Source organism: Mesoplodon mirus (genome assembly GCF_964341445.2).
Source record: "Mesoplodon mirus genome assembly, chromosome: 5".
Lineage (NCBI taxonomy): Eukaryota > Metazoa > Chordata > Mammalia > Artiodactyla > Ziphiidae > Mesoplodon > Mesoplodon mirus.
The window spans coordinates 1,245,386-1,301,795 of NC_138980.1; the positions used below are offsets into that span (position 1 = coordinate 1,245,386).

The 56,410-nt window shown below is 41.6% G+C and overlaps 2 protein-coding genes and 1 pseudogene across 4 annotated transcripts; 1 reads left to right on the forward strand and 2 right to left on the reverse strand.

Annotated features, from left to right (window-relative positions):
- Window positions 1-946: 946 nt before the first annotated feature.
- On the reverse strand, window positions 947-30,436 carry CANX (calnexin). 2 transcript variants are annotated; one of them, XM_082621292.1, is made up of 15 exons: window positions 30,278-30,433; window positions 15,861-16,037; window positions 15,511-15,584; window positions 14,999-15,057; window positions 14,388-14,529; window positions 13,864-13,945; window positions 13,166-13,358; window positions 11,545-11,734; window positions 9,157-9,270; window positions 8,695-8,851; window positions 7,354-7,569; window positions 6,332-6,451; window positions 5,328-5,454; window positions 5,066-5,145; window positions 947-3,280 (listed from the first exon to the last, which is right to left on the reverse strand). In XM_082621292.1, exons 2-15 carry the CDS (start codon window positions 16,032-16,034, stop codon window positions 3,227-3,229), a joined length of 1,782 nt encoding a protein of 593 aa, XP_082477418.1. In that variant the 5' UTR covers window positions 16,035-16,037; window positions 30,278-30,433; the 3' UTR covers window positions 947-3,226. The 2 variants fall into 2 exon arrangements, with proteins under 2 accessions (XP_082477418.1, XP_082477417.1); XM_082621291.1 differs by lacking the exon at window positions 947-3,280 and having other exon boundaries at window positions 4,886-5,145; window positions 30,278-30,436.
- A 2,359-nt stretch (window positions 30,437-32,795) lies between these two features.
- On the reverse strand, window positions 32,796-33,363 carry LOC309804454 (large ribosomal subunit protein uL30-like; annotated as a pseudogene). Its single transcript has one exon. The product of its transcript is annotated as a large ribosomal subunit protein uL30-like (transcript).
- An 11,758-nt stretch (window positions 33,364-45,121) lies between these two features.
- CBY3 (chibby family member 3) lies at window positions 45,122-47,864 on the forward strand (the record flags this gene model as incomplete). The annotated part of the gene is given in 4 exon segments (XM_082622915.1): window positions 45,122-45,923; window positions 47,184-47,197; window positions 47,200-47,786; window positions 47,790-47,864. Coding segments are annotated over 4 exon segments (726 nt in total). The 5' UTR covers window positions 45,122-45,873.
- Window positions 47,865-56,410: the final 8,546 nt, after the last annotated feature.

Below are 56,410 nucleotides of genomic sequence, written 5' to 3' on the forward strand. Positions count from 1 at the left end.
AACTGAGTCTCAACAAAATACAACTAAAGACAATTACAGTCTAGTATTATACCTAGTAGGCAAAGGGAGTGGGAGACTAGGGGAAAAAAACAGGAGCAATGAAACTACAGACTGTCTCTGTTGGGCCAAGACAAACTAGAGACAGGTATTGGCACCCTATCTGCTAAAAAGTTAAACAGGAGGTGCCAAAAGGCTGCACAATGAGAGACACCATAAACAGCTCAAACTTTGGTACAGTGACTTATTACTAGGCCAATGAAAATGTTTTATTTTAAAATCAGAAGAAAAAATTGAGTCCTTATTCAAATAGTACTTGTTTTTATACAAATGCAGTAAAAAATACAAGTGGCCCGCCAAGGCAAAAGTGCTTAGGGCTCATGAACACCATAACATAGTCTTGCTTTTAGCATTCTTCAAACATAAATTTTACACCAGAATTAAATTTCTTTTCTAGTGGGAAAGATAATCGTAACTAGGAGCAGTATATTTTGTGTACTCTTCAGTAAGCAATTCAAAAGCCTAATAATACTGCATAAAAAAGTTATGGCCTAATGTTCAAAAATATCCCTGAAATATGTAGGAATATATAAAAGATGGAGTCTGATTCTGAACAAAGATTTATCTTCTAGTAAATGTTTAAAAGTCGAATGGTTCCTATAAATCTCAAAGAATAATCTACAAATTACCATTCCCTTTCTGAGCTGCTATACCTATTATAGAACTGAAACTACTGAACCCCAATCCAGCAGGAAAAGGATGCAAAGCCTACTCTGAATTATATTCAAATCCACGTGGTGAGATGTAGTAATTATTTCACCATCCATGACAGTTTCTGCATATTAGAAAATTTCATGTAGTAGTCAATTAAAGGAAGATCAACCCTCTATTGAACCAGTAAAACACACAAATTGAAGGTTATTATGAAAGAAGGTCAGTCAAAAGCAGATGCTTAACACAGGGCTTTAATGTAATACCATTTAGTAACGCAACAATTTGAGAAAAGTGAAGAGTATTTTATGGATGAGAGAAACTGAGCAACACATCTGATGGAGTGGGCATTTTACAACAATGGGACAAATAACCAGCATGTAAAATCATAATGTAAGTGCCTTTTAAAGAGCTGAATACTGCTGCTGGTCATTCATTAATGTGTCAGACTTCTAATCAGAAGGCTGCACCTTCAACAAAGAGTGGAAAGAAAACCAAGAAATGACTTTTTGTTTTGTCTTTCTTTTTTTGGACAAACGTTGCCAAATTACCCTTGGAAAGGCAAATGAACAGTCTACTGATTTATACTTGTTATTCCACAGCTCAGCTGGAAGAAACCGTAATGTCAATGGAGGGTGAATAAGGCAGATTTCTGGAAATGCAATGATCCCACACACTTGCTTCAAGGAGAAACCTGCAGACATATTTTCAGGTCTTGCTAAGTAACTGTTTATTTGCACTCAATACATTTGGGAAAGTCTGCTACATAGCTAAGGTCACTGTGACCACAGAACAACAGATGAAAAGGATAAAGCACTGAACAGTAAGAAAAATGCATCCCACCCTCATAAGAATTTAAGTGAACCAGTAAAAAACTGAAGATAAACAAAATAAACAGATACAGCCTTCATCTTTTACGAATATACTTCCTCCCCAATATCTCCCCAATATAAACACTCTGGAGTGTTTATATATTCAGTGCAAGGAACAGTATCATCGGTACATTTGAAACACCTCTGAAGAAACAATAAAGCTAAAAAAAAAATCTAATTCTGAATACATTTCAGTGTGGTGTAATAAAGATGTTATTACGCTATAGTGATGGGGGAGAGGCTCTGATAGCACCCATCTGCATTCCACATGAAAAAACAAACCTAACATCATTTCTTAAAAAGTATACAAGCCACGTACTTAAAAAAAATTTTGAACAGGACTACTTTATCACGTAATTTAAGACAGAACTGTTACATGAACTGCAAATAAAGACTTAAAAGATTTAGCAGCTACAAAAATCAGAAAACTCATGCTAAAAGTCACTCCTCCATAAATACTTTTAGCCTGTGTTCAATTACAGTCAATTCTGAATTGGCTCGCCTCTGGATTAGACTTCTAAAGTCTTTACACGGAGTAAAAGAAATGGTAAAGATGAAGGACACTATTCTATCATGTACTTTGACCCTGGAAAGGTGTGGGTCTGCTTAATAAAGGAAGAAGAAACATACACATAATCACAGTAAAGCTTAACACTATGCAGAGCTCATAAGCATTTTCAGCAACGGACTGCAAGCTGCGCTGTGAAGACAATGCATAGCAGAGAAGAAAGCTGGGAATTTGGGGAAATTGAGAAGGTAAAACAGTGTCAACACAGTGGAAGATGTGATGAAAACATCTGCATCTACTCTGGTAGCGTTCCTTAAGAAGCCACCTGCTTGAGAAGGCTGGAGCCCAGACACTCCCAGGGTGTGAAGAATGAATGCCCGAGCGCCACATTATGCCGCCTCCTCCACTAACTGCAAAGCTGTCTGGGAACTGAGCTGTTCCAAAGGCAAAAGAACACACATACTTCATGGCCTAACCAACATCAAGTGAAAAGTTATTTTCTTTTTGTATGTCTATTTTTAATACAATTTTAACAGAACCTTTATATAAATTTGGGCTTCCATCCAATCACTCTCCTCAATTTCCTTAGGAGGAATTGAATAATGGAAGCAAGCAAAACAAGATTATAACCACAAATGACTGCACTTTAAACATTATTATCAATTTTAAGGGACAAAGACACGTGAACGTTTTGTAATACCAAACTTAAAAAACAAAATCAGTTACTTCAAATTCAGCCCCCTAGCATTTTTAAAGGTTGGTGTTATTTCTGCATGGACAGATTAATATATTAAATTAAGCCAAGATTTTTAAAGACTGACAAAGTTCTATCACTCTATTTTAAAAAACAAAGATGTTTAAAAACAAAAAAATACAAGTTAGTTGCTTCATGTTACATTTCACAACCATTATGTTAAATGCTTTCTTTCTACAGAAACAGGGTCCTTTATGTCACAACTGCAATTTACTGCTAGATGTTTAAAATTACACGGGCTAGTGTTCAGCTGGAACCTGTTGATGGTGACTCTGAAGGTTTTCTGAGTTTCAACCTAAGATGTGCCAGGTCCTCTCCTAGGACCCACACTTTGCAGGGGAAGGGCAGGGAGAGGAAATCACAGATCAAGTTCTTAAGATTGTTTCACTCTCTTCGCGGCTTTCTGTTTCTTGGTGATCTGTTCAAAATTTCATCCTCCTGTTGGTTGACAAAACAAGAAATTCACTATAATTAGCATCTTTTTTAAAAAAGTAAAAGTTCACCAAGTTTTCAAATGAGCCAGGCTGAGTATAACCCATCTGAGGAAAAACAGGAAAAGAAAAATGATTAGAAGAAAATGCATCAAAAACAATGTTGGCTCAAAGGTGGTGGGATTGTATGTGTTCTAATTCAGTCTTTGTTTTCTAAATCTAACCTATAAGCATTTTCTTTAAAGAGGACCAGACAGGCTTTCACATGTTATCCTGCTTAATCCTGAATAATCTACTGGCCTGTGGACACATTAGTCCTACTTTGCGGCTGAGAAAGCAAAGATTCATAAGGACTGAAGGCTATCGAAGCTGAGTCCCATATAAAACTCAAGACTACAAACCCGGTGCCCTTTCTACTCTACACACACTTATTGTGTGAGGAAGTTTGGGGAATATAAAAACAGACTGGCCCCTACCTGAAAGAGCTCTGCATTCTAGTTGAGACAGAATACGTCCACTGAAAACATAAACAGCATTGACCTTTATCAGTAGAAGGGCAGAGTTGTGGTAGCTGTAAATGGAAACTGGGTAGTTTCCAGAAAGGATCAGAAATGAAACAGCAGTGCTTAGAAAAGGGACCTTGGTAAGAAAGGTGTGGACTATTCTCTTTCCCTCATACCTCATATCCAATCCACCAGAAAACCCAGGTCAGAAGCTCACATCCTTCTATCACCCTGCTCTGAGCCACCATATCTTGCCTGGATTATTAAAGTAATCTCCTAACTAGGCTCCTTGATTCTCCCTGGTCTGTGAAAAACATAGCAGCCAGAGTAATCAGATCTGATCACTCCTTTGCCCCAAAGCCTAGAATGGCTGCCCATTTCACTAGGAGGAAAAGCCAAGCCCCTACAACAGCCTAGGAGGCCTCACCTAATCTGGAGCCTCCCCATGTTCCTTTTCTCCACCCTCTTAATCTACTGGCCGTGTTGGCCACCTAGACTACCACTTCAGGCCCTTGTACAGGCTGTTCTCTCTGCAAGGAATGCTCTTCCCATGGACATCTCCATGGCAAAGTCCTTTACCTCTTTCAAGTCTTTGCTCAAATGTCACCTCTCCACTGAGGCCTACCCACCATCTTTAACATTACATACAACCCACCCCGCCTCCAGCATTTCCAATACCTTTTCCTGTACAACTCTTTATTTTTCATAGCCCATTGCTTTTTAACATACTGTTCATTTACTTCCTTATAACGTCTACTGCTTACTGTCTGTTTCCTTCCACTAGAATTTAAGTTCCCCAGACGTAGCGTATCTTTGTCTATCTTGTTCACTAACAATGCCTGGCACACAATGGGTACTCCACAAATATTTATTGAATGAACGAAAGAATGACTCCATCAGCAAGAGGGACAAAAATTTTAGAATGCAGTGATTTGTCCAATAAATATTTTTAAGGGCACAGTGAGGAGAGGAAGATGATGAGACAGAACTGTAAAATAATAATCTGAAGTTGCCACCTTAGAAAGCATTTTGTTAGTCTTTCCTTACCTTCTGTTTATTACAGAAAACCATTTTCAGCACAGAAAATACTTTTGAGATTCAGATGTAATTTGCAATTTAAAAATTTAATTTTTTAGTGCTAAGAATTCCACTTTTACAAAATTGGCTGTAATGGAATTTTTACTGCCACAGCCATTGAAAATTATTACCCTATGAAAATACTCTCTACTTAAATGTACCTTCACTGAGTTGCTTGAAACATTAAGATATACTCTCCCCCTTTCTATTACCTCTGCTTTAGGTTTCCTATCTTCCTCCTCTTGACTGACAGTGCCACCATCTTCTTCAACATCACTTTTTTGCTTCTCTTCTAAGACAGAAGACAAAGTAAAACTGAGCAAAATCTTATACTTGTTTTTGGTAACTAGAAAATCAGCTTTAGAACACACCTCTAGAGTCTGAAACAATCTTGACAGTAACTTGCTTATAAGGGTTTGAAACGTCTTCTTAGGATGTTGGTTTAAAGCAGATATTCTGGGGACTACTTCTTACCAAGTTTCTCTTCACCTTCCTCCTCCTCATCTCCCTTTTCCTTTTCCTCTTCCTTTTCTTCTTCGTCCTCCTTCACATCTGGTTGAGGAGCATCAGTCTTCTTGTACTCCACAGAACTGGCCTGTTTCTGAAATATTCCCCCAAAGCATGACAGTTTTGTTTTATGTATTACGTTACCATATAATTACTGAAGGCCTATGAGCAAAGTTCTGTACAAAGGCTACACGCTGGGGTAGATACAAAGAAGTGAGTAAGATGGAATTCCTGCTTGAGAGCTTCCTCTTCAGTGAGCATGTGTATGGTTCAAAGTAGAAGGAACAGTAGAAGCAAAGGGGTCAGGCAGGAATGTGCAAGTCTAACTAGTCAAAGGTGACTGAGGTACAGATATGCAGAATAGTGGTGGGGGATAAGGCTGGAAAGGAAGATTGGGGATCAGGTTACAAGACATCTTGAATGCAAGGTGAAGCATAATCCTCATTTAGTAGAAGTAGAGGGTCTAAACAAAATTTTCTTTGTTTTGATTGCATATAACAAAGGCTAAAGAATGAGGCTATATCAGCCCTACATGTGTTTTGCGGGGGAAGGGAGGGTAGGGGTGCTGAGGGAGAAATGGATAATGAGAAATCAAAGACTGAATTATGACGTATATGAATAGAAACAGCTATGCCAGAAGGAAAAGCTAGTTTGTGCCCAGATGGCTCAGTTTTGTATCTCTAAGTTGTTTTTTTCTTTTCTTTCAGAAAGCTTCTGCCAAAGGTGAAGGAGAGTAATATAGTAGGCTAATACTATTAGAAACCGAGGGGCTAACAATCCTACTTCCATCTGGGCACAATAAATGGCCACTGAAAGTAGTGAACAGGGTTTAAGAAATCCACACCAAATGTGGCCCAGTCACTACTGAGCTGCTACAAAGAAAAACCTCAGGCAACGTATCTTAGTTATTTTTAACAATATAAGAGTGAATCAAAATAAAAAAACAAAACAAAAACAAAAACGACTCATACCTTTCCAGAACAGCAGAAGAGGATGACAAGAAATACGGGCAGAGCTACGGTCAAAACGTAGACCACCCAGAGCCATGGGCGCTCCTCGGCTGCCTCAATCATCTGCCCCACTACACCTGGCTGAAAAACAAGACAGGACTCATTTCAAGTTTTGGCTTTTGACACTAAGTATAGGCTGTACTGTCCCACTGTTCAATTACTGCATGGCACTACCCAGGCACCTTTTTCAGAGGATTCAAGCCTAGATGTTCACACAATGTAAAAAGGAAATAAGAGAAAAATTTCGATTTTCCTGCTCTCTTTATCATCAAGGGGATTTCCCCCTCCTAGGTGTGAAAGCTGGCTTCTTAATCACCTACAAAGGTTTCCTTAACCTCAGGGACCAGTGAATGAAGAATTTCTTGATCTCAATGTCTCTCCAATTCCCATCTTGGCCTTATGACCAATTATTTGAAAATTCCATTTATTGGGTGAACCAAGATTCAGTATTTAAGACTGTATTAACATATACCCTAAATGGCAAATTTTGTTACATATCTTTAAAAAAAATTCTTTTAAATTGGAGTATAGTTGATTTACAATGTTGTGTTAGTTTCTGCTGTACAGCAAAGTGAGTTAATTATACATATATCCACTCTTTTTAGAGTCTATTCCCATATAGGTCATTACAGAATAGAATTGAATAGAGTTCCCTGTGCAATACAGTAGGTTCTTTTATTAGTTATCTCTTTTATACATAGTAGTGTGTATATGTCAATCCCTGTTAAATGTATCTTAACACAATTAAAAAAAAAATACCCTACACGTACCACAAATACAGACTCTAAAGCCATTGTATTAGCCTAATGAAATCATGTCCAAAGCCCCAGTATTTTGTCTTTAGCAGACAAAGGTCACACTTTCTATGCCAACATCCCCAAAAAAGGGAAAATACAAATCTTAGAAGATAGCTTTTCACAACAGAAGCAATTAGTTACCTGTAATAAAAGACACAAATGCACAAGAAACAAGCAAGCACAAACCTCAGCAGCCCCGTCCGCAGCTTTCTTCAGACCCCATCCATCATTGGCCCAATCGTCAACTACTCTTCGATCACCAGAAATAATAAAGTTGTCAAAAAAAATGTCTGAGGTCATAGACCACAGTTCTAAACCAATAGCACTAAAAGGAGTCATCTTGAAAGGCTCCAGATCTTCAAAGAAATCTGGATTTGGTATTTTCCGGGGCTTCCAGATTCCCTAGAGGAAAATATTTTAAAAAATCATTTCAGATAATGATCATCACAAATTTATGGTGAACCTAAATAAGAATTAAGATGAATTCTGCATTACCTGCGAGTTAAGTGCTGACTTTGTAAAACTTAAGTAAGAGGAAGAAAACAATAAATGCTACTGATGCCTCTAAGACATCTGGACTCCAACTACTTTCAATTTCATCCATGACCTTGATCCAAACACCTTGCTCTACCTGGCACATTCCAACAGCCTCCACTCTTATCAACTAACTGCTTGTAGGAGTGGGAGCATAAATCAGTACAGACTCCTTCAGTAGTGATGTAATATGTACACAATCTTCAACCAGATATTTCACCTCAGATAACTACCTAGAGAAATAGTTACCACATATACTCAGACATTTACAAGGAAAATTACTGCAGCAAGGACTCTAAAAGCAAAAATGGCAATTCACCTAAATGGCCATTAACAAAACAGCTAAAGGGCAATTTTTAACTTATCTTATTGATTGCACAAGTATATTTAAAAACAGAAAAGTATATACATAGTGGATACATAGAGATACAGACCTACACTTTACATTTTGAAGTGTGACAGAGTAGAAATTAATGATTTTAAGTAATTTGACTAGAACATAAACAGAAGTGAGACCAGGGTCTGAGGTGTTACATTTCCATAGTAAACCTGAAGCTTTAAAATATCACCACCTGTATTACCATCTCATTTGAACCTCACAGTCTTTTAATACTTGAAGATACTGAGGTCAAGCAATGAGCTGACTTGTGTTCCCTGACTTGTGGTCAGGGAACCAACTCCCATCACAATCCTCTATCCACCCTACCACAGAGATTGCCAAGTTGGATCCACATGGCAGCAGGGTGCCCAAACCACAAGTTTTCCATTTTTTGTTTGCTTTTAAACACAAGTTACAAAGCAATTATGAAAGTTCTTTCTAGTTTCTAGATTTACCTTTTCAACACTTAACACATAAGTTCTCTCTCAATTTTGAAGTTTACTTTGTTTTTAGTTCAATAGTTTGAATACAGGGGATCAACCTGGCAGCCTCACTACAGACAAAACTTCTATCTGAACACAAAGAGATCTATGAAACCACAGAGAGGTACAAACCTGGTAGTTAGGATTGTCAATCATGGGCGGCTTCCATTTGCCCTTATAATTAGGGTTGTCAATCATAGGTCGCTGCCAGACACCACACCCAGGAGCCGACTCACACTTAGGGTTGGCAATCTGAGGAGCCTCCCATTCTCCATCCATATCTTCATCCCTGTGGAGATAAAAACAAACTACAAATGGGTTCTGTGATGCAGGACTGTGAAAAGCTACCCCAGAGCTTCCCTGAAATCCTGCAGAAATTCTTTCACAATGTTGTACTACAGAGCATCATCTTGTTTCCACATATCCAGTAGTAAAGGTTTTTCATGACAGATGTGTTTAAAAAAAGAGATGAAAATGTAATCAGTTTAGTTTGTTGAGCTCTACACTTAAGTTTGAGCAGTTAGCTGTATTTAAGTATTAACTTCTACTTCAATAAAAAAGCAGGCAATTTCGAAAGTTAATTAAAGCTCATACCAATCCTCTGGCTTCTCTGCATCTGGATCAGGTACATATTCAGGCTCATCATCTAACCAGCCTTCAGGCTTTGTGGCGTCTTCATCTGGAATCTTAGCAGGGGCATCTTCATCCCTTAAACACAAAAGAAAAAGCCAATTACTGACAACATTGGCCAGAGAATCACAATGTGGTCCCACTTTGTGAATCTTAAACAGGGCAATCTAAAAATATGTAGGCCTTACTTAATCAAAAAACTTAAAATAGTTCCTCCTAGAAATATCTAAAATCATATACAAGGGCCTAGTATGCAGAATTTATAAAGAACACTTACAACCTAATAATAAAAAGACAACTCAATTTAAAAACCAGCAAAGGATCTGAATAGACATTTCTTCAGACATAGAAATGCCCAATAAGCACATGAAAATATGTTCAACATCATTAGCCATCAGGGAAATGCAAACCAAAACCACAATAAGATACCACTTCATACCCAGTAGGATGGCTATAATAAAAAAACTGATAAAACTAAGTATTGGCAAGGATGTGGAGAAAATGAAACCCTCATACATTGATTGTGAGCAAGCAAAATGGTACAGCCACTTTGGAAAACAGTTTGGCAGTCCCTCAAAAAGTTAAACATCATTACCATATGACCCAACAATTCCACTCCTAGGAATATACCCAAGAGAAATGAAAACGTATATTCACCCAAAAACCTATACATGAATGTTCATAGCAGCATTATTCATAACCATAGCCAAAAAAGGGAAACACCCTAAATGTCAATCAAATGAGGAATGGATAAATAAAATGTGGTATTATCCACACAATGGAACAGTCTTCAGTCATAAAAAGGAATGAAGTACTAATCCATGCTTCAACATGGATGAGTCTTAAAAACATTATGCTGAGCAAAAGAAGCTAGACACAAAGGACCACATATTATATTATTCTATATCCAGAATGGGCAAACCCACAGAGACAGAAGGCAGATTAGTGGTTGCCAGGGGCTGGTGGAAGGGAGAAATAGGGAGTAACTGCTTCATGGGTATGGGCTTCTTTTTGGGTGATAAAAATGTTCTGGAATTAGACAGTGGTGATGGTTGCACAACACTGCGAACATACTGTAAAACCACTGAACTGTATACTTTAAAGGGTGGATTTTAGCATGTGAATTATGACTCAAACAGTTACCCTTAAAAGTTCATCAAGAAGTACCTAATTTCAAAGCTTTATGCAGTTATTGTTAGAGCCACTTTAGCTGGTAAGCAGAGACATCTTCTATTCTTGGTCAGGATTATGCTTGTTTTTGAACTTTGCTAGTTTAAAATTGTGTGAGAACTTAAACTTGTGTATCATTCACTTCTCCACCCCCAAAATAAAACAGCTAGTTAAGGAATACAATACTGAACAAGGCTGAGTCAAAATCTAATGTTCACCAAATATACAAATAAACTCACCCACTACACCAGTGCAGCATAAAAGTATCAACTAGAATTTAACTGTGAAGCCTAAGAGGATACTTACAAGTGGAAGATCAGTTTTATCACTTCTGTTTGTTCACTTCCTGACATTTCCAAAAGTCACCACACCAGAGTTCAAAGATGGTCACATACAAGAGTACAACCCACCTGTTTTCTTTTCTTACCACTCTCCAATTTGCACCTTATGTAAAAGGCTACTCAATTTCCCTCACACGTGTTAAGCTCACTCCTATTCCTCTACTTTTGCACATGATATTCTCCTTCAACCAGGGAATACCATTTCCCATCTTCACCAGTTAGTTAACTCTTGCCCACTTTCAGTTCTCAATTTGATTTGCCCAACTCCAAGAAACTATGGAAGTTAGGTATACCTGGTGCTCTGGTCACAAGTAACACGTTAGACCATTCACCCCATGCATGCCAACTTCAAGTGCCTGTCTCACAACTAGACTGGGAGTTGTGTATGCAGCTGGTGTGGTTTTGTATTCCAGTGCCCAACACAGAGCAGAGATCTCCTGAGTATTGTTTAAATAGGAAAAAGGTTATTTTTCAAATTAAAATTTAAAATTTTAGGACTCCAGCTTTAAATGTGAATTCATAGAAGCATTGGAAAGGCCAGGCCAAAAGACCCGAGGTTCTGCCACAAACCAAGCGTGTCACCACAGGCAAACTCTATCATCAGTTTCAGCATTTGGTGGCTTGTAAAATGGTATGAGGCAGCCCAGATGATCACGATGGCCCTAGTGATCACTAGGTGGTCACTACTATTTTCAGCTATAGTAGTCTACATTTTTCCTAACATTTAGACTGCATCACAGATTATCCAAATTATCAGATTTCAACCACCATTCAACTGTTCAAGCCAAATGGAATGTATGAAATGCTCCACTGCATTCAAAGACAGGTCCCAAAGACTCACCAGTCATCTGGCTTGACAGCATCAGGATCTGGTATTTTTGGTCTTTCATCCCAATCTTCAGGCTTCCGGTCTTCTGGGTCCTCAATTTCACGTGAAGGATTTACAGGAGGAGTCATGTCATTTAACAGATTCCCACTGTTTACAACAGACTGGTCCACTAATATTTCAAAACTATTATCTGGATTCAAGACTGAAAAAATTAAATGCAATTTAAAGAAGTTAATTAGCCACTCATTCCCAAGCTCTCTTTACCACAACACAAACAATCATATTTCTAACAGAAAGTAGAAGCATGGCGTAAAGACCTTGGGCATTAGAACATGGTCATGGAGCCTTAGGCAAGTTAGCACGCTTTTTCCTTATCTGTAAGTCGTAAATGTTAGTTCTTCAGGTTTTTAGGAATTAAAACAAATGACAGGTAAAATTTTTACACACCAAAAGATTCCATGTATGAACATTAAAAACATCAAAAAACCCCAAAGGTACATAAACTAATGCAATATTGGTTTGACACAAACGGTTACACACCAGTCAACAGGGAAATAAGTTTATTTATTATAACTGTCCCCCAACAGAAAAGGCCCACTTCCTCATTTTTTGAGTTGGTATTACCACTATGTTGCCCAAATTTCAAATTACACAAAATTTCAATTACAGTGGTTTATTAAACCACGTGTCTACTCAGGTTGTACTTTTGGAATCCAGTGAAGAATGCAAACATAATTTTAAATCCATAAAGGTATCTTAAGTGTGAATTATGCTAAAGCCTGGATCCTACATCTAAATGCCTAATAGGCAACTGACTAGGTCACAGCACATCCAGAGTACTATGGAAAATGACAGAGTACTAGGCTGCTATCCTCAATGACAATGAAGGTTATCAATGTTATCAGTGTTATCTACTCTCACAGAAAGATTCTCATGCTTTTGTGAAGAGAAAAAGTGAAATATAGCACATTTAACTTTTAATAAAAATTACATGTGTCTATACATATATACATGTTTATTCACATATAGCCAAATACATATCACAGTGTTGATATTTCAGATAATTTTAAATGTCTTCTTTTTGCTTTCTTTTTCCTTTTAAATTCCTATGCTGAATATATATTACTTTTGTTATAAAGAAGAAAGGTTATTGCATTCTTTAGGAAAAGAGGCATGTCTATATGTGATCTCAAAGCAGCAGGAAAAACTTCATTAAATAAAAAGACCCATTCCAATGTCCAAATGATTAACCTCAACTGTCTAGGTGTTGGAGCGTCCAAACAAGTTCAACTAGAAGATACTTTGAAAAAAACTGTACACATATTTCTATTGTATGTCCTATAACTTAACATCTCATCAACAAGAAAATAAACAAAGGGAGGAAACGATAGGTGAGGATCAAGCAAAGAAGCTCTTTATGGGACATACAAGCTTATTCTTAAAATTGTTTCAAACCCTAGCTCTCAATTCAACCTAAGGAAGAGACGTTTTAGTGCTGAGAAATTAAGTTCTTCTCACTACTAAGATATTAAGTCAACAGAGATTCTTATTTGCAGGCTTACAATCTTTAAATTAAATGGATGATAAATGTGTAGTGCCATAAAACCCAAAATTTATTAATAGTTTTTCTTACTTAATGTATAAAGATGTGTTTTCTTATCAGTAAAATAGGTCTTCAGATCTGCATCTGGCCTCTTAGCATGCTTTTCTTCATATACACCCGTTTTGGGGTTTTTGTGGCGAAAGATGAAGTGCAATTTATAGTCCTCTCCACATTTATCTGGACCAAACATAATCGTGTAAGGGGTCTTGTCGTGGAACTGATCCTTCAGAAACAAAAATGGATTAAGTAACTCAAAGTGTTGAAAGGCAACCTTTCAAAAGTGTGATATGTCCTCTTATAAAATTCCAAATAGTGTCCTATTAAAGGAAAAGTTTATTCATTTATGAGGTTTGTATAGATACCAGTGAAAAGGAATAACCAGAAATTACCGGGAAATTTTACATGAGAATGTATGAAAGTGCTTAAAAACACAAAATAATGTATATACCTAGATAGTTACTGCTTCTTTCATAAAACAAAGAAATAAGTTTGCTAAAACTAAAAATTACACAGGACAGAAACCAAGGATAAAACAAAACAGCTTTGAAATTTACATTTCAAATAAAAAGCACAGAAATGTCAAAGTCAGTATTTCAAACCTCCAAAATATTTCAACAGCAGGAAAAACGGCCTTATTTTCACAGGTCTTAGAAAATTTTCTTTCCTTTTCTCTGAGATTCTTAAAAGGTAACTGCGGGTGGCCACATAAAGAAATAGGAAGTACCTACCAGGTTGAGCTCTGGGGTTTTGGAAAGTAGCTTCACATAGGCACCACCACATTCTATTCCATTTTGGAAATTAACCTCATACCTAATTTCAGAGAGAAAGGCAGAGACCATATGGCATTTAGAAAGATCAAATTTCTTAATTTATTTCCCTTTCCCCCACTTTGGTCACATGTTTTATCACAGGTCAGATGTGAAGATTCCATCTTCTATTGTTATACTTACCCAATCCCCCCAAATTAAATTAAGTAAAAGAAAATTAAATCTTAATGCAGATTCCCAGTAAATACTGTTTGCAAAATCCAGAAGTTCATTTGCTATCAGTAGGAAAAACAGCTGATTTATTTCAAAATAATTTATTGGGCATGAAAAAAATGTTGCATTACAGGATGCTTAAATACATCCTAAAATTCCTACTGTAGCATTTAATTATTCTCATAATTTCTTTTTACATAGAGTAATTAGTTTTATAATATAATGTCTTCACTCTTCCTAGAAAGGGTCTCTCAAGCAAGTGTTTCACTCACTGAATAATGAGAGGCTTGGTATCAAAGATGAAGGGCTTGTTCAGTTTAGCAGAGATAGCATGATGCTTGGCTCGAGACATCAATACAAGTCCTTTATCGCCTGGAAGTTTTGTTTCCTTCATTTCATCTACCTCCCATTTTCCTGCAAGACAACAAAAAAGGTCCCACTCCCTAATTACACCTCTGAAGATCCTGAAATCGTAACAAACAAAACTCCAAGCTGTGCAAATCCATCATACTGACAAATGTTTAACATGTTCCATTTACCTCTGAGAGCTGGTCTATTAATATTAAACACACATAATTGACAAATATTAGGATATGGTTTTTAAAAACCTATAGCACATTCATTCTACCAATGCCTAGAAAAGACCTTCCATTTCCAAAATACAGCACCATGGGTAATAAATTATCTTTCCATTTTATGGTGTAAAAATAAACATTCAACAGGTCTAACCCTATAAAATATAATGGAACACACAAAGAAAGCAAACTTCCAATGAAAAATCTTAAAATGTATACATACTCCTTTTAAACTAGTCTTGAGAGATACTATGGCAATACATCAAACATCAATCTGCTATTATATCTAAATCAAATGCAACTCTCACCATCATATTTGGCAATTTCGTCATCAGTGTCATCTTTCTTGGCTTTGGATAAAATCCACCTGTAATTAAGACATACCCCTAAATTAAGATTCAAATTATAGTTGGCCTGTAAAAAGAAACAATGTAAAGAATAATAAAAACAGGAACTATACAGCTCTTCTTAGCCTACCTAACCACTCTACTTTCAACTTTTAAATGTGTCATTCAAGTAGTGATAATATATTGTACTCAACTCAAAAACCTGTAAGAAAAAGTACCAAACCCATGAAATAATTTCACCTTTTAAGACTCAAGAGAAAATAACTTTCTCAAAGAACAAAATACAGGGTGAAGGGAAAAGAAATGAAAGCAAGAACCACATGTTCTAAAACACTATTTTCCTAAAAGGGACGAAAGATATAAAATAGTTAGACATTTCACTATATAAAATAATATCCAAAAAGGAATACACTATTCCATCTTATTTATATGATGTCTGCCTCTAAGATTTTTTTCCTCTAAGAAACACTTACCCTGACAGAGTTCCTCTGTCAAAGCAATCAGCAAAATACACTTCCCCTGTTGGAACTGGAGCTTTGTAGGTGACCTGTGTTAAATATAAAAATGAATTAAGAATTGTAATATTCAGCAACACTCCTTTCTCAGTAGGATCTATTCTCTTGGTTTGCTTTCAAACTTTCATAGCTGGCCCTCGAATTCAATCCATATAACTTATCTCTGGGACAATATAACAAAGGCTGACAGAGATATCAATAAAAATTTTAGCAAATGTTGCTTTCCCTGTGATAAGGATCCAAAATTTACCTTCATCCTTTGATTATCTCAAGAGCCAAAATGAATAGAGTCAAAGACCACTTCAAACCTTTGGAGATGGAGGAGTGCTGGCATCTGCTTTTGGTTTGGAGTCTTCCACCTCTTCAATGACATCGTCAAGGTCATCCTCAATGTCAATCACATCATCCTCATGTCCATCATGAGCCTGAACCAGAGCAGTTCCAAGGACCAGTAACACACACAGCAACCGCTTCCCTTCCATGATCTAAATATAAAAAAGGGTACAGGTAAATGTATCACCTCCTTTTAAAAATTGTATAAGACCACTAACCCCTCTCTTATCTAAAATTAAGGCTTTCAAATCAGAACTTCATTATATTTCAGTTTACAGATAAAGAAAGTGAACCCAGAATGATAAAGCAGTTTTCCTAAAACCAGTTAGTTAAAAGATTCAATTTCAATAAAAATTTCAAAATAAAACTCAAACATAAACAGGTGTCCCCACATAGAATATCATGTTGGCTACACAAATTTAGGGTGTTCAGATACAATTTCAAACTAACTTCCTGCATTTGTAAAGAGCTCTACAATGGACAAAGCCCCTTTTACAGGTTAGTTTAAATGAGTTAAAACATTACAATGAAGTAACAGAAGAGCTAACTAGCCTCAGATAAAACACTTAATTTAGATGCTGCTGCTCTTGTCCAAAGACCATCAAGTGTAGGTATGGTTTTAAATTAGTGTCTTAAGACTCAACAAAAAAATATATTAAACCACAGACCAGCTATCTTTACCTCTTATTTTCTAAGCCTGTAAGTGCCTTACGTATTGTATTAGACTGTCATGGATGGTAGTCGGTCCCTTTCCCAAAACCGCAGACCTAAAGATATAAAAACTGAGCCACATGGATGCACAAAAAGATTTGGTAGTAGGTAGTATAGAGTTTCAATTCTCCAAGACGAAAAGAGTTCTCTCTGGAGATGGATGGAGGTGAAAGCTGCACAACAATGAGAATGTACTTAATGCCACTGAACTTAATAATGGTTAATATGGTAAGTCTTATGATAAGCGTTTTTACTACAATAAAAAAGATTTTAGGGGCTTCCCTGGTAGCGCAGTGGTTAAGAATCCGCCTGCCGGGGGTGGGGTAGTGGGAGTGGTTGTGGTGGGATGAATTGGGAGACTGGGATTGACATATATACACTAATATGTATAAAATGGATAACTAATAAGAACCTGCTACATAAAAAAATAAATTAAATAAAATTCAAAAAAAGAAATCCGCCTGCCAATGCAGGGGACACGGGTTTGAGCCTTGGTCCAGGAAGATCCTACATGCCGTGGAGCAACTAAGCCCGTGCGCCACAACTACTGAGCCTATGCTCTAGAGCCCACGAGCCACAACTACTGAGCCCGCATACCACAACTACTGAAGCTTGCGCGCCTAAAGCCCTTGCTCCGCAACAAGAGAAGCCACGGCCTTCTCTGGTGGCGCAGTGGTTGAGAATCTGCCTGCCAATGCAGGGAACAAGGGTTCGAGCCCTGGTCTGGTAAGATCCCACATGCCGCGGAGCAACTAAGCCCGTGAGCCACAACTACTGAGCCTGCGCGTCTGGAGCTTGTGCTCCGCAACAAGAGAGGCCGCGACAGTGAGAGGCCCGCACACTGAGATGAAGAGTGGCCCCCGCTTAGCGCAACTGGAGAAAGCCCTCGCACAGAAACGAAGACCCAACACAGACAAAAATAAATAAATAAAAATTTAAAAAGAGAGAAGCCACCGCAATGAGAAGCCCGTGCACCGCAACAAAAAGTAGCCCCCACTCGCTACAACTAGAGAAAGCCTGCGTGCAGCGACAAAGACCCAACACCACCAAAAATAAATAAATTGATTAAAAAAATTAAAAATAAAATTTTAAACCTGCTGATTCGGTAGACGTGGGCTGGGCCCAGTGGGCTAGGACTTCACATTTCTAACGAGTTCCAGGGGATGCAAAGGCTGCTGGCTCAGGAATCACACTTTGAGAACCACTGATTAGGGTTTATGAATATCAATTTGTGCTTTGTTTTCCAGTTAATAAAAGCACTTTCACATAGGCACACTGTTTCGCATAAACCTCCCTTGACGTATGACTCTAATTTTACTTTACATATTAATAACAAAGACTTAGTAAAATGAAAATAACCCAATCATTTACTCATTATCACAACTAATAAGAGTCAAAGAATTCATATCCCATATTTCTATTACGCTAGACAAAATGTAGTTGAATACTGAGGAGGTGTGATAGAGACAGGACAGGAAGACTAGTCAGCAAGGGTACTAAAGGGAGTGGTCTGGAATAGGGGATTCAGGTAGGGTTTAGTGAGGGAAAGTGCAACTACAGGACAGCTAGCCCTGGTTGGTGGACCAAAGATCCTGAGAAATGAGGCATCTGTGTGGGCAAGGCAGAATGACCCAATGAAAGGAAAACAGTTTTCAGGTAGCAGAAGGCTACCATCCCTGTCAGGAACAACAAAGGGATAGGGAGTCTCCAGCAAACGTCAGGAAATGCACTTTGCTCCACCACCATTTCCCCTACACCCTGAGTTGCAGGACCCAGTTTTTCAGAAGTCTTAGGCACATATCTGTTAGCTTTCACATCATCCAGAGGGTTGTTAAAGCTGTGGAGGAACCACTACTGCCAAACCATGGTAAACCGATTCTCATAGCTGTGCACTGATGATCCTAAGCCACTGCAAGTTTTACATATGCTATTTCAACATTTGTAATTTGCCAATACTCCCGAGAAATTGCTATAGCAAACAGGTCTAGTTCCAAGAGCCACTATGAAGCCAGCCCAAACATTTCAAGTTTTGTGAAAGACCTGGTCACACTTACAAATAATTCAAGACAATATATTTTAAGGTGATCTTAATTCTCTGCTTCATTAATGAAAACCCAGTATTACCAAGAAACAAAATCCACCCTCTTTTCAATCCTCCTACCCACACTCCTTATATCAAATGGAGTCCAAAAAGGATGGTGCACTATTATGCTTTACAGCTGAAACATAGGAGAAATTTTAAGTGATCTTGGGTTTGACAATGAGCTTTCAATACAACATCAAAAGCAAGATACATTATTTGCACAGTATATCTTTTCCAATTCTTTTACTTTCAACCTTTTTGTACCATTATTTTTTTTTAATAAATTTTTAAAAATTAAAAAAAAGGGCTTCCCTGGTGGCGCAGTGGTTAAGAGTTTGCCTGCCCATGCAGGGGACACGGGTTCAATCCCTGGTCCAGGAAGATCCCACATCCCGCAGAGCAACTAAGCCCATGTGCCACAACTACTGAGCCTGTGCTCTAGAGCCCTTGAGCCACAGCTACTGAGCCCACGTGCCACAACTACTGAAGCCCGCGAGCCTAGAGCCCGTGCTCTGCAACAAGAGAAGCCACCGCAATGAGAAGCCCGCACACCGCAATGAAGAATACCCCCACTCGCTGCAACTAGAGAAAGCCCACACGCAACAATAAAGACCAAACACAGCCAAAGATAAATAAATTTTAAAAAATAAATAAAATAAAACAAAACAATGAGATACTCTACACCTATTACCATGGCTAAGATAAAAAAAACTGGCAAGGATGTGAAGTAACGGGAACTCTCATTTCACTGCTGGTGAAAATCCAAAATAGTACAGCCACTCTGGAACATAGTTTGGCAATTTCTTACAAAGCTAACTATAGACTTACCACAGGATTCAGCAATCATGCTCACAGGTACTTGCCCAACTGATCTGAAAGCTTACGAATGCACAAAAACTCGCACACAAATGTTTATAGCAGCTTTATCCATAAGCACGCAAAACGTGAAGAAACCAAAATGTTCTTCAGTAGGGGAATGAATAAACAAACTGTAGTACACCCATACGATGGAATATTGTTCAGAAATTAAAAGATGAGTCATCTAAAATGAATCACTTTGCCATACAGCAGAAATTAATGCAACATTGTAAATAAACTATAAACTATACTTCAATTAAAAAAAATGAGCTATCAAGCCAAAAAAAGACTTGGATGAATCTTTAATGCCTATTGCTAACTGAAAGAAGCCAGTCTGAAAAGGCGACATGCTATAGAATTCCAATTAGATCACATTCTGAAAAAGGCAAAACTCTAGATACCAAAAAAAAAAAAGTCAGTGGTTGTCAGAGGTTTAGGGGAGGGGGTCAGGTTGAATAGGTAAGCACAGGGGACTTTCTTAGGCAGTGAAACCATTCTGTATGATGCTATAATTATGGATACATGACACTATCCATCTTTCAAATCCCGTAAAACTTTATAGCACAAAGAATGAATCTTTATGTATGAAAAAAAATTTTTTTAATATATTTTTTAAAACTTATTTTATTTATTTATTTATTTTTGGCTACATTGGGTCTTCGTTGCTGCATGAAGGCTTTCTCTAGTTGCGGCGAGGGAGGTTACTCTTTGTTGCGGTGCACAGGCTCCTCATTGTGGTGGCTTCTCTTGTGTGGAGCATGGGACCTAGGTGTGCAGGTTTCAGTAGTTGTTGCACGCAGGCTCAGCAGTTGTGGCTCGCGGGCTCTAGAGCACAGGCTCAGCAGTTGTGGCACACGGGCTTAGTTGCTCCATGGCATGTGGGATCTTCCCGGACCAGGGCTCGAACCTGTGTCCCCTGCATTGGCAGGTGGATCCTTAACCACTGCACCACCAGCGAAGCCCCATGTATGAAAATTTTAAAAAAATCATTGAAGAGGTTGAGTGATCCAAGGATGGCACACAGGATGTGACAAAACAATCTAACTGTATTACGAATATACAAAACAACCTCACTGAACGGGGTGGAGGGGAAAGATGTTAACCTAAGTAACTCTGGAAATGAGTGGAGTCTGTAAAACCAGACTGTACAAAAGCACTGTTCAAGTTGAGTAAGTTGTTTCACATGAATATACAGGTTAACAATTCGGATACTGCTATATATGTATATCAAAATTTAACAACTAAATAAATGGATTGTGGGAGCCACTTTCAGTGTTGGGTGTGTGAATTTTACAGATAAGCAAGGGAAAGAGGCTAAAATAATCCTCATGGTAATGGGTGAGAGAGACTATAGTATGAATTCATGTTTATCTTAATATACAGAGGGTTACACAGAGAAGTATTTATAGATATGTGTATATATACCAGTTAGTATACACACATATATTTCCTTGCTCTGTCAGCTAAGAGGGCATACAAGAAACTGCTACACCCCAGTAGCAATAAATACACCTAGTAGCAGGGATCTTGGTTTCCAATATTGTCTCCAATAAAAGGAAACAGTGTTCCTTGGCTGACTCTAGGATTAGGGCAGGAAATATACAAGACGAGCCTGGAGCATCTTGTAGTGCCACAAAGGGAAGTGTTCAAAACAAAAACAAAACACCCACAGTGATGGGGGCTATGTCAAAGGAACACAAGAAAAAGCAATGGCCAAAGCTGGAACAATACAAGCAACGAAATAAGTGGTACTGGATTATACCTCAAAGTATAAAATAAATGCCCATGAATCTATACAAATATATTACTGAGTAAATAAATAAATGAGGAAGAGACAAACTTCCCATGAAGAAACATTCCAAGTAACGGATGTATATACTCCACTGTCAAGGAGGTGGAACATAACCCCCCACTCCTTACGTGTGGGCTACACATAGTGATATTGATGTCCTTCCAAAGAGCACAGTATGGAAAGGGGGAAAAACAAGAACTTTACAGTGGAGAAACCTAGCAAACACTACCTCAGCCAGGTGATCAAGGTCAACATCCAAAGTAATAGGTCATGTTGATAGTATGTACCCTTGATACAATGTGATGAAAACAGTACTTTAACTTCTGTGGTCTTCTTCCCAAAAATCCATATTCCCTCTCATCATGAGAAAAACATCAAAGAAATCCCAATAGAGGGACATGCTACAAAATAATCTGACCAGTAGTCCTCAAAATATGTCAAGGTCATCAAAAAACAAAGAAAATCTTAAAAACTGTCACAGCCAAGAGGAGCTTAAGGAGACATGATGACTAAATGTAATGTGGTATCATGGAACAGAAAAAGGGCAGCAAGTAAAAACAAAGGAAATCTGAATTAAATATGGGCTTTAGTTGGTAATTATTCATCAATATTGGTTCATTAATTATAATAAATGTACTATACTAATGTTGTTAGTAATGGCAGAAACTGGGTATGGGTTATATGGGAATACTCTGTACTATCTTTAAAATCTTTTTGTAGATCCAAAACTATTCTGTAAAAATTAGTTTATTGTTTTTTTAAAAAGATGTTCCATTATTATGCACCAAATGTGATTGATTTGCCAAAAACCAGTTATTGGCAGAATCAGGATCAGAGGCCAAGTCTCCTGTCTCCCAATACCTTACTTGGTAGTTCTATACTGGTTTTGTCTTAGAAACACAAAATGATTTTTCACATTTTAGTGTCTAAAAAGATTTCAGAAGCTTTTTTCTCCCTTTAAAACCCTTCATTTGGGGACTTCCTTGGTGTCACACTGGTTAAGACTCCATGCTCCCAATGCAGGGGGCCCAGGTTCAATCCCTGGTCAGGGAACTAGATCCCACACGCATGCTACAACTAAGAGTTTGCATGCCACAACTAAGGAGCCCACGTGCTGCACATAAGACCCAGCACAACCAAATAAAAATAAATAAATACTAAAAAAAGAAAACCTCTTCACTTGTCTTAACATTTACAGACTCCTAAGCAGAGAGTGTATTTCTCTGTTGTCACCCACTATTTCTAAGATTATCAATAGGAAATACGTAACAAGTAGCTCAACAACAAAGCAATAATGCTTTTAAAAAACAAATAGCACATCTCCCCCACCCCCAACTTGCCCAAAGCCACAGAGCAAGTGATTCCTAGATCCAGGATGCTCAGGAATAAAAGTGAATGAAGAAATTAGGTACCTTTAAACCGAGGAACTTTCCAGCAGTAAATAAACATTTACCACATTTTCTAAGGTTCTCCTACTTCACAGTTCATGCTCACTAAGCTACATTAGCTCCTCCAGTACAAGATTTCTCATATTCCTGAATGCCATTATAGCAGTTTCTCCCATACTTTTACTTTCTGCTTGAAAGCCATCATTTTCTTGGAGCACTTCATTTCCTGGTTTTCTTCCAAGAGCCATTTTCTCGCTCTAATTTTTTTATCACTGCAAGACTTGTTACTCTACAGCAGTGCCCCTTTGAGCTAGGGTGCAAATGCTGGGTGGATGTCTAACTCATGACTAAGCTACTTAATGCCACAAACTGTCTCACAGTAGGCCCACTTAAATTCCTGTCTTGGCCAAATTACAAATTACTTACAGGCATAGACTTCCAGGAGAGCCAGCAATTAAAAATCAAAACCACGAACAAGAAAATCTTGTAATATTTATGAGTCTACTAAAGTGAACTTTTCTTAAAAATACCTCAAGTTATACGTAAATTTGAGTTTTGTGTGGCTTTATCTTACGATATTCCTTAACTAGAGCAAAGGCTAAGTCAATAAGACCAATACTATGAGGGCCAACACTATATAGTCCAAGTTCTGATTTCTGTTGATCCAGAACTTGATCTACAAATAAAACTTACAATTTCTAGGTTCTAGAGAAGTGAACAGACTACACTTCCTTCAAATACTCATCAATAAATCTCTCAGCTGGACTTATCTTTTTTTTTTTTTGGGGGCCGCACAGCACAGCGTGCAGGACCTTTGTTCCCCCACCAGGGATCGAACCCAGGCCCTAGCAGCGAAAGCACCAAGTCCTAACCAACGGACCACCAGTGAATTCTCTCAACTGGACTTTTAATAAATGCTGGGTGGCAGAGTTCAAGACTGTTTTCTGGCAGTCACAAGACTGAACTGTCGGAATTCTGTGTTACAAAGTGTTAAAGGAGAATATATCTGATGCCCATCAGAAAACCCAGCACGTTAGAAACTAAATGAATGTTTGCTGATGATAGTGGTCAATTCCACGAGTGTCAACTAGTTACCAAGGATTAAAAAAAAAAAAAAGTCTGACTTTCAGGATCAATCTATATAGGGTGTCCTTAAAGTCTGGAAACATAAAAAGTATTTGCCCATGTTTTCAGAGTTTATGAATATTCTGTAGTATTAGTTCTATTAATCAAATGTTGGGGGTTTTGGGGGGATAATATCAAAATAAACTCATAACCTTTTAACTAACTAGGAAAAAATGAGCATAGGTATGTTAGTACTACTTAACGCTCTAGCTTGAGTATTTTCCTTCTATTAAAAAAAGGTCAAAAAAGTAAAAATTTCAAAAATGAATTAGCGTCATGATAAAATTGCACATAACTATGTACACACAAGGGCATATAAAACCTGGAGAAATCTGAATAAGGTCTGTAGACTGTACCAGTGCAATTTTTACCTAGTTTTGATATTTTACAATAGTTATCTATCTATACTACTATTGGGGGAAGCTGGGTGATGGGTACAAGAGACCTCTCTGTACTGTTTTGCAACTTTCTGCGGGTCTATAATTATTTCAAAATTAAAAGCTTCTTTTAAAAAATTTATTACTGGATCAGTATAGAAGGTTCTTTAGACTTGATCAAAGTTGTCTAGAAAACACCTTTAAATTCTAAAGCATAGAAGTACAGAGGAAGACTCAGAAATGAGTTGGATTAGAAATACGAACCTCTTACTCCCTTCCTTCCAGTTAGTAAGTGTTTTGTTTTTAATAATAAAATATAATTATCAACCTATATCCAAGTCAGAGAAGCTCTAACCCCTGAGATCACATAGACAAATGTACACAAAGCCAAGAAAACAGGAGCTAAACATATGCACATTTGTAATATACATTTATAAATAATATAAATGATTTCTGACTTGCTTCTCAGTTTCCCAAGGACAGAGCAAAAAGCCCAGTTCTCAAAATCTGAGTCAGAAGGATTCTTCAAGAGAAACTAATCTACTCACTTTTAATGTTTCAGTTCACTCTTTTAACTTTTCAAAGAGTGAATTTATCTTGAATTCTAGAGATGGAAGTTTTCTATTTTAAAAACTGATGATTCAGAAAATGAACTCCTTATACAAAAGGCAGTATGGTGTATGTGATGGTGTAAACTGTCAAGTCAGAGAAAGCTGGGTTCTAGACTTTCCTGATCCTCTTTGTGGCCTTGGTCAGCTTATTGAATTTCCATGAGTCTTTTTTCCCTATTTTATAATGTAGCTAGTAGTATTAGTGGCTCGAAGGCTTGCTGTGAAAATATAAAAAGATAATACAAAGTCTATCAGAGTCCAGTACTTCATAGGAGTCCCCAAATGGTTTATTCTTTGATACAAAATTAGTACAACCACAGTGAATACATTTTCAATTCCCAGAATGGGCCAAAAGGTAACTGTGCCCATACACCTCCTGTATTTCAACAAAGCTGAATGATTTTATGTAACCAGAAACACTAGCTTTCCTCTGATTATAGTCTATGATTTCGTCTTTAACTCTTCCTTGCAACGGTGTATATACAATTATAGCATTTGGACAGGGAAATATCCCTATTTATCTGTGATTTTCTTTTTTCCTGCTCTGCCACCCATTTTCTTTATGAATTCTCCCAAATTTAACTTATTTTTGGTTAATGATAATTCTGTTCTCAGCACACATTCTAAAAAAAGTCCATATTATTTTCCTATACACATTTAATAAGGTACATGAGACTTCAACTGAACACAAAATATTCTATTTAACGGAAACAGACACATTCTACATTGAATGTTAACAAATCCAAAACTGATCAACTTTACGAATGGGCAAGCGTTAAAGAAATATTATATTTGTCACCTCTCATTGGCAGAATCTTTATGCTCAGTAAGGGTCCATTCAGGAAAAATATCTTTAAAACAAAGGGAGGCTCAAATTAGTTTTAAATTAAATTTAAACTTTAATATTTTCAAGTTAGTCTCGTTTTGCATCTATTTTCTTAAAAGATATTGGTCTACGGTTTTCTTATGAAGTCTTTGTCTGGTTTTGGTATCAGGGTAATACTGGCCTCGTAGAATGAGTTGGAAAGTGCTCTCTTGTATTTTTGGAAGAGTTTGTGAAGGACTAGTGTTAATTCTTCCCTAAGTATTTGGTAGAATTCACCAGTGAAGCCATTTGGTTCTGGGCTTTTCTTTGTAAGACTTTGCTTCTTAAAAGTAGTTAGGAAGTTTCACCTCTAATTCCTTTAATCCATGAGTAATTAGAAAGAGGAACAGAAGGAATCCCACAGAAGGGATTATTTGTCTCTTAAGAGGGCTGAGGAAGTTCCTTTCTATTCCTAGTTTGTTGAGTGCTTCTATCATGAAAGGGTGTTGCACTTTATCAACTGCAATGATCATGTGGTTTTTGTCCTTTATTAATGCAGTATATTACATTCTTTATTATAGTTTGGTGAACCAACCTTACATTTCTGGGACAAATCCCACTTGGTTGTGGTGTATAATTCTTTTTTTTTTTTAATAATTTTTAAATTTTATTTATTTACCTTTGGCTGCATTGGGTCTTCGTTGCTGCACGCGGGCTTTCTCTAGTTGCAGCAAGTGGAGGCTACTCTTTGGTGCAGTGTGCAGGCTTCTCACTGCAGTGGCTTCTCACTGCAGAGCACAGGCTCTAGGTGCTCGGGCTTCAGCAGTTGTGGCCCTCAGGCTCAGTAGTTGCGGTGCACAGGATTAGTTGCTCCGCGGCATGTGGGATCCCTCCAGACCAGGGCTCAAACCCGTGTCCCCTGCATTGGCAGGCAGATTCTTAACCACTGTGCCACCAGGGAAGCCCTATAATTCTATATGTTGCTGGATCCCATTTGCTAGCATTTTGAGGATTTTTGCATCTATTTTCTTAAGGGATACTGTTCTATGTTTTTCTTTTCCTGTGAAGTCTGTCTGGTTTTGGTATCATGGTAATATTGGCTTCACAGAATGAGTTGGGAAGTGTTCCCTCTTCTATTTTTTAGAAGAGTTTGTGAAGGATTGGTGTTAAAACCATTTGGTTTGAGGCTTTCCTTTGTGAAATTTTACCTCTTAAAAGTAGTTAGGAAATTTCACCTCTAATTCCTTTGATCCATGAGAAATTAGAAAGAAGAACAGGAGAAGTGGCCTAGCTGGTGTTCTAGGTTTCTGGGGTGGGGGTGGGGGGAAGATTTTTATTTTTTGGCCACGCCGCACGGTTTGTGGGATCTTAGTTCCCCAACCAGGGATTGAACCCCGGCCCCCTGCAGTGGAAGCGCCAAGTCCTAACCACTGGACTGCCAGGGAATTCCCAAAAGTGATTTTTTTAAAAAGACAGTGTGTAATAAAAAATGAGAGGCAGTCTTTCTTTCATGTAGGCTATCCATTCATCTATTAATAGACACTTTTATTTTTTTTAATATTTATTTATTTTGGCTGCAGCAGGTCTTAGTTGCAGCATGCAGAATCTTCGCTGCGGCATGCAGGATCTTTTAGTTGCGGCATGCATGTGGGATCTAGTTCCCTGACCAGGGATCAAACCCGGGCTCCCTGCATTGGGAACACGGAGTCTTAACCAATGGACCACCATGGAAGTCCCAATATACTCTTTAAAGATGTTAAGTCTTACCTTAGGTTGTCTAATTTAACCCTCAGAAGAACCCCAGGAAGTTTTATCATCCCCATGTGACTGACACACGACAAAACTAAGGCTAAGAGAAGTTACATAAGCTGTCCAAGGTCACAGTTAGACACAGAATATAGAATAGTGTTATGAGCAGGAACTCGGAAGTCACAATCCCTAATCGGCTACTTAGTAACTCCAGGGCCTCAGTTTCTTCATCTCTAAAATGAGAATAACAACACTATGTACTTCTTAGGATTGTTGTATCAACAAAATGCATGTTAAGTGTTTATGTCAGTACTTGGCTTACAGAGTGCGACATTAGCAGTGATTTCTACTATTACTAGGTATTGCCCAGTGACACCATTTAAGTTTTGATGGTTCTAAAACTCTGAGTTTTAAGGCAATAAGAAATCTGAAGTCTTAGATTGAAAAGGAACCACTTACAAGGAATTTGATTCCAGCCACAGATAACCATTTTAATACTACTACTTTCTGTCCCTCTGACATTACTACATGTGCATCTAGTCAAAATACAGAAGCACTTAAAGGGCGAAAAAAGTACATAAAATTCAAAGTGGTCTTTATTGTAAATGACCATCCACTTAAAAACAGATATATACTACTGCCTAGTTTGCAGTTTTGAATTTTGCTTTTCACTGACAGGAACATTAAAATCTATTTTTCCATAGCACTTTCTTTTCTCCTATAAACTAAGTAGGTTTAAGATGTGGATACGCAAAACATTGCTGAAGCTTCTAAATTATTTAAAAAACAAAATTCTCCAAATACTTTTCACAGCTCACAGTTAAGCTTAATTTAAAGGCACATCTGTTTTAGTTAACAAAGCATTCAACCTGCACTTTACTGACAAAGTTCTACGGTAAGCTATACAGGTTATAACTATGTTCAGGCGCTTTTATTATTTCCTAGGAGTTGTTATGAGCTGCCAATTCTTCTATTTGCACCGTTCATTGTGCCATTCAAAGTAATTTCATGTTCACCATCTTATTTGTCCTCCTGGTAAGGTATCCAGGGCACTCTTCATTCCCATTTTAAAGAGGTGGAAACCAATGTAGTTCATTAAGCTAGTTACCATGTTCGGCCTGGAATTCAAGTCTCTTGAGCCTGCATTTATGCTTACCAACTGTCACTTCATCCCCTTAAGCCATCTCTCAGGGCAAAGTGAACTCTGTAACTGAAAGGATGCAAGAGCATGATTGCCAAAACTACAGCAACAACTTCCCTCAAAACGTTTACCCCTCGAGGTCCTTGAAAGATAATGTGCTAGTTGAAACTGCTGAGTTAAGATAGTAAGGTAGGGAGGGATGCTAACACCCATTATCAGATAGGTCAGAAAATTTGCTCGTTGTGCGACACATTTACTCCAATACAAAGTTCATTCTGGCCGTCTCATAATCCAGTTCCCCCGCTTATTTGCTTGTGTACCCTGGGTGGTGCACAGAACTCCCCACACCATCCTTTACCTCTGCTCTAACTATAGCAAATGTACAATTCAGCAGTGATTTTATTCATGGCCCTTAAACAGCACTGTCAAGACTGAGATACAGAATGATTTTAAGATCAATACAGTTCCTCCTTTAAAAAAAACTAAACCAAAACAAATCTAATCCTCCCCCCAACCCACCAACTCTACTTATTAAAAAATTAAGCAAAATGTTCCATTTCCTCAAGTAGAGGAAAAGAGCCTAACTGTGGCTCACCTTTGTCCTCCCAACCTTTTAATATTCAGCTCAGTTTAACTTCCTTCAGCCAGCATTCACTTGTGTCATGCCCAGCAGTTAATCCACTACATCAGTTTCTTCCTCCTATCTCCATAAATGTGACTTTAGGTCCCAGGACTTAACCAACTCAAAAAGTAGGATGCTGGTGTAGTGGACCAACATCATTCAGACCATAACAATTTATTTCAATCGCTTATCAAGCAGTTAAAGTCCTTTTTTATACACAATTTAATTCTAACAACTCCACCAGGTATTATATCCATTATTTGGAGAGAACTGGGGCACAAAGGGGAAGTAAACTGTCCAAGTTCACATAGCAACAAACTGCTGATGAAGGACTTGAATCAGAGCTTAGCCTTAACAACTACACCAAATCTGCCTCAACAGTAATTCCAACGTGATCATAAAATTAATCGCATGACCTTGAGCCAATCATTCAGAGCTCTGGGCCTCAGTTTCCTCCACTATAAAACCACCTGCCCACAGAGAGCTCTTGGGAGCTTTCCTGCTTTAAAAATCCTGTGAATTTACTAGCTTACTTATTCCCCATCCCCGAATAGATGTAAATGTTAGGACTGAAATTTTTCAACCACTGCGTGTTCTAGCACATTCTCCATACTCGTCGGGCTACCAGAGTCCAGTCTTCACTTTGTGGTTTTAATTTTCAAATACTGAACCTGTAATGCTAATCCTGAACACTCTCTCTCGGCCCACTATCACCCTTCCCCACTACTAGGGATACCGACTAGGCCCGGTCCTATTCCAGACCTTTACCCGGTTACACCAGAACACCTCGCAGCTTCACAAGCAGCCAACAACACGCTTAAGAAAGCCCTAGAAGCAAAGCCAGAAGGAGAAGTTAGCTTTCCCAGAGGTCAAGAGAGGCTCTAGGGCACCTGCCACGCCTCCCGACCCCGCCGGCGCGGCTTGGGCCCGGCTCCCCAACTCAGGCGGCCCAGGTTCGGGCCTCGCCCTTCACGGCCCGAGCGTCCGCCTGGGCCTGAGCTCTCGAAACCCGGCCGGACCCCTCGGCCCCGGCCACGCCCGGCTCCTCGGGCCCTCGGCCGCGGCGCCGCGTACCCAGGCCCCCAGGGGTCCTCACAGGCCCGAGAACACGATCAGGCCTCCCGTCTCACCTCGAGCCTCAGGGGGACCGCCGGCGGCGCCCGCGTCTCCTCCCGCCCGCACACCCGGCCCCGCGCTGCAGTAAAGACAGCGGCTGAGGCAGCACAACCGTCACGTGCTGCAGAACCAAAAGGCCTTGACTGCCGCGACCGCCGCGCGAGCGAGCCCCACTGCACGAAGCCCGGCCCTGCGTCCGCCCCTCGCTCCTGACTAGCTGCGGCCAGCGCTAAATCCCGCCCCCCCGCGCAAGCTACAGGATTCGGTTGGTCGATGAGACCATCGCTCTCTGCACTTTCCCATACGCCCCCTAGGGCTATTCTTCGTGGAGAGTGGGGATTGGCTGGGAGTGAGGCAGGAAGTGGCCGTTGGTTGGGCGGGAGGGAAGGGGTCGGGCTGCGGCGGAATGGAGTACCGCCCAGGGCGCGCGGCCTGAGGCGGGGCCGGCCGGGCCGGCGTTCTCGCGCCCTGTTGCCCTCGTTCTTTATTGGGCCCGCTGCCCGGCGTTGCATCCCAGACTCTGTGGTTCCGACCCTTCCTGGGCCTGGACCTGGGTCTTGGGGTCTGGCATCCCGTTTCCTTCTCTGGAGGGGCAAATGGCAGCTGGCAAGAAGGGGTGGGAAGTCCGGTGAGATATCGGGAAGGGCCTGGTCCCCAATGCAGCGAGTGCGCAGCGCTGACGGAACCCGTCACGGCTCCTTAAGTCTGGCCTGAGGTCGGCTGCACCACGCTGTGTAACCAGGCGCCACCGTTCCTGCCGAGTCACTGCTCTGGGCCCAGCAGCCTGAGGCCACCCTGTTACCCAACATCAAATACAGTCCAGAACACTACCCTCCAAGGTTATTTCAACTTTCAATTTGTGATGTTTCCTTAAGTAACATTAGACAAAGAGGGCACAAAGACACACTGACAACAGGATTGAAAGAAAAGGATGGTGCAATGGAAAAATTTCAAACACACCAGAATTTTTGTAACTCACTTTTAGCACATCTTCAGTTTTCACTATACTGAGAACCTCAGAAAATGGAAGTGGTCTATGGTTTTTCTAGACCTTTATAGGTCCTGGTCTCTGTCTTCCATTTGTTTGGATACCCAAAGGCTGAATGCTAGGCTGGGAAAAACTAGACTCAGTAGGCGTATCAACTACCCCAGGAGCCAGCTTTATTCCCTCCCATCTGGAAGGGAAAATGAGAAGTCAAGAGTGGTATTCTCCAACTCTCATCCCCCAAATTTGTGTTAAAAGCATTTGCTTCCTTTTTACGTGGGGAAGTGGACATTCGAGGCAAAATGATGTTCTGGATGTCACAGTTTCCAAACAATGAGCTTAAAGTGTAGTTACAGGAACTGTATGTGAGCAAAAGAGCTACTGCAGCAAAGGTAACTGCTAAAAGATGGTGGTACTAAAGAGAATTTAATGGGATTTTGAGTTGGGAGGAACTGCTTTCATCTAGAATGGACAGGGAAATAGGTAAGACTTGAGCTGGGCCTGGTAGGATATGCAGGATTTCTATAGGTGGAGACTTGGAGAAAGGCTTCTTTGGATGAGGGAATGGCATATGCAAAGGCAGGAAAATGGGTATTGTGTCTGGGGACACCATGTATGAGAGTATTTTGGCTGGAGAAGGGTGTTCAAGAAAGTAATAGGAGATCGGTCAGCTCCAGAGTTGGGTTAGGACCTAGCCAAGCAGTCTGTAGGGAGATAGTTTAAATTCTAGGTTTGGGTTATGATTTAGATATTTAGGGAAGCTTTTTTTTTTTTTTTTTTTTTGGCCACACCACGTGGTATGCAGGATCCTAGTTCCCCAACCAGGGATCAAACCGGCCCGGCAGTGAAAAAGCGGAGTCCTAACCACTGGACCGCCAGGGAATTCCCTAGGGAAGCATTATTTTAATATTATTCCAGGGCAGTGGATAAGAATCTGCCTGCCCATGCAGGGGACACAGGTTTGATCCCTGGTCCGGGAAGATCCCATATGCCAAGGAGCAACTAGGCCTGCGCACCACAACTACTGAAGCCCGCGTGCCTACAGCCCATGCTCTGCAACAAGAGGAGCCACCGCATGGAGAAGCCCGCGCGCGTGCCACCACTATGAGGCTGGTTAGGAAGCCACTTCTTGAAGTTGATTAAAGAGCAGGATTAGGGAATGACAGGGTGTATAGAAACAAAAGCATTGAATGTTGATGCTGAAGAGTGCTCCACTGGATTCAGGAGGCTAGGGAAAGAGAAGAACCAAAGGCAATGATGAGAGTATGAGCCGGAGTGACTGGTGGTAAAGTATAGAGCCCCTAAAAAAAAGGAAATTCAGGTTTAGCTGATCCTGGGAATCCTGGGTCTGGGCCCAAGACAGAGCAGGACTGTAGGTCCTGCCAAGAATCTTGGAATTCTAGGGGTTTTTCTGCTAAAGCATAATGTTCTTAAGAAGAAGTTGAGGACAAATCCCTACAGAATGAGTTTTTTATTTTTTTATAGTCTGAAATCAGTCACTGTTTATTAACTGACCAGATTACAAAAATAATCATGGTAGACACACCTCAGTTCATCCATCTAACAAGCCTGTTAGATCTGTTAATCTGGGCTCCTGGAGAAGATAATTTGAAGGGCCACAGGAAGCTGTATTTTCCAACAGTATGGATCTCATCAATAAGATCCTCCATGTAGATGATGCCATATTTACCAAGGGATGGAGCAAAGTGTTATCTGTCAGGGCAATTCTCTTCTTGTTGATTTTGCCATAACAATAATTGTAGATGCATTCATTTTCTGACTTCAGGTTCTGGTACCCCCATGAAATATGGTTCCACAATCCTCAAGTGTTAACTGAAGCCTTGCTGAGCTTAACAAAGGTGCCATTGAAGATGCAGCGAAAACAAAGAAGCTGTAACACCTTTCAGATCTCTGGGCTCACACCATTGATACCTGTGATCCTGATGAGGAATGCCCATGTGGGTCCAGCAGGTACACCAAACTTGCCCGCTTTTCTTGTCATCCTTGCCATCTGAATCTCAGTTCTATCTGCCTACATTCCTTGTGACAGTGATTAGCTTTTTCATAGATAAGCTTCTTCCTTGCCTTTTGAAGCATCTTTTGGGCAAACTTCCTTCTCAGGCACTCGATCTCAGGCTCTGTAAAATCCCTCCACTTGTTTCTTAAGGCTTTTCCTTCTCTTCTACACCCACCATGGTTCCAGCTGGAAAAAGGCATAAGATCTTTTCTTGCTAATGCAAAAGGTACTTTGAGGTATTGGAGTATGTCTTTAAGAGAAATAATCATTTTATAATTCTTAGATGTCGAACGTGTGGGAGATTGGGTTGAATGTATTTTGACCTTAAAATCTGCAAGGTGATTTTCAAAATAAATTATTTATATTCATTTAAAAATGCACATATGGGGACTTCCCTGGTGGTCCAGTGAGTAAGACTCTGCGCTCCCAATGCAGAGGGCCTGGGTTCGATCCCTAGCTGGGGAACTAGATCCCGCATGCATGCGTGCCGCAACTAAGAGTTTGTGTGCTACAACTAAGAGTTCAAATGCTGCAACTAAGAAGCCCGCATGCTGCAACTAAAGATCCTGCATGCTGCAACGAAGATCCTGCATGCTGCAACTAAGACCCAGAGCAACCAAAATGAATAAATTTTTTTAAAAAATAAAAATAAAATAAAAATGCACATATGCTTTGGCCCAGCAATTCTACTCCTGGGAATATATCTGTATCTATATCTAGGTTTGATAGAATATTCACATGATGTACTTGTGTTTAAAAATATACACAGTGATGTGCATTTCAGCACTGTGTGTAGTATCCAAATCCTAGAAACAACCTAACCACCAACATAGAGAACTGGTTAAAGAAAATATAGCTCATCCATATAATGGTTCTGCATTGGAAAGCATTCAGTGAACACATATGTGTACAGATATGATTGCCAAGATTTAGTGTTATGTGAAAAAGCACTGAGAGAAGTATGTTTCCTTTCATGTTGCCAAGGGAGCTATATTCTCATGGATATAAGCTTGGACAAACAAGCTTTCTGGAAAGATGCATGAGAAACTGCTAAGAGTGGTTGATGCCCAAGAGGTGGCTAAGACTTTGGAAATGGAAAGGAGATATTTTTATGATGTGTATGTTATTTTTTCAATAAGTAGTCAAATTTCTGCTTTTGTGCTTAGATTTTCAAAAAAGATAGAATATATATTAAAAACCCACCATAGGGCTTCCACTGCGAGCCTAGAGCCCATTCTCCGCAACAAGAGAAGCCACCGCAGTGAGAAGCCTGAGCACTGCAATGAGGAGTAGCCCCCACTCACTGTGACTAGAGAAAGCTCGTGCGCAGCAATGAAGACCCAACACAGCCAAAAATAAATAAATAAAATAAATTTTTTAAAAAAGTAATCTTTTGATGTTCCGACTACCTGGTTTTTGTTGCAAAACCCCCTATATATCTTGATTCCTACCTTACCTCTTTGGAGCAGTCCCTCTGAGCTATCTGAGAGGCTATCCCCTGGGCTTAAGTCCTCAGCAAGCCCACCAAATAAAACATAATTCTCAACTTTTAGGTTGTGCAATTTTTTTTTTTTTCAGTTAACAGACTGCTCTTCAGCCACTGTCGCTGGACCTCCTTGTACCACCTCCTGGGTTCAGATCTCCTGTTTCCTCAACTCCTAGACCCCACATTTTAAAAATTCAACTTTATTGTACAGTTCCATGATTTTGGTAATGTACAGCACATACCATGTAACCACTACATAATGAAGGTATAGAACATTTCCATTACCCCATAAGTTTCCTCTGAAGTTCTTTCTTTTCCCCCGACACCAAATATGTGTTCTCTTCTGACACCACTTCTGTCAGTTCAATTCAATTTTGACACTAACTACCCGGTTAGTCTCAGACACCACAGGTTTAGAGGCTAAGACTGCCCCCACATCAGATGCCCAGCTGCAAATGAGGTGCACAGGCTACCCACATGTCTGCTTGACCAGCTACAAATTTGGTGGTTCCCATGACCCCTCCCTTCAGGTTCAGTAATTCAAGAGAATAACTCACAGAACTCAGGAGAGTGCTTTACTTGCTATCACAGGTTTACTAAAAAAGCTACAACTCAGGAACAAATGGAAAAATGCATAGGGCAAGGTATGGGTGTGTATGTGTGTGAATGTGCAGACCTTCAGTACTCTCTCTGGGCATGCAACCTCCCAGCACCTGCATGTGTTGACCAAGCTGCAAGCTCTCTGAACACCATTATTTAGGAGTTTTTTATGGAGGTTCCATTAGTAGGCACGATTGATAAATCGTTGACCATTGGTGATCGTACTCAATCTCCAGTCCCTCTCCCCTTCCTAAAGGTCAGAAGTGGAGCTGAAAATCCTACTCCTCTAAATCACTTGTTTTGGTTTCTCTAGCACCCTTATCCTGAATTGATCAAGGGGCCCAGCAATAATCACCTGATTAGCATAAACTCAGGTGTTGTTGGAAGGGGACATCATCATAATGATATGATGATATGATATTCATAATGATATGAAAAACAAAAGGCACTCATCACTCAGGAAATGCCAAGGGTTTTAGAAGCTCTGTGCCAGGAACCCAGAATAAAGACCAAATGTATATTTTATTATACCACAGTTTCCTCATATCCATTCCCATTCCGTCCCCACCACCAGCATCAGGCAAAAAAATTGATCTGCTTTCTGTTACTGTAGAAAAGACTGGTCATTTCTAGAGCTTAATATAAATGCAATTATATAGTATATAGTGTTTTGTATCTGGCTTATTTCACTCATATTGTTTTGAGATCCTCATCTGTGTTGTAAAATGTATCAGTAATTTGTTGCTTTTAATTGCTGAGTAGTAGTCTATTGTACAACTATGCCACAGTTTATTTATCCATTAACCAGGTAATAAGACAACTGGGCTGTTCTCAATTTTTGGCTATATGATATACAACTGCTATGGACATGGTGTACCACTCTTTGTATAGACATATATTTTATTTTTCCCTTAAAACCCAACATTTTCACTTTTTCTTGGTTTACTACCTCAATTAATAGTTACATCTATCCCAAGAAAGACTGTGTAGTAATTTTTTTTGAAATCTTGCACATCTAAAAGTGTCTTTCTTCTACCCTCACATAGTTTTTTTAACTTTATTGAAATATAATTTACATCCCATAAAGTTTTCCCACTGTAAGTGAATGATTCGTTGATTTCTAGTAAATTTATAGAATTGTGCAACCATTACCACAATCCAATTTTAGAATAACTCCACCACCGAACTTCCCTGGTGGCGCAGTGGTTGAGAATCTGCCTGCCAATGCAGGGGACATGGGTTCGAGCCCTGGTCCGGGAAGATCCCACATGCCGCGGAGCAACTAAGCCCATGCGCCACAACTACTGAGCCTGTGCTCTAGAGCCCGTGAGCCACAACTACTGAGCCCGTGTGCCACAACTACTGAAGCCCACGCGCCTAGAGCCCGTGCTCCACAACAAGAGAAGCCACTGCAATGAGAAGCCTGTGCACCGCAACGAAAAGTAGCCCCCGCTTGCTGCAACTAGAGAAAGCCTGCGCACAGCAATGAATACCCTATGCAGCCTAATTAATTAATTTTTTTTAAAAAAAAGTATAACTCCACCACCAAAAAGTTCCTTTGTGCCTATTTGTAGTCAATTCCCAACCAACCCAAGGCAACCATAGAACTGCTTTCTCCCGCTACTGATCTCCCTTTTCTAGATATTTCACATAAATGGAATCATTATCTGACTTCTTTCATTTAGCATAATGTTTTTGCACTTCATTCATGTTGTAGCATGTATCAAGAATTGATTCTTTTTCCATTATTGAGTAATATTACATTGTATAGGTATACATTTTGTTTATCCATGGCCACGCCGTGCAGCTTCCAGGGATTGAACCCAGGCCAGGGCAGTGAAAGCGCCAAATCCTAACTACTGGACCACCAGGGAACTCCCTGTATACAAGTCTTCATATGGACATGTTTCCATTTGAGTAGTACATAGGAATAGAATTGCTGACTTGTATGCTAAGTTTATGTTTAACTGTTTGACACTACTAAATTGTCTTCCAAATTGGCTGCTGATTTTACATTTCCCATGTAGGAGGATTTCAGTTTCTCCACATCATCGCCAATAGCCATTTTAGTAGATATAGAGTAGTATCTCACTGTGGTTTGCTTCAGATTCAGTGAGCCCCCTCTGGCAGTGAAGCTGTTGGTTTGTGCAGCCTCCCCAGGTCTGGGACAGCTAGCTTGCTGACCAAGCTGGGGGAATGTTAGCAGCCTCAGACAAGAATGCCACAGACTCTCACTATTCTAACCAGAGTTCAGAAGTTTTTCATGGATAAATGCTTCTCAATTTCTCATTTACTTTTGGTCAATTTCCAGAGCCCTGAATCTTTAAAAAATCTTTTTTTTCCAGTTTCATAATTGTTTTCTGGGGAGAAAATTTGCTGACTACTTTTGGTTGAAGATTTTTTTCTCTGTATGTTTTCGCTGTTTCCTGTTTGCTTGCCTTGGTCTCTATGTTTTACATTGCAAGGGTTTTTTTGTTTTGTTTTTGTTGTTTTTGTTTTTTGCCTTGTCTGCACATTGGAATTACCTGGAAGGCTTTTAAAATCCTAGTGCCCAAGCTGTACCCCCAGAACATTACATCAGAATCTCTGGGGGAGGGCCCAGCCATCTGAGAATCAAAATAATTAAATGAACTATAAACCACTGAAAAAGAGGACTGTAAACAAATTTTAAAAAGGAGAAGAAAAATAGAATTAATAAGTCTATACCTGTAAAGAAAAAACTTACACTCCTCTTGTGTTTCTTTTTTTTAAATAAATTTATTTATTTTTTATTTATTTATTTTTGGCTGTGTTGGGTCTTCATCGCTGCACGTGGGCTTTTCTTTAGTTGCAGCGAGTAGGGGCTACTCGTGGTTGTGGTGCGCAGGCTTCTCATTGCGGTGGCTTCTCTTGTTGCAGAGCACAGGCTCTAGGCACGTGGGCTTCAGTAGTTGTGGCTCACAGGCTCTAGAGCGCAGGCTCAATAGTTGTGGCGCACGGGCTTAGTTGCTCCACGGCATGTGGGCTCTTCCCGGACTAGGGCTCGAACCTGTGTGACCTGTATTGACAGGCAGATTCTTAACCACTGCACCACCAGGGAAGTCCCCCTCCTGTGTTTCTTCTTTACTGTCACACTACTACCACATTCACATCACTTCCTACACCAGATGTGTGGGAGTTTTCCCCATGCCAAGCAATTCTGTGACACCAGCTGGGTGTCCTACAACTTAATTCTGACACTAGCTACCTGGAGATAGCTAGTGTCAGATCCCACAGGTTAAGGGCTTAGTTGTGTAAGACTGACCCCACTTCAGATGCTAATCGCAAGAATTGGATCCTCAGCTTACCCGCAATTTCTGTCCAACTTGGCTATAAATCAGAGGTTTCCATGACTTCCTCCCCCTTGGCTTCGATTATTTGCTAGAACATCTCACAGAATTCAGAGAAACACTTACATGTATCAGTTTATTAAAGGATATGATAAAGGATACTGATGAGCAGCGAGATGAAGAGATACACAAGGCGAGGTCCGGGAGGGTCCCAAGCACGAACTTCTGTCCCCATGGAGCTGGATGTGTCGCCCTCCCAGTACATGGCTGTGTTCACCAATCTGGAAACTTTTTGAAACCAGTACTTAGGGGATTTTTATGGAAGCAGGATCAATCATTAACTCCATTTCCAACCCCTCTCCCCTTTGGAGAATGGGGGAGGGGAGGAGGGGCTGAAAGTCCCAAGTGTCCAATCATGGCTCTGTCTTTCTGGTGAACAGCTCCTATCCAGGAGCCCACCATGAGTCACTTCATTAGACCAAAAGACACTGCTATAACGCAGGAAACTGAGGGATTTAGAAACTGTCAGGAACCGGGGTCAAAGACCAAATATTAGAACAAAAGATGTGCCTAGTGCTCTTAACACCTAGGAAATTACAAGGGTTTTAGGAACTCTGTGCCAGGAACTGGGGGCGGAGATATATATATATATATTTTTTTTTCTCTCTCTCTCTCTCTCTATTATCTCACCATACCAGCAGAGGAGAAAGAAGATCTCTTGCTTAGAGTAGACTGCTGAGGGCCAACTGATACGTATGTGCTAGTGTTGGAAAAGCATGATTTGGCAATCATAAAGATTGGATCAGGCAAGAGTCACCAGTGGATGCTAACTTTAGTGGGAATTTTGAGGAACAGGACATTTAAATGGTCTTAAAAGTGTCTTCCCACAGTAGGGAAGGTTCCTTTGCAACACTTAAATGCAATACCTATCCCTAGATGGGATTCTGTACTAGAGGGAAAAAATGCTATAAAGGACATTCTTAGTAAACTGACAAAATTGAAATATGGATGTTGTATTATATCAACGTAAATTCATAAGGTTGATAACTGTACCTGTGGTTACATAAGAGAATACACATTGAAGTATTTAGGGCAAAGGACTATGATGTATGTAAAAGGTTCATAAATGATCAAGGAAATAGGGTAAAATGCTGAGTGTAGGGGAATCTAGATAAAGGGTATAATGGTGTTCCTTGAACAATTTTTATTAAAAAAATTTTTTTTTCCTTGCACAATTTTTAAATTTACAACTTAAAAAAGAAAAAAAAAAGTTCCCTGGTGGTCTAGTAGTTAGGATTCGGCGCTTTCACTGCTGTGGCCAGGGTTCAATCCCTGGTTGGGGGACTGAACTGAGATCCTGCAAGCCATGCAGCAAGCGTGGCAAAAAAAAAAAAAAAAAAGGTCAGGCTCTCACAATTCAAGACAATTGTTCAGAGTTGTTCAGATCCTATAGAGCTTATTTTGGAAGTTAGAAGCCCCCAAATAATTGTTTTCTGCAGAAAGCCTCAGATTTTCATTTAAATGATAACAGGTACCTGTATAAAAAGGAATATTCAGGACAACTATATATGGGCTAATCAAAATATTAACCCACCACACATTCTTGTTTAAATGTCTATAAACATAAGCCAACCTATTTACAGCTGTTATACAAATATAAAACCACAGTAAATTTATAAATTACCTATAAAGCATTTAAATTAACATTTCAATAGGACAACAAAAAATGTTTTTCTGCTGAAAATAAGTGCTATTTGACCTGTGATCTGCTCCCAGTGCCCTGAAGCAGATGTTTCCAAATTCAGCTGGCACACACTCTGTACTGTGCCATGACGCACATTCTAAGTCCACTTCTCACTCTTCAGAAGACTGAAATCTTCCATTCTCAGGGGAACTCAGTGCTCTCATGCCTGTCTGCTTACCTTCCCTTCTGGTTAGCCACCACCACTCAAACCCAAGTGCGGACTCTCCGGTTCCAGGGCGCTTCCTGGTGGTTATCTAGCTATCTAGAGCAGATAGAACATCATCAACAGTTTTTTTCAGTTATTTTTTAAAACAAAATTTAAACATTTTCTATAGAGTATTGCAGATTCCAAAGAACATGCATGTAACTAATTTTAAGGCAAAATGGCTTGGGAACAGCATGGGTATGAGAGAGGAAGCAATAGCAACCCTTAGACCACCACTGTGGTTACCCCTCATGCTGCATCCCACCCCTGCTGAAACCACCAAGCCCAAGAGGAAGGCTAAAGGAGAGCTAAAGGAGAAAAAGCCCAAGGGAAGGATGAACCACATAGGGAATGGGCATCCTTTCATGCATCCTAAAAAGGCACTGTGCAGAAAATGGAAGTACCGAGTGAAGCGTGTGCATTTTGTATAACTATGTTCTTCTTGTGTTCCGTGCTACTTGAATTACTGTTTTTATCAGGTCTTATACAAATGCAAATATTTGGTTTTTTTAAAAAAACTATGTTAGCACAGAGAACCCCTCATTGTTTCAAGGAAGGTTAAATATCACTAACAGATTATCTTACAAGCTGGATTGAAATGGTCATGAGGGTAAACAAGATTTTGCTTCCTTGCTTTTGGAACTATTCCTCCTGGTTGCCAAGAGAAGGGATCCACTGACATTTACAGCCACTATGGCTGTAAAGAAATGAAAATTCTTTTTTAAGTCCTCTCTCCTTTCCTCTGTGCCATCAGAATGAGCTTTACATCCTTAAACTCAGACCTGCTGGGACCTGGCACTCCTTTCCTCACAGGCTCCAAATCTGGTCTTTTCAGTGACATTTAGATGGAGTCCCTCAAAAGGAGCCAGGAACCATTGTTATTGACCTTGCATTTTTAAATTCTACAGTTTTCAGGACTTCCCTGGCAGTCCAGTGGTTGGGACTCCGCGCTTCCACTTCAGGGGTCATGGGTTTGATCACTGTTAGGGGAACTGGGATCCCGCATGCTGCACCGTGCAGCAAAAAAAACAAACAAAACTAGTTTTCATTAAATTTCTTCAAAATCAAGGTCCGTTTGTGAAAGGAGTTAACATGTTAAGTGGGAGTTATTCCTCCTCTAAACTTTTCCTTTTCAAATCATCAAAAAAGACTTCCTCGGATTTTGTATCTTTTCCTCTTTTGTAGACCATGGAAATAGGGAAATTGAAAGTTGCTGAATACCATTCCTGATGATCACTCAGGACCTTCCTGAAATATCATGAGTGTTAATGAAAAGTAGATTTAATAACATAGACACAATTGGGGGGGTGGAAGAGGGAGTGAGGGAGAGAAGGCGAATGTGTGATTGGCTGGGTTAAAATATTCCTGGGCTCTGATTCCATGTCCATTAGACAACCTTCTGAGGGCTGATTCAAGCTTATCCTGATGATAAGAGAGAGCTTTGAACAGTGAGCATAAAGGTTTATTTGCGGAAACTGACATTCTAATTCTAAAATTAGGATAGAAATTCAATTACATGGAATTGAAATTATATGAAAATTCCAAGGACCTAGAAAACCAAAGCAGTCTTAAAAAAATTGTTTGAAGATTTACATTACCAGATAAAGACTTACTGTAAGCTACAATAATTAAGAAAATATGGTATTGGTACAAGAATAAAAACAATAAAGAGAATAGAGAGCCCAGAAACAGTCATACATACACAGTCACATGATGAACAATAAAGACATAACGGCAAATAGTAGGGAAAGGCTAGTTTTTATAAATTGACAACCATATGAAAAGAACACGATCAACAAAAATTAACTCAAAATGGAACACAAAATGTAAAGCTAAAATGGTGAAACTTTTAGTTTGGCAAAGCGTTCTTTAATATGACATGAAAAGCATGACCTTTTGAGGGTCAAAGTAAAAATTGATAAATTGGACTTTATTAAAAACTTTTGCTTTAATAGGCAAGCCATAGACTGGGAAAAAATATTTGCAAAACATATCTGACAAAGGACTTTTATCTAGCATTAAAGAACTTACACTCAACAAGACAAACAATCCAGTTTAAAAAAGGTCAAAAGACAAGAACAACTTCAGCAACAAGGGTAACAAATAAGCACATGAAAAGACACTCAACATTATTAGCCAACAGAGAAATGAAATCAAAATCACAATTTAGACACACCCACTAGAATAACTACACTTTTTTTAATAAACTGATTTATTTATTGGCTGCGTTGGGTCTTCGTTGCTGTGCGCGGGCCTTCTCTAGTTGCAGGGAGTGGGGGCTACTCTTCGTTGCGTTGTGCGCAGTCTTCTCGTTGTGGTGACTTCGTTTGTTGCAGAGCACAGGCTCTAGGCGCGCGGGCTTCAGTAGTTGTGGTGCACGGGCTTAGTAGTTGTGGCTCGCGGGCTCTAGAGCACAGGCTCAGTAGTTGTGGCGCACGGGCTTAGTTGCTCCGCGGCATGTGGGATCTTCCCGGACCAGGGCTCGAACCTGTGTCCCCTGCATTGGCAGGTGGATTCTTAACCACTGCGCCATCAGGGAAGCCCATAGAATAACTAAAATTAAAAGGGTTTACCATGCTAAGTGTTGGCAAGTATGTGGAGGAACAGGAACAGAAACTCTTTCAATGAAGGTAGGGATATGGTACAACCATTTTGGAAAAACCTTGGTAACTTCATAAAAAGGTAAATACACCTACTATATTACCCAGCCATTCTACTCCTAGGTATTTATTCAAGAGAAATTAAAGCACGTGGCCACACAACGAGTAGTACACAGATGTTTATAGCAGCTGTATTTGTAATAGCCCCCCAAATGGAAACAACCCAAATTTCCATCAACAGGTGGATGGAAAAACAAATTGTGGTATTTCCATATAATGGAATACTACTCACCAAAAAAGGAATGAATTGTTAATAAATGCGACAACATGAATGAATTTCAACTTAAAATAATTATGCTGCAAGAAGCCAGTGCAGGGACTTCCCTGGTGGCTCAGTGGTTAAGAATCTGCCTGCCGGGCTTCCCTGGTGGCGCACTGGTTGAGAGTCCGCCTGCCGATGCAGGGGACACGGGTTCGTGCCCCGGTCTGGGAAGATCTCACATGCCGCAGAGTGGCTGGGCCCGTGAGCCATGGCCACTGAGCCTGCATGTCCGGAGCCTGTGCTCTGCAACGGGAGAGGCCACAACAGTGAGAGGTCCGTGTACCGCAAAAAACAAAACAAAACAAAAAGAACAAAACAAAAAAAAAAAGAATCTGCCTGCCAATGCAGGGAACACGGGTCCGAGCCTCGGTCCGAGAAGATCCCACATGCTGCGGAGCAACTAAGCCCGTGAGCCACAACTACTGAGCCTGTGCTCTAGAGCCCACGAACCGCTACTGAGGCCGCGTGCCACAACTACCGAAGCCCACGTGCCTAGAGCCCGTGCTCCACAACGAGAAGCCACCACAATGGGAAGCCCATGCACCGCAACAAAGAGTAGCCCCCGCTCACCACAACTAGAGAAAAGAGCCCATGTGCAGCAACGAAGACCCAACACAGCCAAAAATAAATATATTTTTTTAAAAAGCCAGTGCAAAAATAAAAGTACATACTAAATAATTCTATTTATATAAAATTCAAACTAATCTATATAGTGATGGGAGCAGAGGAAACTTCTGAAGGTAATGTGTATCTTCATTATCTTGATTTTGGTTATGATTTCTTACATCAAATTATCCAAACATATCAAAGTGTACATTATAAATACTGAATATATGTAGTTTATTGTGTCAATTATACCTCAGTAAAACTGTTACAGAAAAAGGTTTCCCAGAAGGTGGCACTACCACTTGGCTCTGTCCTATGTTGTGAGCTCCCTGGAGCTGGGTGACCCCTTCTAGAGCCATCAGGATGCTGGATTAACTGGGAGGCCCCTGCAAGAGACCCTTGGGGTCAGGAAAGCCAAGTAAACGTGATGGCAATTGATTGGGTGTGGCTGGCGAGTAGGGCTGACTTCATTTCCTTCCACAGCTCAACACAGCACTTGTCCTTCCAACAAGCCCAACTCCTTTGTACCTCTAGCCCCTGTCTTCATGTAGCTAGTCTCTCATCATTCAGGTCTTAGTATGAATATCAAGTGCCTTCATCGAGTTCCAGGTCTAAATTGGTTCGTACACCTCATTTTGTCCTAACGTCATTTCTGTATTTCTCTGTTTTCTTCATGGCATGTATCACAATCATAAATTCTTATTCATTTAGTTATTTCCTTTCATTTAAAAAATTATTTATTTTTATCTCTGGCTGCTTTGGGTCTTCGTTGCCGCGCGTGGGCTTTCTCTAGTTGCGGTGAGCGGAGGTTACTCTTTGTTGTGGTGCGCGGGCTTCTCATTGTGGTGGCTTCTCGTTGCGGAGCACAGGCTCTAGGCACGCGGGCTCACCAGTTGTGGCTCGCGGGCTCTAGAGCACAGGTACAGTAGTTGTGGCACACGGGCTTAGTTGCGCCGCGGCATGTGGGATCTTCCCAGACCAGGGCTCCAACCCGTGTCCCCTGAATTGGCAGGCGGATTCTTAACCACTGTGCCACCAGGGAAGCCCCATTTCCTTTCATTTTTATTATCTATTCTCTTCCTCCCCCTTTTATGCTGCTGACATCCTACAAATCCCTTTACTGGGGGTGCACCCACCCCATAGGTGCCTTAAGTGTTGGCTGACAACTCACAGTTGCCCCTGACAATGACTGACTGAGGGCTGGGTGGGGGAGAAGAAAGGCACAGAAGATTGGCTCCCTTGCAGTAAGGAGACCTAACTCTGTAGCACAATTTCTACAGTTCCCCGTGGGATCTGGCTAGAGCTAGTCTCCACTTGAGGCCACATTCCTGCTTAGCTTTAGCTCTTTTCCCTGCCTTGTCCTGCTTCGCTTACTCTCTTCTCCCAAGAACACTCCCCCAGTAAATCCCTCAATAATTCTCATCTGAGGCTCTGCTTCTAGGAAACCTGACCCATGACACCCTTGGTTAGCTTCATGAGGGACTATTTTGTTCAATCCCCTAGAACAAATTCCTATCTTAGGCTCTGCTTATGACCTTCTCCCCCTTAAGAATGATAGCTTGATGACAGAAGATCTTCCTCATGTTGGAATAACAGTTTCCGGAACACAGAAGGCACTCAATAAGTGTGCTGAATGAATACAGGGGAGAGCCCAGGGGTCTGTTTTATAGCTTAGCTGATCTGGCCTAGAGGCATTGTTGAGTCATAGCCGGTAGACAGCAACTGAGTGGTTCAGGGATGCGGCCAGGCCTGGGACAGCAGCTTGGCACCTCCAGAACATCCTCCAGGTGAGGTACAACATGTGAGGATTATCGGGGAAGGATCCTCTGGAAAGATGCAACCTCAAGGGTGGGCTGGGTTCTAGCCTTGGGCTTCCAAGAGACATGTCCCTGAGCCAGGTCTAGGGGGTAGTACTGCCCAGCTATGTGTGAGGAGTAAGTGTGTGTTGAATTAACGAAGGCATGACAGAGGGAACCCTGCCCCAGGGTTCCTTCTCTTTTCACTCTCCATTGGGAGGAGAGGAATTCAAAAGAAAGCATACAGTCTTCTTTCTCACACAACAGAATCAGCACGTACAGGAATGGGGGGAGAAGGAGTATGGGACATGTCTGTTATCTGGACTTTAGTTTCCTTGAGCATGTAGTCTGCTTGGGATAAAAGTCACATCCAGTCTGCGCAACCCCTGTTGGCTCAAGCCCTGAGCATAGGTCCTAGCCCATGGCACATGCCCCTACGGGACTGACCACACCAGACTGTGATCTGCACACACACATCTGGCTTCCCAGCTGGACCAGGAGCATCTTGAGGGCAGGCACAGGCTGTGCTGGCAGACCAGGGCCTGGCACAAAGCAGATGCCAGTCAGTTCAAGGTTGTAAAATAACTGAATGACGAAGGCAGTAACGCTGCTGGGTATGCTAGACATCCACCAGATACTTTTCAGAGTGTAGAGCCAGCCCTGGCTTCGCAATGCTTCAGCAGCGCCCTCTAACCCACAGAAGGAAGTCTAAACTTTTAAGCCGGCCTGTACAGCGCCCTCATATAGTGCCCTGGTCCCCCTTTCCAGCTTCCTCTTCTGCTATTTCCAGCTCAATACCCTACACCAATCCTACCCCAAGCTCTTTCTCACATGTGCAACATTCGAGCCTTGCCTAGTTCTTCACTCTGCCTAGAGGCTCTCCCTTATCCACCCCCAATCTACCTGTCCAATTCCTGTGCATCTTTTAAGTACCTACTTGTCTCTGCTATCATTCCTTCCTCCCTTAAGGGCCTATTAACCCCTTCCAGCAGCCACCCAGCACTCAGAGAGCAGGGTTCTGGTCCTTCACCTGCCTATCTATCACCAAAGCCTGACAGAGTAACCTTTGGGGAAGGGGGTTTCGGGGAGACTTCTGCTAGTGCGAGTGTGCAGGGATGGACTCCTCAGTGGCCAGCAGCTGGCTAACCCTGAGCGCCAGCTGCGGGCCTGAGCCCTGCCCACCAGGCCTCGCGGTTTGAGGGGGCAGCTCGTCCAAGCAGGTTGCTCACCCAGACTCTTGCTCCCCAGCAGTGCCCCTGGCTCGCCTTTTCATTCTGGACATCGAGGCTTGCGAGGCAAGGGAGCAGCTTGGGTCGCCCGCGTCCTCGAGGCTCTGCTCCGGGTATCCGTACGCCCGACGAGGCCCACACGGCCCTTGCCCTGGAGGCCTTCGGGTGCCCGGCCTCGTGCCACGCGAGCCGCCTGTGGGAGCAGCTGCGGCAGTTCTGGGCCCACCATTTCTCGCGGCGCTTCTCGCCGCGTCGCCCTCCGCTCCGCCGCATCTCCTCCATGTCCACCTTCTACCTGCTGGACCACCCGACGCGCCAGGCAGAGCTAGGCCTCAGCTACGGCACGCCGCGCACGCGCCTCAGCGACAAGACCTTCGTGTTCCGCGGCGGCCGGTGGACCGCAGAGCGCCAGCCGGTGCGGTCGCGGCCGCAACTGCCCTCGCCAACCACCTCTGGCTGGAAGGCGCAGGTGCAGCGGATCAAGACCCAGGTGCTGCTGGAGGAGAACAACTTCCTGAAGCTACAGCAGGAACTGCTCATGGACATGCTGACGGAGACCACAGAACGCATGCACCTGTTGGAGAAAAAGATAGACGAGGCGAGCACTGCCGCTGCGGCGCGCGCATGACAGAGGAAGATGCGCAAGCGCGAAGGCGCGTGCGGCGTGCTCCTGATCGAGCCGCTGGCCCCGGAGTCGCAGTGACGCAATAAAACCCGTGCGGCGCATGCGCACCTCGCTCCTCACCTTCGGCCCCGGCGCGTTCCTGTGGCCCCTCGAGTGCCCGGCCAGGAGAGGGCTCCGGGTGCGCGGGGGGTCCGCTGCGCGCCTTCAGGGACCATCACTCCGGGCCTGGTGTGGAGACTCAGCCAGCAGCCCGTCTCGGGAGGGTGCGATAGGGCGGTGGAGGAAGATGTTTGCAGCCCGTTGGGAACGCGGAGTGGGAGCCAGGCTTGCAACAGTGCAGCAGGGGGCGGGGATGTCAGGCGATGAGAGGTAGTGGCAGCAATGGCTTTCTTGGCCCAAGAGACGGAGGGCAAAGTCCGGGAGGCAGGGAAACCTGGGCTCAGGGATGGAGGGTGCGGTTGGGCGGGCGGGTGGGGTCGGTGACCTTACAGTTGGCCTTTCCCTCCCTGAGGCGCTCCCGGGAGGGGTTTCAGCCTGAGTCCAGGATAAAAGTGTATTTTACGACCTGGAAACTGTTTCCCGAAAGAATCCCTCGAAACTTTGAGCTCTGCCTCCCCCTCCTGGCTGTGTGGCTTTTGGCGAGTCGCTTCTTCGTTGCGGCTTTCCTTTTCCTCTCTCTAGAATTATGGGTCGGGGATACAAACAAGCACCGTCCAGAGCTAGTCCAGCGCACAGATAGGATTTGCTCGACCCACTTCATTTTACAATTTTGCATGAGTTGCCAACATTTAAGAGTTTGGAGATTTCACATTAAAAATCCAGATTTCCCGTGTTCTCCTGAAAACCCGGAAGACTCAGCTATGCTGGACCTTGGTTTTGCCCAGCAGCAGTTGCCTGAATTGTGGCTGTCAGCTCCTGCTCAGCTTCACTCCTTTCCTCCTATAGGTGTCTGATTTTGGATCTCCTTCTATATCCGTTCTAGATCGATGCTCTCTCCTGGGGCATAGGGAGCCCTGTGCCCAAGGTATCATATAAAGTGCTTTTGGTGAGGGTGTTGTGAGTGAGGTGGCTGCACAACAAAGGTGATGACACTGGTCCTTGCAATCTGTAACCTTTCCTTGGAATGTAGACAGACCCTTTCAGCACCCAGTGAAACTTAAGTCCGCTAGGATTCCAACACATTTTCCTAGAGCCATGTGAAAACTTTGAGAGAAGTGGGTGTCCTTCTTCAGCCTAACTTGCTTTCAGGAGAAAGACTAGGGATTACTAAACCACTACTTAAAATGTGGCCTGATTAAATCAGCAAAACAACACAAAACGTCATTAGGCACTATGCTTAAAAACATTTCTTTCGAGCAGTGCTCTTTTGTATTTTAATAATTCTATATTTATATTAACATGGATTAAAATATTTTTAAATAGTTGTAAAATATAATTTCCTTTTAGAATAACTTAGAAAATAAAAAATGTATAGAAAAGGAAATGAGAAGGGAATCAAAACAATACCTAGAAAAAAACACAAAATAAGGCACTGATGGAGACATACTAAGTGAAAGAAGCCAGATGCAAAGGACCACATATTGTATGATTTTGTTTATATAAAATATCCAGAATAGACAAATCCACAGCCAGGGAATGTGGGGAGGAAGGAGTGACTACTTAACAGGAGCAGGGTTTCCTTTTGGGTTGATGAAAAATGTTTCGGAGCTATAGTGGTAATGGTCGTACAACATTGTGAATGTTCTAAAAGCCACTGGATAGCACACTTTAAAAGAGTGAGTTTTATGTGAATTTTACCACAATAAAAAAGATTTTTTTTAAATGAGGAAAGTGCTTTACATTAAAACATGAGATAAAAACTATGTGGTATGGGGAAATAGCAAAAATCATAAAGGTGATCCAAGAGTACCTAAAGTTTAGGGAATATTGCTTTGGCCAGAGCACTTGCAAACAAATAGTTTATTTTCTAGAACAGAGAAAAGTATCTGCTCTGCCAGGTCAGCAGCAGATGGGGAGCCCCATGTTTAGGGAGGGGTATCCAAGTGGATAAAGGACCCAGATCAAATGGGGCAGAATGATATTTTAAGATATCTGACTTGGTTCTCTCTGCTCTGGAACTTCACCCCCTGACTGAGGCAGCAAGCTCATTGCCCCGGAGGTGGCGGTGGGGCTGTGTGTGTGCGGGACAGAGCAGAAAGCAGGAACAAAGAACTCTGTGTGGCTTTTACCTTCTACAGCTCAGAACCCTCTGGGGAACAGAGCTTTGAAAACATATTTTTTGGGCTTGAGGAGGGAGGTCAAAAAGGCTGTAGATTTGTCTCCAGCAAGAGGAAAGATGAAGGGAAATGGAAGTAGAGATCCTGGTAGGTCTTCCATCTTGGAGAGAAGTCCTTTCTTGACCCTACATTACTTTCCAGCTACTGCCCCATTTCTCTGCTTCCCTTTATAACTAAGCTCCAAAAAGTTGCTTATATTCACTGTCTTCAATTCCTCCCCTCCCTCTTTGCTCTTGGTTCCCCTCAGCTTTGGATTTCTCACCTCCAAGTCTCCCCAGTCTGCTCTTGTCAAGGATGACGTTGACTCCAGTGTTAAGTCCTTTGGCTAATTCTCCATCCTCATCTTGGCCCATCAGCAGCATTTCATGCAGTTGACGCCTCCTCATCTTCACTTGTCTCCTAGGACACTACACTCTTCTGATTTCTCTCCTACCTCACAGTTGCTCCTTCTCAGTGTCTTGCTGATTTTACTTCCTTCAGGTGTCTACTTAAACGTCACCTTTTCAGTGAAGTTTTCCCTGATGATTTTATTTAAAAGAGCATGCATTCTCCCCACACCCAACCAAACCAGCACAACTCCTCCTCCTTTCCTGCTTTGTTTTCTAGCATCTGTCACCATCTGACAAGCTATGTATTTTGTCAGTCTCCCTCCACCCCCTCTGCCCCAACTAGAGTGTAAGTTCCATAGGGTTTTTTTTCTGTTTTTATTTTTTTCTGTATCTTAGTTAGAAAAGTGCTTAACACTTACTAGGCTCTCTCCAGATATTTCTAGAATGAACAAAGGTCTATAAGAGACAGGCACCTGAATCCCAGAAGCAGATGGTGTTAGGCCTTTGGTATTGTCATAGGTATCTAATCCTCTAGGAGGCAGGGAAGGTGTATCAGATGCTTTTGGAACTTTTGGTTGCATCTGATAAACCCACCTCTGATTTTAGCCGCAACTATGGTGGATGGCTCTGCGTATACTGTCAGTGCCTCATTTCAAGTGTCTACTGTGGGTTTCTCGGCCTTTCTGCTTCAGGGCTTTCTCCTAAGCCTCAGGAGCTCTCTCAACCCGCAGACATAGCCTGGGAGTGCAGGAGAGTTAATGCCTTCTGGGGCAACCTCCAGTAGAGGACAGAAACCAAAACACACTTTGTTCAATTTTCCTTCTACCATTTTCCTCACTCCCCCTCTCTCAGTTCGAGGAATCAGCTACCAGATAAACTGCACCCAAGTTCTAAGCTCAGGCTCTGATTTTATGGGGATTCAAGCTAAGGCAGTTAGTAGGAAGTAGCACTAGAAGGCAGGCCATAGGGAAAGGAATCTAGAACTAGATCACCCCCCATTCAGAAGGCAACAAAGATCTCTCACCACTGTTGGTGAGAAGGATGGTAGTAACCCCTAGTGTCCTGAAGCATAGGACCCTTACCTTTGGTGGATTGGAATGAGATAGAAATTGAAGGGGAAGTTTGGCTCATGTAGTAGCTTTGGCACTCCACAGATATGGAGGCAGCTGTAATTACAAGGATTATGGAGGTGGGTAACTTTTCTAAACTGTCTTAGAAGCTTTGAGGAAGAATGAAAGGCTCTTCTTAGCCCACTCAACTGAGGGCATGATGTGAAAGCTGGAAAGTCTCCCAAGGCAACATGTAAAGAACTGCTCACTTCTGCTGCCAGGAAGCAGAGTGTGCTGAAAATAAGGCTCAAGATTCAATCTAGGGCAGTAGAGCTGCAGAGAAGACCCGTGCATCCTTAACAATTTTCCTGTACTAAAGTCAAGCGTTTTAAGGGGAAGGAACGGGACCCTAAGGCCTGGCATGGGGATGTTTGGGTGGATATACCTAAGAACCTTGAGCCCCCAGAGGCCCTGAACCCTTCTGGCCAGTAGCAGCTGCTCCTTCCCTTGATAGAGAAGAACAGCTTTATTTTTCCTGGAGACAATGCAGCGATCTCACCTGAGGTAGATGTCATAAAATGATGCTAATCCTTCTGAAGCTCCACCTCTCATTGCCTCTAGACCAATAACTAGGATCGAGTCTCAGCATAGCCCAAGCCTTGAAGCACAGTCCCTACTCTAGAAGGAAATAGATTGATCATCCAAAAGGTTGCAGGACATGTCTAACCGCAGGACCTCTGGGGGAACAGACATGGGAGTGGATCTAGAGGGTGGGGGTGTATATAAGACTGGGTAGGAAGTTGATTGCAATGGAACATTTCCCATGACTCAAGACTAGAGTTCTGCCAAGGACACGTGGAGCTTGTCCTAAGTGCTACTAGATGACTCTGGAAAATTGGACACGATGGTGGCCTAAGGTCAATGAGGTGGAGACGACAGAATTGCCTTGGCTGAGTTTAAAGAAGGTTCTGAAGGCTACAGGGAAGTGGGAATATTAGAATGGGTTTATTACATGAGACCAGAAGATTCACCATTTGATTCTGTTCTCTGGGAGATGCCCAGAGGATGCTCCTTTGGCTAAAGCAGTAGGGAATATGACAGTGAGGGGGGGCATTGCATCATTGAGAAGGTGTTCATGGCTGTCCCCGGTATGCCAGGGTTGACAGCAGGACATGCTGCCATGGAACTGGGCTCCCTAGTGTCATTGGGGATGATGGGATTCGGGAATGGCATTTAACCATTCTGGATGGTGACATTTACAGATCAGAAGCCAGGAGGGCATTCTTATCGTACTTTGCAGCAAGAGTGGAATGGCAACTTGGGGGGCCTTGCTTCTCAGAGACCTGTGGTAATGATGATAATAGGCCACAGTGTTGTTAGGGGCAAAATAAATGGGCAGCCAATGGAGGCAGAGAATAAGTGATAGAAAAGGTTGGGGAACAAGGATGAGAGACATGCCAGCAAAGACAGTCTTGCTATTAAAATGCCTTACTTAGTATTAGGTTAGCATTTAGATACATCCTAGGAAAGGTAGGTGAGGAATGCTCCAAATAGACTGAAGTTAAGTTTCCACCACTGCAGCAGAGTGGCAGGTTTGACATACAAATTGAGTTATTGAAAAGCAGTTAAAAACCATGTTTCTTGAACACCCAAGAACATGGAGCAAGATCTGTACCAGCCACAAATACCAACAAGGAGACAAGACAGTGTTAGATGCTGTTGTACGGCATGCAGAGAAGTGAATGTGACAGTGACTAACCAAATTCAGACCTTTTGTGGATGTGTTAGTTCAGGCTGCTGTAACAAAACATCATAGACTGGAGGACTTATAAACAACCGAAATTAGTTCCTCACAGTTTTAGAGGGTGGAAATCTTAGGTCAGGGTGCCAGCATGGTCAAGTGAGGGCCCTCCTGCCGATGGCTAACTTCTTGTGTCCTCACGTGGCAGAGAGCAGAGTGGGAAGCCGGCTCTCTGTGACTCTTATAAAGGCACTAATCCCATCATGAGGTCTCCACGTCATGATCTATTCTAATCCTAATCATCTCCCAAGGCCCCACCTCCTAATACCACCACACTGCAGGGTAGGGTTTTGACATATGTTATGGACACATTCAGTCCATAACAGGAGGCAAATCCCAGAACTGGAATCAAGCTCAGCAGGTAGCAGGGATGAGACCAGGACCTCCTGCAGCCACAGGGCTCTGCACTTAACTCACCCCACCAGTCCAGGTGATAAATGGCAGCAGGGACAGTAACATGGGCCAGTAAAAATGGTCAGTGGTTTCACTTTTGCAAGATGAAGAGAGTTATGGGGATGGATGATGGTGATGATTGTACAACAATGTGAATGTGTTTAATACCACTAAACAGTACACTGAAAAATGATTAAGATAGCAAATTTTATGTCATGTATATTTTACCATAATAAAAAAAAAAGAAAACAATGATTAGTGGTGACTGTGTAGAGATTGGGGTCTAGAATAGAATATTAGCCAGAGGAGCATAAGAAGCAGCACAACTCTTAAGAGGAAAAACAGACTGTATCTGAAAAACAGTATGTGTCCACAAAACAACCTGCAAATCCCAGGACAGAAGTGCTTTCGAAAATACATGTAGGATAAAAGGGGAGAGGAACAGGATGTGACTGCCGAGCGGGTGTAGACAATGGTCATGTGTCCAGGAGAGCCAATGCATTGGCCTTGCGTTGGTTAGGTTGGAGCTGTGCCCTCTTGCCTTTTGTAGGGGACCCAGCCGTCTGGTGGTAGCTCATCTGGGGCGTCTCCCAGAAAATCTCCTGCTTCCCCTGTGTCTGGCCAGGAGGACAGTGCTCACAGCTCCGCCCCATTTCTCTACTTTCCTGTCCCCATCTAGCTTAGCTCTGAACAGCTTCCTGCTGACACTTACCGTTGCTCCTGCCTCACCTGCCAGTTCCAACACATGTGTGTCTCCTCCCTCGTACTCCTGGGGCCACTCCTACCAGGACCGACCTCCTCACCTGGTCAGTCTGGGAGGCTGTCTGTGCATGGCCTTGCCTGCTTTGATTCTCAGACATGTCTAGCACAGGGACCAGATCACTCGGAAGCCTGTGCCCATGGTGTTCCGTGTGCATCTGCACACACGTGGGATGGGATCACCACAGAAGTCTGTGGCGACCAGAGAGGATGGGCAAGGACCAAAGGCCCACAGAGCCTGCCTGGTCACCAAGAACAGTGCTGACAGGGGAGGAAGGGGGCCTTGCATGGGATCCTGGGAGCAGGAGTGGCCTAGGGCTGGACCAGCACCAGCTGCCTCTGGAGCACAGTTCGGGAGCTCTGGCTCCTGCCCCCTTGGGAGCCAGCGCCAGTGGTGTGTCTGCTGCTTTCTGTCCTCTCCTTATATATTGCACCTACAAAAGTTTAATAAAACTGTAGTATCGATATCTTCAAATACTCAGTCTGTTTTCCACTGGTCTATGTCCAACCTAGCTCTAATCAGCCAGGGCTGACATGACGTAAGGGAAGCAGGGTCATGGGGCCTCTGTGCGTTCAACAGGGTCTGGGGATGGGTTTGGACTCTTGAGATCCATGTCCTGGGGTCATACCAGTGGTCCCACAGCTCTCCAGAGAGAAAGCACAAGGCCAGTCAATGGCTTGGGGTGTGGCCTGTGTGTAAGCCTAAGAAGTAAAAGGCAGGTGGGAGAGTGGAGCCTAACCCTCGAGCCGTGAGCAGACCTATTAAGAGACTTAAGAGATATATCAGCTAGTTACAATGCATGGACATTATATGGCCCCTGATTTTCAAGCAAACAAACTACAAACAAAACAACAATAGGACTTCCCTAGTGGCGCAGTGGCTAAGAATCCGCCTGCCAATGCAGGGGGCACGGGTTCGAGCCCTGGTCCAGGAAGATCCCACACGCCGTGGGACAACTAAGCCTGTGTGCCACAACTACTGAAGCCCGCACTCCTAAAAGCCTGTGCTCCAAGACAAGAGAGGCCACTGCAGTGAGAAGCCCGCGCACCGCAACGAAGAGTAGCCCCCGCTCACCGCAACTTAGAGAAAGCCTGTTGCGCAGCAACGAAGACCCAATGCAGCCAAAAATAAATAAAATAAATAAATAAATTTTTAAAAAGAAAGAAATTTCTAATTAGATAGATGTCCTCCAAACACAACATCCATTGTTTTTAGGTATTGTTTATTATCTCATCCATTTTTTGTAAACAATTAACGGCACATATTTAAAGTGTATAATTGGATGAGTTTTGACTTATGTATATACCCATGAAACCAACAACACAATCAAGTAATGAACATACTCATCACCCCCAAAAGTTCCTTGTGTTCCTTAGTAATTCTTCCCTCCTACCCCTGCCCCAGGACAACACTGATCTACTTTTTGTCATTATAGATTACTTTTCATTTTTTAGAAATTTCTACAAATGGAATTATTCAGTATGTACTAAAAAACAAAAACAAAACCCTAGTTTCTTTTGCTCTGCATTATTATTTTGAGATTCATCTATGTTGTTGTATACATCATTTCCATTGTATGGAAACACCACAATTTGTTTATCTACTCGCCTTTCGGTAGAAATTTGGGTTGTTCCTAGTTTTTGGCTATTATAAATAAAGCTGCTATGAACATTTGTGTACAAGCCTTTGTGTGGATGTGTGTTTTCATTTCTCTTGGATATGCTAATTCTGTGTTTACATTTTTGACGAAGTCAGGCTATTTTCCAAAGCAGTCATTTTACATTCCCACCAGTAGTGTATGAGTTCCAATTTCTCCACATTCTCATCAATACTTGTTATTTTCTGTGTTTTTTTTTTATACCCACCCTAGTGGAAGAAATCTCAAAAATTACCATCCATACCCCTCTCATGCTATGCTTACTAAGACTGCAGAGAAATCAATTCAACTAACTCTATATTGATTAAATTAAAAAAAATTGTGCACACTTTTACATGTTTCCAGAGAAAAAACCATGA

Bases quoted from the DNA above. Each gene is read 5' to 3' on its own strand.
- CANX (XM_082621291.1), bottom strand. From the start codon at position 16,034: ATGGAAGGGAAGCGGTTGCTGTGTGTGTTACTGGTCCTTGGAACTGCT. The intron at 7,570-8,694 runs GTTTGTACCTCT...ATTTTCCTCTAG, and splicing joins TTGACAATCCTAACTACCAG to GGAATCTGGAAGCCCCGGAA. The intron at 5,146-5,327 runs GTAAGAAGTAGT...CTTCTGTCTTAG, and splicing joins GGAAGGTGAAGAGAAACTTG to AAGAGAAGCAAAAAAGTGAT.